At 41.8% G+C, this 72,089-nt stretch overlaps 1 long non-coding RNA gene across 1 annotated transcript; it reads right to left on the reverse strand.

Annotated features, from left to right (window-relative positions):
- Window positions 1-13,183: 13,183 nt before the first annotated feature.
- Window positions 13,184-52,292, reverse strand: LOC142057206 (uncharacterized). Its single transcript, XR_012660575.1, has 3 exons — window positions 51,511-52,292; window positions 27,799-27,948; window positions 13,184-14,060 (listed from the first exon to the last, which is right to left on the reverse strand). It is a non-coding gene; the product is annotated as an uncharacterized LOC142057206 (long non-coding RNA).
- Window positions 52,293-72,089: the final 19,797 nt, after the last annotated feature.

Below are 72,089 nucleotides of genomic sequence, written 5' to 3' on the forward strand. Positions count from 1 at the left end.
GAGGTAACATTCTCTGGTGAAGTCAACAGTCAAACATATCAGAATCAAATACTGAGATGAGGGACGTTTATGCGGTATGCCTGCTAACAGTCTGAAGTTAACACAAGAGGAATTTATGCAGGACTCTACCACCACGTCTGTGGTTTAGAAGATATTTTCTGATTTGGTTAAAGCAAATAGCAAAACAGATTTTTATCTGAAGCTCTGGAATCTGGGGAAAAATAATAAAAAGAGAAAACTCCCTTATTAAATTCCATTTCCTGTTTTGGATTTACTGGACTTATCCCTAACCAAATTCTGCAGTCTCTCCTCAAGGCCCTACTATCCTCTTCCATGGCTTCTTCACCTAAAGAACAAAAAATGCATAAGTTCTCTTTCATATTTTTCCTGGTGGGGGACAAAAAGTGAATTTGCTGTCCCTCTACAGCTGACAGACAGGTTTTGGCATCTAAAACAGAGAAGCCCAAAGTCTCAATATTTTTTCTTGCCTGTGACATTTTCCTTGGGAGATACTACCACGCCAAGAGAGAACAATAGTGCATTAACCTCAGCTTGGGTGAAGGGAGTGGGACAAGTGCCCCACCTGCAGAAGCAGGAGAAATACCCCCTTCTATGGGAAAGAGCTTTATGCATTTCCCAGCCCCTGGTGGAAGACACCCACAGAAAAGAAGAAAACATTCTCCATCCTTTACGTTATTTTACAAGTATTTGTCACATTTTTATCATAATAATGTATATAAACATAAAGCAATAATGTTGAAACTGCTGCTTTGTCCTGTCTCCTGGGATGAGGTCGGCGAAGCTGCTGCCGCTGCCACATGGACGCAGATTCTAGAAAATATCTTAAAAAAATGGCTAGCAGAGATCTCTGCTGACTCTCTCTGTTTCAGGGTAAAGTTCCTTTGACCTGAGCGAACATTTCATCTGAACAAGGGACTCCAAGATTACACTCAGGGGAACGAATTTCTTGCCCCTGGTTCCAGCCAGAAGTAGAAAAGCCAGAGATACGTGAAAAATTAGGAAAGCTTATGAACTGTGATCCATCATAAACTTGTTAAATTTCATTCTATGCAACACAAGCAGGAGGCAACAAAGAGAACATACATCTGAGTTTATTAGCTGATAAATTTTAGCCATTAATGTAACCTTGTAAAAAAGGCAGCGTGATCTCAGGGTGCATCAGGTGAATTATTTCCAGGATGAAGTAGAAATGTCATGGTAGAGAGGGCTGGTAGATCTTGATCTGAAATACAGCATATGGTGAAGTTTAGCTGAAGCTCCAAGAAAACGGATTCACTCTTAGTGAACCTATCGGTCTGTAAACACCAGGGAAGAGAAGACATTATTCCAGTTAAAGAGCAATCTGGAGAGGGGAAAGTAGGAAAAAGAAAAAGCGAGTGGGTTTAAATTAGTCACACACATGTTTGCAATGCAAAGTAGGAGAAGGCCTTCAAACAACAGAGAACAGAGGCTGTGGTGCATCCTCACTGCAGGAATGAAGGGGTGGGGAAACTTATCTCAAGATGTAACTAGCTAAGTTTTCAGAGGTGATTAAGTGAAGTGCAGCAGCAGGTAGGGGTACCTGAAGATGAGAAGTTCCCCTCCAGCCTTATTCCTATGACCCCACCCAGCCAGTTTCCCTCACCCCTGCTAAACACATTGCTCAGCTATTAACAAACAATAACGAAACTGCTGCTCATTGGCACAAATCACATCACAGCCAGAAGTATAGGAAAAAAAAAAAGTGAAAACGACAATAAACTGAAGCACCAAAAAGTTCAAGTTACTGGTTAATAAGTAGTACTATGTTTGCAGCAGCTTCTATCTTCCCAGCAGCTCAGTGCATATCTACTGAGGCAGCTAACGAAACAGGAATTGGAGCGTTGCTCTTATGAGTCACTCTGTTTGGAAACCTTTACATATTTCAAAAAAAAAAAGAAAACAAAAAAACCAAACCATGTGTTAAAAGTATCTTAGCCAAACATGTTATTTCTCTTAAATATACAACAAAACACAACTGTCCTCAAGGTAAATATCCTCTGTTTTATTACTTCAGATCACTTTTCATCTGTAATCATGTCATTAGGATTGCAATTCCTGGCTCCAGAAGAAGCAACCATCTAACTATAAACTTCTGGTTTCCCAGTCTATTTAGTCTGTGTCACTTTGAGGGGGACAACCAGAGTTCAGTAGGTCTGAGCCTACCACTGAAACCATGGCAGTAGGCTTAAGTCTCCTCATCCACGATGTGTCCAAAGGAGACTAATTTTCTCCTCAGCACTGCAGTTTCTAACAGATATTCAGGCAGCTCAGACCTTTCTTATGAATTGAATCAGAGAGCTGCATCAGGAAAAATGTGGCGGACAGTCTCTGTTACCCACAGATGGATCAGCAGCATTTCACCTGGTATCACCAGGGGCTTCTGTGTTCCTGTTTTGTATCCTAAAAATCTTTGTGGGGGACAACAGAGGGAGTTTCTTCCTTTGGCCTGTAGATGGAAAGGAATTTGAATAATAAATCACTGAAATCATTCTTCTGCAGGTCACCACAAGACCACTACAGTGACTCCCAGGATTAGACTTCTTAGCTTTTACTCTAAGATTTTGTACCTTACTGTGAAATATCCTTGAGGATAAGAGCTCAGAAACTTTGGATTCAGCCTATTATAGCTAGAACAGGGTTACAGTATGGGAATCCCAGTTGTTTTGTTTTCATAGCTTTTTGCAATATGTTATGTTTTATTTTCACTACCTCTGGAGCCAGGAAAGTTGCATCTGTCACGAGTAACTTCTGCAAAAATTATGATAGTGGAGACCAAAGAAAAACAAAAATGCTTTCACGCTGAGAGGCCTCTCCCTATAACAACAGCATTCATCAATAATGGTAATAGCAAGTGGCAGCAAGACTTAAGTGTCCTTAAACTACCTTTATGCCTTTCTACAGAGTTGTATTGTCCCATCCTGCAGACGAGGTTAGGATCTCCCTCATGGTAAGGCTGTGCCGGGCCAACTACGTGCAAGCACTAGGAAGGTAACCTCCCAGGCGGTCCAGATGTGTGCAAAAGCCACATCGACAGCTAGCAAGTAACGTGCCCATAGACAAAATCAGTGTAACATAGCCCAAAAGGATGCTTAAAGATACATTTCAATATGGGCACCACATTTCATGCTGGGCTGGCCAGCCCTGACCTACCATGTATGCACAGACTAGAACTCCCATGGACCCTAAAGAATAATTTTTTTTTTCTTGTACAAATAAGATTTCAGATATAAGATGATACTTCAGAACCACTTCTAGGTTATCTTTTAGCTCTCCATTGCATCTCTATATTTGTCATGTTTCCTGAGGTCAAACCAGCGGCAGCTTTAATTGCACTTACAAGGAATGTTGCTAAAACGGGCACAGAGTCCTAAACTCAACGTTTTCTTCATTATTTTGCAACTTTGGGAGCCTGCCAACATCGTTGCGAGATTTGGCATGCATTTACCTGGAAAGAATGAGAGACTTAATATTTCATTTCAGCTTTGCAAGGTTTCCACCTCCCTACCTCCCCCTAAAAAGAGCAAGCAGAGGAATTGGAAACATAGTCAAAGGGCAAAGCCGGTCTCTCTGATGTTGGTACAGATCAACAGAGCTCAGCAGGCTTCTAGGGAGCTCCAGTTGAAAGCAAGAGCAGCTCCATCCCAAGTGACTGCATCTTTGTGGGTAGCTGTCTCTCCGCTCCCTGTGAATTTGGGTGCACGGGGGATATTTTAACTCGTTCATCCACCTAAGGCTAGTTTGCTACATGAGAGGTTCATCATGCTTGGACTTGGAAGTGTGAACTGTAAAAGCCAAGCTAATAACCTTACCTGCAGCCTAATGCCTTAAAGCCAGATCTAATGAAGGTCTGTGTTTAACACCTGTTTTAAACCTTTAACAAAGAAAATAATCCTTGTACAGAGCTTACTTGGTGCCTGGAGTCCATAGATGACTCTGTGTTGACACACAAGCTTGCCAGGCAACCAACAGATTTTTGTTAGATATATACATTAACTATTTTAATGTAAAATATTTTAACAACCTCAAAAAGGGATGGAAGTAGAGGCTGCCACCACAGCCCACCAGAGCTGCTGCCCCACTGCTACCTTGGCAAGTCACGCTTTTGCTCTGTGCCTGGGGCTGCTTCGACAAGGACTTGACTGCACCCACATAACACAGACGCTTCCCTTTCGCTGGGTTAAAACAAGGGCTCTGTAGGGTTGGGTCCCCTCTGGAAAATCACGACACTGAAGGCGGTTTTCTCGCCGACTGGGATAGTACCTACACAGTGAATGCGCTGCACAGCAGCAGGGCGGTTCCTGCCTGCTCTAAGGCGCGAGACCGGAGCATCCTGCCTGGGGTTGAACCACGAGGAAAGGGATACCCACCACGGTGCCAAGAAGCGGGTGCCTCCTCCACCAGGATGCTTTAGCTGTTGAATAAAAATGTTTTCCTGGTTAGATTCCCGCAGCTGTGCTTCACCCCTCAGCAATATCTAACTTTCTCCGTATACCCTGCAAAGACTCGCTAACTCCTATCTCAAGCTATGGTAATCTACCAGGCCTACGTTTTAAGTGTAGCTATGTCAAAGCCCTTTTGTGGATCTGGTCTTCCCTCTGCAGCCGCCCCACTGAAAGGATTAAGCTATTTGGGAAATGAAGTACTGTTCGCTGTGAATAAGGATGTCAGATACTGGTCCCAAAGAAGCGATGTCTCAGTATATTTTGCTTTAATATTCTTATGTCAATGACACTAGGAGGAAATGGAAAAAGGTAAAAATTCTGTGAGGCATGTAAAACAAGCGTGGACAAGGCAATAGGAGCGTGACAGTAGGAGCTGGCTGTGTATCAGCACAGGGGCCGGGGCGGCTGTCACCGGGGCTGGCGGAAAACGCTCCCTATGGACCCAAAGTGCTTCTAGCACTCCCGACCCGAAGAGTTAAATTTTGCTCTTCGCCCCAGCGGTATAAATCCATAGCATCTTGACTGAATCCCATAAAAGTAAATCAGTGTAAGTGAGGCCAGACTGTGGCCTAGCAATCCTGCAGACCAACGCTGAGAAAAAGAGACGGCGATACCAGTTAGCAGCAGCTCCCGCCACGCTGGTAGCAGAATAGCACAGAGTCAGCCAGGGAGCAGCTGGGAGGGAGCCAGATGGGCAATGAAAGGGGCACAGCGAGCTCCTCAAAAAATAGATTTTTAATTGTAGGAAATTTTGCAAGACATCCCTGACATAAAGTTGAATTATTTTCATTTTTGCTCAAACAGCAAAAATGTAAATGCTGCCGTTTGCACAGAGAGGGGGGTTTTTTAAGTTGTTGTTGCAAGGCTGCACTTAAAAGGGGGCTGGTATTAATCATCTCTACATAAGGCAAGTTTAAAGTGGCATATCAACCAATTATTTGGAGCAGCTGATGGGCAGTGGTCTATTTTGCTGGCTGGTGTTTTTTCAGAGCGGGTATCAAATGGGTCCACGTGGCATGAACAGAACATAGCTCCAGATGGGAGAGCAGTTCCCATCTTTTGCAGAGTAAATCTGCTGTTTGAGACTATATTATATGACTGAAATTTTATACATATGACTTTGTTGGAGCTAGGATCTCTTCCTTTGAAAATGTGCTACAATAATAATTGCATTTACCAGTTGCCAGTCCTCGCAAAACATTTTTTTTTTTGTTCAGATTGTGAAATTAATTGTCTCTAGCTAATATAATTAAAAACAAACATTTCTGATTTCAGCGGAGGGAAAGGAGAGAAAAAAAAGAAGCACACTGCAGCCCTGATTTTCTATCGACAACAAGAAAGCTCTGCCATCCCTGAACTGTTTAATTATTGAAATGAACTGTAACAGTACACTGGATTGTTGCCGAGGTCACCGAGTAGTACTGGATGTCAAGAGGAAAGCAGCAGCTCCGAGAGCCCTCCAACGCCCCAGGCTCCGTCTAAAAACCCACACACTTTTTCTCAAGCATTCAGCCTCTGATAGGTAGCCTGATAGCATGGCCGATTTGCTAGTATTACAGAGGTCCAACGGTGCTTGCTTGTTTTAAGACGAGCCAAACTATGCTCTGGTGACCACCGTGACGCTGTGATTCCCATGCCCTATCGCATTCCTTTTTCTCAGATCCCAGGCATTTTTTTTTCCCCCTACGTGCAGTCCAGGATGTAGACAAATGAATTCCAAGTGACCTATGTGGGGGTGGACTCTTTGGAAACAAACAACAAAAATAAAATATCTCCTGTCCTCACTTTTTCATTTGCTTGTTCCCTGGATACAGTTTATTCGTGGCAATGAAATACACATTGTGTCTCTGGAGCTAGCTCCAGCAGCAACATCTTTACCACCCCCTAACCTTGGCTGCTTTTTTTTTTTTTTTCTTTCTCCTTCTTTCCTTTTTTTTTTTCCCTTTCCTTTTCTTTTCCTGATTTCCTATTTAAGCCTTTACAAAAGAGATCTTGTTTAACATTATCTGTTGCTTTGGAAGTCAGGCTGCCCTTTAAAGCCTATCATATCAAGGCTTGCTATTGATTTAAATGATTTTTTTTTTCCTAGAAAAAGTTTAGGAAACTGGAAATTTCTAAAAAAGTGCCTGTACGTATCTGCAGTGGCAGCAGGATCTGCTGTACAAATAATCACTGCGTATGCAGGGAAAGGGAAAAACTTCTTTTGAAACTTTCAACGTGAAGAAAATTCTGTAGACACAAAAACTGCTAAAAAGAAATAAAACTGCAGTTGGGGAACAGACAATAAACATTTCAGGTTGCTTTATGACACACTATTACAGGCGACTATCTTGCTTAAGTAGGCATAACATTTTTCACAGTATATATTTAAGGTTTTATTATGGTTTGGATTAACAGCAGGAAACCATTGCTCTTGAAGGGAGGAGAGATATAATTTCTGCCAGTCCAGTGGCCTGATAGGTAGCAAAAAATCATTTTAAAATGGCCTGAGAAATGCACTGCAGTCAGGCACGAGCAGCCTCCAGCCTACCCCGATGCTCACGTTGCAGGCTGCATCCACAGCCCACGAACAGGAAAGGCAAGGAATGACCCTTGGGACCAGTCCTGGCCCTGCAGGCACTGGTGTAGCTGCACCGGTTTCTGAGACTTTTGCTGTGGCACCTATGGAAGATGCAGCCCTGAGATCTGGCGAGCGCAGCGCCTCGTGCAGACGGCGCTGGGAAGATGTTGTTTCTGCTGTCAGACATCTGCGCCTCTCCCACCACCGGCGCGCTTGAAGCGTCGACGAGCCAACTGGCAGCAGCCCCTTGTACTTGCTATCAGTATAAGCCTGCCTTCCTCACCGAAGTTACTGCGTGATTTTAGGGCAGACATCAGACTGTTTGGGGCCACCACAGCCTCTCCATGGACCTCAGCCGTCCTCCGGAGCGGCTCTCGAGGACAGCAAGCTATGTGGTGACATCTCCTCCCAGGCTGCCAACTCCTGTGAGCTTGAAACAATGGAACAAAGAATAACGGGAAAAGAACAGTCCACAATAATGCATCCAGCATTGTTCTGGATTCCCTTTGGCTTCGTTAAAATTAGTGACGTCCTTCGGCCCTGGGTGCACCAGACCTCTCCTGCTTCTGCACAAAGCAGAGCTCAGCGCCGCAGAGCCCTGCCCGGCAAACAGCTCTCGGCACTTCTCGTCTGCCCCTCGCTGACACGATGGACTCGGCGACTCCGGCATGAGCCTGAGCCCTGCATGGGGAAGCCCCACTGCAGCTGCCCTGTCCCTCGCCCCCTTCCCACTCCTTTTGTCCCGGGGGCTTTGGTTGAGAGCAGGGACCCACGCCTGAAAGCTTGCAGGACATAATGACCTGTAGATATTTAGCTGTCTAAAGGAAATTAGAGCAACCTGATTTTTATTATTCCCCGTAATGTAAAAGCGTGCCCCGTTCCCCAATTTACTTTTTCCTCCTCCGACACGTACACCATTTACCCTAGGTGCTCCCACCAGCTGCCGGGCCCTCGTGGGCATGGGGGGAACAAAACCTTCCCTGGAATATGCAAAGTTTCCACAGAGACATGAGGAGCTAATCTCTTTGTAAATTATGTGAATTGAAGTAAGTAATTTAACAGCTTATTCCCCCAGGTAGCCAGTGACCACTGTATGTCCCTGTTATTTAATTTGACAGTTAACCTTTCGAAGGCTGGTAGTCATTTTAGATTAACCTTTGTATCTTAAAAATTAGTAAGCAATTTCCTTCTGGTTAATTTTTTTTAATTGTTAGTTTTTCCATGTATTTCCTGTGGTCATCTCATCCACTGAATTACTTCATCCTTTTTAATGCATCACTGTGAGTCAAAGTTTGTGGGGGGGAAGGAGGAAGGGTTGCTAAGAAATTGGAAAACATTATTTAAGTAGGTAAGATCAAGTATTTGTGCCACGGTTTACAATTATAATAAAATAAATCTAGAAACTATTTCATGTGTGAGAGCGTGTACATTAGTAGAAAATATTTCTATAACAGATAGCCATCTTCTGAACATTAGAAGGTTAGTAATTTGTCAGTTTTTCTTTTAATTAAAACTGTGAATATAGTTCATGCTCTGTTTGATTCAGTGTCAACATTTTGGATGGGGGCTAAAACTGATTTCCTCGTAGATCTGTTGCATTTCTCAGGACAACTGATGAAGTGTGCCTTAACATTAAGCTCTTGAACCCATGAGGTTTACTTGTTTCAAGATCAGTAAATCAACAGATATTAGAGTAATAGCCCTGATAAGGCTGAGGACTTCTCAAACACTTCTGTAAATGCTCTCTTTACCAACACTGCATCCATTTTTCCTCTCAGACAACCTGCTTTAATTCATTGCATCATTACCAAGCTGGTCCACTGTAGAATGAATTAAAATTACGCTAGTTAGAAGGTTCATTCTAAATATTTTTCTCAATGTAACCCATGCCACATTTAAAGTGTTTAAACCTTTTTTTCCTAACAGCACAAAAATCTGCCTGGTCTTTCTCTGAATAATTTTTTAAAAAATCATTGCTATTTTCAATCTTTCTCTGGGAGAATACATAAACTTGTATGAGTTCAGGATCTGTCTCCCAAAGTAATAGTAGGTATTAACCAGGGAAGGGCTCCAGCAACACCTTTGGCAGGGCAAGTACAACTGGTTTTCACCCTCCCTCAGTTATGTTAGTCCCTTAAAATATAATCACTGTAAGAAAAGTGCTAATTCAATGAATTTTTGTACAGTTTAAAGCCAGCATCCACCAAAAAGCATCTGCTGGGTTATGGCTTATGCAGCACAGGATGCTCAGGCGGTCTGTTCTCACCCCTTCCCACCAGTTTACTCTGCAGTGGGCAGACACATGATATCTGTGCATGTCACAGAGCTAGCCTCAAAATCTGCCTAACCCACACAAAATGCAAGTGGATTTACACTGGAATTTTTTTTTTTTTTCATAAATTTAGATAGAAGATGGTTCGTTAGGGACATGGCTATCGCTGATTTCTAAGAGTCTCTCCAATTCAGCTTCTTTGCCAGGTAATTTTCAGCAGAAACCACTGTGGAAGTTTGCTGAGGAAGATGTGGGTGAGTTGGGAGCCCCAGCCCTCATGCCTAACTCAAGAAACATGTTGCACTCTAGTAACATATGAAAAAGGAGCTCAGGCCTGGGCTTAATCCAGGGATGACTGGGAAAAGCTTACTTCGGCAGTCACAAGTGCTGCAATGGCTGAGGAGGAGAAGGAGGAGGATGCGCTCTGAAGGCAGCTGCAGTGCTAGGACTAGCTTAGGTGCTCTCAGCATAGGTGCTGAAGCAAAGGCCAACATGTTCTTTGTGTGTGAACATGAATGCATTTTGTTGCAAAGAGGATGACCACAGAATATGATATGTATGAGGTACTACAGACTGAATCCCCATGCTTTCATGTCAGGCTCATTCCCGCTCCCTCACCACTGCAAAGATGTGTTAAGCCACACAGAGTGGAAATAACCATTACGTTTCTTAAAACCACTTATAACTTACCATATTTAGCTCCAAGCTTTAGTTCCTTCTACCTTGCCTACTTTAATAAATACTCATGGCACTCAATAAAATTAAAACATTGATGAACAAAACAGATCCATATGAAATTTTCCCCAGGGATTAGGAATGGAGAAGAAACACATCTGGTACAGTAGAGTCATGTTGCTAAGTATGCTCAACTTCTCAACTGATAGGTGAGTACAGCGATAATCTAATTTATCTGTAATGTACCTGAATGCTTCTTGGATCAAAGCCTGGGGGATGCAAAGGAAAAGGCTGAAAACTGAGAAAGTCCGGTCAAGAAAGTTGCTAACTTTCAAATCTATATTTTAATCACCATGGCAGTGAGAAAGAGCTCTCACTCTGTTCCCAGGGCATTACCTCAAGACAAACATGGTGAGAATTACTTTGAGGAGTATGTGAGGGAAAGCACACCATGAGAAAGAGGAGCAGATGCATCTTTAGAGTTCAGTATTCCTCATGCCTCTAACTTCACATGCCCTTTACACAGTCTTATACTAATTTTTCTACACTGATAATCTATAGAACCTAATTACACAAAGTTTTTTAAAAAATCCTTCTAAAAAATGCATAATGCCTGATATCTGAGTCACAAGCACAGTTAATGTAATCTAACACATATTGCGGGAACCTACTGCACACAGATATTACCAATTAGCACATGATTTTAACAATCAACATTCATGCAATTAATAGAACACTTCATATTCCTTCTAATTTTGAGCTCTGCATGAGCATATGTTATCATGACGGAATGTGGGATCATTTATTTATACTGGAAGCAAGGCTCCACATAGAAAGCTGAGATGCTGAAAGTTAGCCTGAAAGTGAAAAAGCCCCGGTTTTGCATTGAGAAAAGAATACTTTTAGTTCTTTCTAAAATTTGAGCTGTGTCCTTACCTTTTCATTGATCCTTGCTGTTAGTGAACTTCTGGAGGGGAAACTGGGCTCTGGTTACAGCTGGGGAATACAACCATCAGTTAATCCTCAAGCGGGTAAAAACTTCTCTCTAAAATGGAGAACTACTCCATAATCAAGATTCATGAAAAAGAAATAGCCACAGTGCCTTGCTTAGATTTTTTTTTTTTTTTAACATTCAGCGATAACAGTAGCTGAGCACCTTTTTTCCCTTAATATGTTCATTATTATACCTTATTGTGAGTAGCAAAGATTTATTATACTTCTAGGTCAGATGAAGAGCCAAAGTATAGAGGAATTAAGCCCAGATCCCCCAGTATTTAGCCCCTCATTTACACTGAATTCCATAGGATTTAGGCATTTAATACCTTTAGGATCCAGTCCTGTCTATTTTCCTTGCAGCAGAGGAAGCAGGGAGATGCAGGCCTGTTTCCCAGAGTCCCAGTAGCTGCCAGCCTACCTTCCTTGTCTCTTCTTGCTCTTTGGTACTAACATAAGTAAAAAGCAATAAAAATTTCTTTTAATTACTGAATTCATAGGTGTGTTACTAGCTCATTAAGGAGATGAGATGCTTACTAAGAAGGTGTTTTTTACACGTAGACTGCAAGGAATCACACTGCACTGCTGCCATAGCTTGAGCTGCTATATTCTCCGTCTATCACCGAGAAGAGCAACGTCAAAACACAGGGGTTGTGCAAGTCTTTGCTCCAGAACATCTTCACATCTTCAGCTGCCTTGTTACAGAGATGTCCCACGTGTGTTTCCTACAACTGAGACATTCCAGCAGCCAAGCACACCCTTCGGCAAGCCTGAGTACAAAGGTGCGCCATGCCAGTGCCCTACCATGCTGACCTTCCCTTTGGTTTAGAAAGCTACCTCATCTAATCCTGCTCTCAGTAGATCTTGGAGAACATGATGAGAGTCTCAGTCATCAGGTTGTCCTCTTCCTCTCGCAACGTGGCAGCAGAGGCGATGCAGGATGGGGCATCTGACGGCAGGAGCAATCACTTGCCTTCAAGCTGCACGGCGGCCTTCCAGTTTCCCAACGGGTTAGCAACAGCGCTAGGTTCTCTTGGGCTTTTGCTTCAGGAACTGCTCTAGCCCCTGCGCCAAGGGGCTGTTGATGCAGGGAATTCTCCTCCAGCAGCAGGGACCGAAGCAGCTGCAAGAGCTGCAGATGTAGACTCTAAATCATTGTGTCTTTTCCTCTTTCAGGACAAGCTCTTGGGAGAATTTGGTTTACCACACATCTGACGTGTATTTATGTGTTGCAGAATAGGAGTAAAGTAGCGATTCTCTGGGTATAACTGTATTTCTAAAAAATGTCAGAGGAGTATTCACGTCCCCCGTCACTGCCTTCCCCCTCGAGGGAGCCTTCACGGAAGCATCACCTTTTGGGCTGCTGCTGTTTCAAACGAGAATAGATTATAGGAATCTACAGGTAGCTACAGAAAATGGATTTCACCTGTGGCTGCACCTCATACTTATCTCAAGGGCTTTTCCAGCCAAATCCTGGTAAACAGGGTGGTAAATACTCTCTGAAAGTCAGCGTCTGACTGTGTAATATCCACGCTTTGAAATAAGTATGCAGGGAGGTCAGGCCAGATTTCCATGATGACCAGGGGAGGTACACAATTATAGATAAATACGAGGAAAAAAGAAAGGCTTCCCATCTCAAATTCAGTTTGCCTGAAATAGCTTCAGCCAAGGTAATAGAGCAGCACTAGTGTCAGTGACAGGGAGGTAAAGCCTGTGTAATGTTTTTTACACCGTGTGAATACATTAGCAAGGGCCTTCCTGCCAAACAAACAAACAAGAAAAAGAAAATCAAGAAATAACTTCTTCTGCCGATATCAGTAGTAAATATGTCTTTTTCTTAAGCATTATTTTTACTGAAGGCTTTATTGCGCAAAGAATCCAGGGGGAACAAAAAAATCGTATAATTGTGCAGATTGGGGAATTCTCTAAAAATACGTAACCATGGCACCCTTGTCATTACCAATCAAGTAATCTTGATAAAAAGTAAAGTAATTAGCCTTTAAGAAGAGCATAAAGCTAATTAAAAATGACAACTTAGTCATCTCAACAAACAGCAGCACAAAACCAGTCAGTAGTTTTAACTATAGCACAATGCGATAGCCTGACCTGCCAAGACGGTTTGCCTTCAAGCCCGTTAAAAGAAACTACAGTTCGTGAGAGTGAAACTCTGATAACCTTTTCCTTTTTTTTTTTTTTTTTAAATTTAGATTTGCTTCATCTACCATCCAATATTTCTGTTTGCTCTCCGAGTTTTATCATCTTTCAGTAAGACCTTGCCCATCTATCGGAAATTTTTATAAATGAAATGATGGAAACCACTGTAGTCTCCCAAAAGGAGACTATAAAATGCAAAGTATGAACTCAGGCATTGCTGAAAAGATTTACAAGTTGCAAATAATAAGTTTATTCTCATAACAAAGTTGCTTGTTCAGAATTTATAAATAATAACCAGAAATAAAAAGAAACCACTGGTCTCTCATTTATATAGCAATTTGGGGTTCTGTCCTCCCATAGATGTTAATGGCAGGGTTTTAATTAATTTTTATGGGAACGAGAGTGAATATTCTTCTTTTCTTGCCATCAAAAAGTCCTTGAAGGGGACACATTTTCAGAAAACCACAACAATTACCAACACTCTTCTTAGCAGATACATTTACTCAGGTCGCAGGTCCTGAAGGAAGCAAATTACTGTATTTTCGAATCACAAGATTCTACTAAATATTTCCTAACATAAATATACATATGTTTTATATATATAGTTAGCTATATTAGTTACGGCCAGTAGTCCATTGTACTATAGTCCTTAAAGCTGAGAGCTCATTTGCTCTAAAAATTAAAGTGCCCTAATCGCAGGTGTGTGCACACAACTTAGTCTCTGTGAAGCTTTGGAACGGCTCCTGAGCCCATACTTACCGGCTTAGATTTAAAAAGGATGAAGCAGTACTGTCATGGGCCAAGCCCAAACGTCCGTATCTTCAACAGATCCAGCTGAATGACGCTGACACTCAATCGTGCTAATATACCTTCTTCAAACACACAGAGAAAATAGAGGCTTGATCTGCAGAACAGGGATTGACTGGAATAAGAAAAGAGGAAGAAGAGATTATGATTAGGTTTCGCCTAGCCCATGCTAATCTTTGACTATAGATTTGGTTCCTTCTTGCGAGGAAAGAACAGAATAATGATTTAGAGAAGCCCTTAGGCTGCTGAAACACAATGCATAGGAAACAACCTGCAAAAGAGAATGACTGCAACTCAGTGCAAGAAGTGATAATTTAAGCTCCTTTGACTTACAGTATATATGAATACATGAGTTGGTAAAATAGTTACAGATGTGTATCTAGACCAAATAAAAAGACCTTGTAGGCATGCAGAAAATATGTATCTGCTTGTGCTGCGCTACTTCCACTCTTAGGAAAGCTTGAAGCAGAAGTAAAAATGTTTGCTTATGTTTTTGAACAAATGTTGGATGAAAGAAAAATCTGAGCAACCGTGAACTAGATAAAGACCTTGATCCTGCTCTGTAATGCATGGTAAGACACAGTTCACGAAGGCCAGCTCTGGCTTAGGAAAGCAAGTCTCCCTAAGCTTTCTCTGCAGTCGGTGGAGAGAGGGATCATCCATCCCCAGCTATTGTAAATATGCGTTGTTCCTTTCGACTCCATGGAAGCAGACCAACATATACAGGCTGAATACCTTCGGCTGTGATCCCAAATCTACAGATCTGCACCTCTTAATAATTCTTCATGTGCCAAATGTAATGACATTGGACAACTTTTCTGAGCTTTGATTTACAAGCTTTTCATTGAAAACGTTTTCCATGTCAAATAGTCCTCCAGCTGAATTCCCTATCACAGACTTGGTGCAATTTTGGGTGATTCCAGGGTGGTTTTTTTACATTTCTTTAAAGTGTTTGCTCAAATCTATTTGTAAAGTCTTGGTTTTGTTTTAAAAGAAGCTTTCTTTAAAAAAGTTTTTAAAGGTCGTCAAGGAAACAGTCTCTTTTCATAAGCCTACTGGAGAAGCAGGTGGCTTGGTCTCAAGCTCTTACTCTTTGGTGTTATAGGACATCGGGGAAGGTAAGAGAAGTGTTGCTTTTCTCTTCCTTTTTTGCTTTCCCCAAGCAAAAATTAATTTTTTACAGGGATGAGGTAGTAATCTACAACACCTGCAAAGAGAAAGCATCCACTTGATCTTTTGACATGCCATTTCCTTATGTAGGGAAAGCAGAGATGAAAATGAGATACTTGCCTAGTAAGGAAAGAAGAGTAAAATCTCCACTTGATCTTGTACCTCTCATCAGACCTACAGGCTCTTAAACTTAATTCCAAGTTTAACCTGGACAAAGACATGGAAAAAGTACACTGTAGGGAACAAGACTGCGTTGGCAATGAAGCGGATTCAATGACCTAATAGTTCTTTTTCCATCTCTGATTTCTTTGATACTATTTATAAAAAGGAAACAAAAATGATGGGCCACTCCAAACAAATTGTTACCATAAACCAATAGCAAACGTCGAAATTGGCAAATGCTCCTTTAAGGCTTGCGTGGCTCGTGGAGCCAGGGAGAAGACTAATAACGTACCTCTCTGAAGGTCCTGGGCTATGTTTATTTCCCATATTTATTTAAAAGAAAATCAAAATACTTTTAAGCAAGTCAGCTGGTTCCAAATTTAGGAACAATTGAACAAAGAGGAATCTGCTAATTCCAGATGGAGTGCATATAGTCCCTTGGCACTTATTACTTACCAAATGTTTCGGAAAGCAAACACATGACCTAAAAGATTTTGTGAGTGTGGGGTCTTCAAAAAGCTCTTAACAAGTCATGTATTTCTAACCGTATTTACTTTACCCACACACAAAACCCACTTCGTTTTCTTTTCTTTTTTTTTTTTTTTTCCTTCTTAAGCAGACAATGCTCCCTTTAAAGACTATTTATGTACGACTCAGTTATCCCATAGGGTTGGGGGCTTTAAAGGTGTCTCCTTTGAAAGGCTTCAGCTGTGGAGCATCTGCTCCCCGTGCGAGGGCCACCTTCCCCAGCACCGTGGCTGGAGCAAGCGTTTTGCTAACATGGGGTCCTCCAGTCCAGCGGTGCAGAAAATGGGCACCCACAGATGGTTTTTCATCTCAAAGATGCAACATAGGGGGTTTTGTGGCTTTTTGGTTTTGTTTTCTTTTGTTTTTGTTGTTTTTTAATCTGGTCCTTTGCACATACCCAAACTGCCTACCAAGATCCTACACACGGGTGCCAAGCCACCCTCAAAACGCACCTCTAGGCGAATTAATATAGCATTTCTTGTATGCATTTTGTATTCGTTACTGAAATGTTTTATATTAATTTCACAGGAAAATGAGTCTGATGAACACAACTAGGAATTTCTTAGTGAGTATTATATTCCATTATTATAATTGTTTCCTTCTCAAATTAAATACTTTGGGGGAAGAGTAAAGTAGAAAAACCTTAATTTTGAGGCGGTTTGGTCAAAGTCAGTCAGTTTTCAGTAGCTCTCCAACGCCAAGAGCACAGCACCTTACAGAAGTGGCAGCGGTGTCAGCCCCTGTGCCCCTCCAAGCTGCCGTGGCTGGTGCACAGCAGCGCGGGCAGGTCCATGCAGGCAGCGAGCCTGACCTGTACGGGAGTGAGCGCTGCTCTGGGAGGTCTTCTCTGAACCCCTTCAATCTGAGAAGGTGGAAAGGTTTCACTTCTATTCCACCGCAAACAGAAATAGCTCAGTGACAATTTTCATAACACAGGCTACAAAGACTTGAATATTTCTTCTGCTGTTTGTCTTCTGCTTGGTGGGACAAGCCCAGTCCTGCCAAAGGGGCAGAATCAAAGAGAGCAGGCTAAGGAAAAATGTTTGATGAACACCAGGCTTAATTATTTATTGGTATTTTTTTCTGTTATTACTTTCAACATCCTAATAACATGTCTTTTCTCAAAAAGCAACCCCCTGCCACTGTTCTCAAAGGAAAAAACCGAATAAACAAACAAAAAAAAAAAGCTGAAGACAGTGAGTTATGACTAAAAGAGACCTAAAAGGAGAAGAACTTTTCCTGATAGTATAAACAGGTAAGTATAATTTAGTCTTGAGTTTTACATGAGCGATATCCCTGTCCTGCAAGCTTTTAATCTTTTTTTTCCCCTCTAATTCCATCCCTTATTTTAAAAAACCTCACCGTCAGTTGTGCTGTAATCCTTTCACCTGGCCTTGAGTAGATGTCTTTTTTTTCATAGCCACAGACTCAGACCAGAAAGAAACTGGGGGCAAACGTTCTTATTTCAATTCAAGTATCTACAAAGGGAAATTTATCTGCCGACAAAGGCGTACACCCACTCTCCTTGTTCAGTAACTCTTCTCTAACTGTGTGCAGCGTGATAGTCCCTGAAGTTTTACCACTGCCGGCATCTCTCTGCAAATCCTTAAGCTGCACCAGCTAACTCAACAGAACATGTTATTTTACATTTTTAACTGAAATGCTTTTTGTTTTTATTTTAATGAATCCCCTAACTCCAAGTTTAATTAAACTCATGTTTTTTAATTAATTACCAACAAATGCAAATAAGGCAAAATACACAAATGTGTATTCACCCTTCACTGAGATACGTGGGGTTTTTTTTTTTAATCCTGAAGTGTCAGGATTTTAAAATCTGAAAGTCTTGAGGGTTACAACCCAAAAATTATTTTCACTTGGGGCTTTATGAGGATATCTTACTAGTGTATGACAGGGAGCTCAATTGCTTAAAGGAACAGAAAGCAAACTGCAGGTTCTTTAGCTTTACCCAAATTATTCTAGCTAAACAACAGTCAAACTTAGCAGAATTCAGGCTTTGCACACATTATTACAAGAGAAAAACAGAATACAAGAATTTCTCCAATCGCATTGATGTTTTACTGGCCTGAATACTGACAAATACAGGTATGAACTCATTAAGTGCTCTCTCTGGTTATTTAAGTTTGGCTATGATAGAAATCCTAAAAGGAAGAAATAGGAGTTCAAGCAACAACACCCAAAGCTCTGAAACCCAGGAAACACAGATTTAAGATGTGTGATACACTCACGCTTAACACTGAGAAACTGTCTCCTGGTACTTGCAAGTAGTGACCGTTGCAGCCCGTGAGGACAGTGCACAGCTGAGTTACCTTCTTTACTGTGTAAGTGCTACTCTTTTTCAGGAGAAAATATTTCAAAATCTCATGAAATACTTTTCTGAAGAGTTGCTCAGAAATGTCTTAGCTTCTCTGATGACTTTTTCAACTTAAAGCACTGTAAAAGCAGCCTGTCCTGTTTCCAGAGCTAATAAGTGGGATTAGTTAAACCGTTAAAGCAAGAAGCCAGGAGTATGTGTTTCTGTTCCCTTCCTAGGGCTGACATGGATGAATTTGGCTCTGTCCACATGTCTAATTCAGCTCACTCTCACAGTCTCAGAATTATGTGAATCCACACATAGAGGTCTCGAGCTTGCTTAAAGCCTAAGCCCGGTGCTTGAGCTCTGGCCCTCCTGGATCACTGCCCGGAGCTCAGCCCAGCGTCCTGGCCCTCTGCTCCATGGACATGAAGTAAAGCCAGCGCCGGAGTGCTCAGCGAGGCAGTCCCCTGGACGCTGCATTTTCCCCTCAAGTCAGCAGGTAAGAGCTGTTTTTCCTACATGGCAAAAGAATTTCTTACATGCAGCTGAACTACACACCTATGGAAAACATACTCTGCAAGTGTCGCAAGCCTTCATGTTTCCACTTCTTTTTACAGTTATTTAAAAAATTATGTTTGGGGCTATACATATTTATATATACCTCTCTGTACATATGTATATCACCTCTTCTGCTTCTCCCTCTCCCAAAATACCAGGCAGATTTCTCCACCATTTACCATGGGCTGGAAAAAGCAGGTCAAATGGTTGGCATTAAATTCTCTTTTCCTCCATGATGAGGTTTATTGCCCCATAAGATGCAAGAGGTGAATGCACAATTTTGTGGTGCTTATTTCCCTACCAAGAGGGGAAACAAATAATTTAGAGGGGAAATTAATAGCTTAGCCTATGTAGATAGCTTTTGGGCTAGTGGGAGTTTTTCCAGCTCTCTGTCCCTCCGTTTTCCCAGATGAAAAATGAGAATAAGTCACCCTTAATGATCTTATGCAAAAATTTAATTATGTTTAGCTTATCTAATTGATGTCTTTTGAGGAGACTGGCTAAAAGATGTCATATGTGCAAAGTTATTTGTTGTGTTTTAAGATATTTGTTCTCCCATCCTTGGGAAAATTCTTCACGTTCCCTGTCCTGCTGCACTTAGAAATGATCCTATCTTGATTGCGTTCCAGCTACCCCCATGTCAAAAATAATCAGGAATAGGAAAGATAAAGTGCAAGAGTGTTCTGTGGAAGGCTGCAATTCCAGCAACTCCTCCTTCCCCTACTTGTCCAGCCTAAACATGTGCAATCCTTTGGGGGAAAACAAACAAACAAACAAAAAACAGTAGAGCAGTGTCCACCCGTCTCCTGAGCAGTTCCTGCAGCACGATAGTCTGTAGGCAGCCGTGTAAGATTTATAATCAGAATTTCATATCTTGAGAAAGTCCTTAAAATATCCCACGTCCCCCAGCCAATTCTTCAAAAAACAAGGAAACAAAGTTATTCCCTCTTTTGCTTTTTCACAGTTTCCTTTCAGCCCGCGCGTCGGCGAGAGGCGCCGAGGATGCCCGCACGCCGCGCTCCTTTGCGCGGGTCGCCTGGAGGTGCGCGGGAACCCCGGCTCCCACCTAGCCGGCCCGCGTCAAAACGAGCTTCAGCGAGAAGGGGTTTTCCTTCCTTAAGAAATATTGCAAACAGAAGATTCCCATGTTTGAAAGGTCAGAGGAAAAAATATAATGCACTCATGAAGAGACAACCTCATTAATCCTGTTGTTCTTGGCCCAGTCAATAGAAGAAACATAAACGCTGTCAACACTGCTCTGCTAGATAAAGGATAAAAAGTGGGAATGAAATGTTTTACTGCAAGGACTGTTCTTATGGTTTGAGAACATTTCTGGAAATAACCTGAGCTGAGAAAATGTTCCCTAGGAGGAATACATGCTGTGGGAAACTGTGTGGAAGATAAAGTTTGGTCAGTGACCTTCTCACTATCCTCTAATCACGCAGCACACACTGCTCTAAAGAGAAAAAAGAAAAAGGGATACTGTGCAGCCAGAGACACTTTACCTTCCCTACATCACATGAACTGAAGTGGAAAACACAAGAGTATCATAAATCTCTATTTCATGCTTTCGGATACTGTAGCGAAATAATAATCTACTGTAACTTGCAGGGGGAAAAATGTGACTTTTGGTTTAGGGCGCTTTAATAGCACAAAATGCAATACACCTTCGGTGAGCGTAAAAACAAATGACTGGAAGTTGCTAAAAGGGGAACATGCCTTTTCGTCTGTGCAACATTAGAAACGGAGAAAGATCATCACATTTCTCATCCAAAAGCAGGGACGACAGCGAGGAGGAAGGCGCAAGGCTACCTCTCCGGTGCAGGCGCTTCCCAGGGATGATACATGGCAGAAAAGCTCAGTTTAAATACTTGCATGTTAATGAATCAGCAGTGTTCAGATATTGTATCTGTACAGAGTGAGTAAATATTAGCATATGTGGTTACCCCTGGGAAGATTAGGGAGTCATCAAATATGGATGTCTCCAGCACTCCGCACGCAGTAGGGGTATTGGAAAACTCCCACCTTTAGATATTTGTGAGGGAATATCACTTTTTTTCCTTTTTTTTTTTTTTTTTATTTTTTCCTTTAAAGATAGAATTACTGTAATTACTGTCTCTAAAAGGTGGTTATTTGAAGATCAGTGTTACACGCACAGAAATGCCAAAGCTTTTTTGGTTTCTGTAGCACAAATCCCAGAAACACAGTGTGATCTCCCTGAAGCGGCACTACTGGGGTAATGCCACAGCGCAGAAGTTGGGTAAACATTTCCCTCATACTCATCGATTACTGGCTGTTGACAAATACACTACCTAGAGCAGCAATGCGGGGTAATGATGTCATTACTGGGGGATAAACAACGCGGCTGCAGTGCATGTCTAGCTCTTGCAAAATAGAGGGCTGGGGGTGAATTAGTTTGTGTATCCCATATCTTTCAAATATTTCACTAATCATCATAGGAATAACTGCAAAAGTGACAAAATACAGGCTAACCTGCAACGCTCAAATTAGAGAGAACCCCTTCTTTTTTAAGAGTCTTTAGAAATAAAGGGAATGGACTGGACAGCATGAGATTTCTTTCTGTCTTCCTCACTTGCTGGTTTCAAATCGGACATGAACCAGAAAGGGTGTAATAAGCTATTCTCATATTTTTCTTCCATCCATCTGGAAACAAGAACTACCAGAAGTCTGACAAGAAAGCCTGATCTCCAGCCAGATTTCTAGAAATGTTAATAAGAGTTCCTTATTCAAAAAGCACCTTCAAAACTTCTTAACTATCAGGAAGAGAACCTCAGATGTCTCATCATCCACCACAATTATGCCTGGAAAAATACCAAGAGGTGCCCTACAGAATTCTCCTGCTACCGTATGTAACGAAACCTACATACATAAATATATAGAGATATATCATACATATACATGATAATGCTGGTGACTACAGATGAGATCAGGAATAAAACCTTTTGGAAAAACCTTAAAGAGATGGACAGTGGGGAACAGCAACACAAGACATTTTCTCTCATGGGTGTTGCTCAGAATAAATCTAGGGGTGGGGAGAGTATTCGCCTTCCTCAGGGGTCAGCTCAGAGCTTTTCAGGTGCAAAGCAGAAACATCCCAAAGACCCACTGATGATGGGGGAGCATCGCCAGTGTTTCAGCTGGGTACACTTCAGCTGCAAAACGAGCTCAGGACCACACAGGTCCTGCAGAGGCTTTGAGAGGTGGCACACTGCAATAGCGGAGAGCCACCAGCAGAATTTCCCTGCTCCATTTTGCGCAGTGCAACTTAATGGCGTTATCGACATCTCCTGTGATATACATCCTCTGATCAGTGCAATTACTGCATGTCATCACCACTGTAAATTTACCCAGCCTGAAACCATTTTAAACTTAAACTGCATACTTAAGAACTACTATCCACCTCCTCTTTGTAAATTAGCTATATGATTTATCTGTGGGAACCATTTCAAAAAGTATACATTCAGAAATACATATACCACATGATGTCTTTTCCATATGGCATCTCATAATTATTTTGCTGTGTGTGAACATGATGAAAACAGTTTCATAATTCTCTAAGGGTTAGGGTAAATTATTTCAATTAGACATATTTCAGAGCAAACATTACCTTAGGGTTTATTAATAATAATACCTGAGAAGGAACAGCTGCCTTTTAAGCAGTGAGAGCTGTCAGCTTCTCACTGCCCCCCCTGTAGCACCCCTTTTGTGACTCTAAAAAAAATGGCAGATTTTCTCATGCTTTACCTAAACAGAGAACTTGGCAGCAGAGACCTGGTTGTAATCCTCAGCAAGGGAGCTGGTGGGTGGATTTTTTCTCTATAAACTCTTGTATAAACCACACCAGTCTCCTGGTATTTATTTTGTGTAATGTTGGAAATCATACACAGATCCAACAGGCCATGTAAAGGAGTTTTGTAACTTCCTGAAACCCTTTTAGGCAAAATCTTTCCTCCAACAGAGGTCCCAGGTCGTCAGGATATTATCACCATTTTTTAAGGGCAAAGTTCCTTGACCATTTGTAATAGTATAGCTTTGAAAAGATAAAATGAAAATCTACATTAGATCAGCTAATTATTAGGAATTGCTATCAGAATTATTAAAAAGAAAATTAGCTCCACCGTCAAAGTATACGGCCCGTTTTGTAAGCACAGGGCTTACAAACAGCTTGCCTTGCAGTTTTATGTGCTGTATTCCTCAGCTAGCTGGTTTTATATATTAATGTTGTCATATGACATGCAGTGATTTTGAACTACCGGTTCTGTGACGATACCCCTCTGCACAACGCAGCCCATCTGCTTTGATTCACCGCATCACTCTGCAAGTGCATCTCCCTTTCTGCAAGGAATAATCACATTTTTACACACAAATGCCTAAGAATCACCCAGGTTCATACAAGTACCTAAAATCCTGAAGTGGAAGCGTGCCGAGAGCCAGTCGGTGAACAGGCATGGAAAATCCCTGCCTCTGCTCACCCTACACAGCTTGCAGAGAGGCGAGTGAGCTGACCCTGAATACACTGTCACTACAGCTGCGTTGAAAAAATGGACAGAGTTACGTCCGTTGGCTAATAAATAATGCAGGTACAACCACAGAGAGGGCTGCTGTGACTGACTACTTGTTACAACCTGTGGGCTGGAAGAAAATTGCTGTGGAGCTGTAGCTCTCTGTCTGAGAGTGGGAGGTGACGGGCATCAGCCCCCCCATCAATCCTGCTCATGCATGGAGGAGGGCTGAAGGCACCCAGTATGGAAAAAAATGAAAACTTGAACCGAGATACATCTAATAGTGTCTGTTAAAGAGTTTTTAAATGAGTATGCTGAGAAATCAGCTTTCACCTTGACTGTCGGTCTTTGAATCCACCAACCCCTACGTGCCTATGAAGAACAGGCTTCTAATTCATGTAGCATATCACTGCCATCATGGATGTATACATACACACACACAAATAGCACAAAAAGAGAGAAAGAGGATGTACTTTCACGCATAACTGTAGGTATTTACAGGCACACGTACAAACCCATGCTTGCTTGAAAGCCAATACCAGGATATCTAAAATGCTTAGTTATCACCTGGCCAAACATGACTGTTCCTCTACATCGTTATCACACTTTAATCTTTTCATTTAAGCTACAAGAGGGGAAAAAAGACATTCCAGAGAGAAAAACTGATTGGTAAAAGGCATTCAAGCTATAAAATATTTCCTTTTGGTTCAGGTCCTAGTGTTTTTGCCTGGCTCAAGTTCAGGAAGCTCTATAACTTTGCTGAATGATTTCCAAAGGCCTCTTGCCTGTATCTTTGCGCAAGAACGCTCACATTTAGCCTTGAAATCGCCACTTAAAAGACAAGAGAAACCATTTGTTTCTCGGTCTTCTACAGCGTAAGGAAGCGTGTGGATTTCTACAGAGCTCTTTGCCTGTGTCTTCTCCGCGAGGAGCCTAGCCTGGTCCCAGCCCCACAGAGACCTTCAGTACTGGGTGCCGCAGACCCAAAGGTCCCAGGGCAGACTTTCTCTCCCACTTGCATGTCCTGCTCCAGTGTGCAAAACCCCATAGGAAGTGAATGAATGAGAACCCTAAGCCTCAGATCTCTTTAAAAAATTGAATAAACAAGCTTTTGTCTAATGTTTGGACTTTGAAAGTACTAGCTCATTTTGGGAAGGCTATATTCTCAATCATGGAAACTTCTAATCTCTTTCTCTGTGTCATCCAAGGAGGGGACTGACCTGTGGCCTTTGCTTTCCTCTCTACTTAATCCCATTATTTATTCTCTTTCTCTCCATAACCAGACAATCTTTGTTGCACTTCATATGCTTTTATACTTTTCAAAATCCCACACTTTTCTGAGTTTGATTTTTTTGGACAACTCTCCTGAAGAAATGAAGCTTGTGTGTCGGCCCTGTCTGCCAGACCTTTTATTCCTTAACCATTTGCAAAATCATTGGCTTATTTCAATCCAATTCAAAAGAGAGGTAGAAGCCCTGAAGATAATTAAATTCCTGTAAGTTCTGCAAACATTGGCAGCTGGAGACAGGTAGGGGATTGAAAGGAGTGCTGCTGCTGCAGGAAAAGCTGCAGCGTGAGCTCTACAGTACCACTTCTGCTGGCTTGACTTTGGCCAAGAGCCGCATGCGTGAGTCTGCAGAGCCCCCAGTCTCTCGTGCAAGCAGCAACTCAGGGGAAACTGAGTCATGGTCTTGAAGGGTGTATGGGGGGGTGACTGGTGGCAGTGCAAGAAGGTGAAGACACTAGCACCTGGAGGGGGTAGCAACTAAGTAAAGGACCCAAATCCATAGGAAACGAAGCGTCAGTAACACCGCATCTCACAGTACAATGTTTATATTTCTGTCCTCATTTCCACAAGCACTGACTCTCAAATCCTTGTTTCACACAATTTCTACAGAGGAATATAAGAACAAGCAAACTGATGTGGCTGCCTGGTACGCAGAGGGGAGAATTTTGTACCAAATTCTACACCTGTGCATAAAACCTTGTCAAGCACCTGTAGCTTTTTGAACCTGAAAGTTAATAACAGCAATGCAGCTAATGCTTCTATGGGTATTTGTCTTTACAGCAATTTCTGGCACACTGCAGGGCTCATGCTACTCTCATACCTGTTAACAATAACGTTGCATGAGTGACTTGGGTATATACTTGTGCTGAGCAATTACGCAATATCCTATGTTGGCAATGGGACTAGGCTGGGAGTCAGAAGACAGACTTCCATCTGTTAGTAAAAGGTTGTGGGACTGTAGAAAGTTTTCTCTTTTCTTTTTTTTTTTTTTCTCTCCCCTCTGTCCTTCTTCTTTCCTCTCCCACACTTTGCCTTTTTTATTAGTTCAAGCTAAAAGTCCTTGGGCGGAAAGGCCTTTTTTTCACCAGATGTTTGCATGAGCCTAACACATTGGAAGCCCTTTCTTAGTTGAAGTCCAGATGGCCTACTGCAAAGCAGATAATAACAAGACTCTAGCAAATACTGGTGTTCTTATATCTATATGACAACATCACCTTTGAAACGGGAATACTTGTCCAGATATGTTATAAGAATATATTTTTACTTGTGTGGTTAGCTGTAATAGCCCCACTGAAATACAAACACAAGATCTTAAAAGCATCTCCATGAAAATTAATGGACAGTCTGACAGAGATCAAACTTGTTTTCTGCAAAGAGATTAATAATCTTAAAGCATCTGAGATTTTGCTATGCCTGTCTTGCTCCTGTTCCACTGTGTTATGCTGTGCTGCACGCTGTACCCAGTCTGTTAAAAGCTATCTCTTCCCTCGCTTAAAGAGAAAAGCTGGACCTCTCGTGAATGTTGTCTGCCGCCCACAAGCCTGGCTCAAGACCCATCTATAAATTTCATTTGCCTTTTGAAGAGAAGAAATTTTCCTTGACGAAGGTGATTATCAGGTATTAAAGGCTAATCTTATAATAAATTTGTGAATTAGTAAGCTTATTTCTTAACTAGTCAAAAGCAAATCCCTCTTGCTCGTACCTTGTTATGCTAGCATTGCTTGCTATCGTATCGCTGGTATTTAATCGTTTGTCAGGGGAAAAAAAAAAATCTCAGGCAGAGATATTCAGTCACTGAAACGAGCCAGGATGGCTAGGTTACTCACCATAATGTGTTTTTCAGATTTTTTTTTAAATTTAATCCCAAAGGGCTTTTATTTTGTGTCAATTTGTACAATAAAGTTCTCTTTTATGAGACTGACTTTGCTCATATGTTGTTAGTGCACTTAATTAAAACTCAGAAATGCTTAATTCTTTCTAAGGCCCTAATTCTGTTCTGAAATACAGTGTTATGTGCCCTCAATGAGGCAAAGTCAGCGTAATTTGACACAAATTTCAAAGACCTCCCCGAAGTGTTTCTTTCTGTGTTGTGCAAAGGAAGGAGGAGGGAAACGGTTGAATATTGGCTTTTGAATTGTCCCCATTTTGAAGGAGAGGACAATCTGAAAGGCTTAAACCCACTTCTAATACCCCTGTATTCTGGTTGCGCAGCTTGGTTCAGGTCCATCTGTACCCAAAAGCAGGAATAAATTATGCATGTGAGGGGCTGCAGCAGCCCTAGCATTAAATATTGATCTGCTGGTCCTCTGCCACTCTGCAAGACCGTACATCTCCAGATCCACCTGTCTGCACCACGGTGACGGCAGCTCCCTGAGGAGGGGCTTTAACGTTGCACACAAAGCCTATATTCCAAAATAGGTGGATCTAGAGCAAATTTCTTGAGCGTAATTTATTCCACACCCTTGCTAGCGTAACAAGTGTTCCGGAGCCTCTGTGGAGATGTATTCAAGAGGGAGCTGTCTGTCTACATTTGATTTTACATTTCCTTCAGCTAGTTCAGAGATCCATAAGCAAAACCAGGCACATGGGGACATCCGAGAGGACTGTGAATTCATAAACAATTAAATGGTTTACAATCATCCATACCTTAACATTTTCATCTCTGGCAGACAGGGTTCAGGTAACTGGTTTTGGGTAGCATGCAGGCTCTCTGTAATACAGGTTTATTCATCTACACTGCATATTTCACTTGACTTGACTGCTTCTGAGCAGAAGTGCTACATGAGGGTGAGGAAACAAAAAACCTCCCCAAAGGGTGCCACCTACACTCTCCCATCGTTGGTCTGGCAGGCAGAGCTACCTTTCAGCGAGATGGAGCACATGCAGCACCCTTTTCAGAGGAGCCGCTGAGGCATGCGATCCAACAAGACTAATGAAAAACTCTTTCTAACCCTACCGAGCGCTTCTCAACCTCAGCCTCCTGCATCGCGGGCCACGCTTTGCAAACGCACTGGGGCTCAGAGACAGGTTATGCCAAAGCAAGCCCTCCTTCCCACACTTTTCCCTCAAAACCTAACAACATACATAAAATAGCCATTTTTTTGACCCAGAGGAAATTGCGGAGCCACACAACACTTCCAAAATCTACTGGATTGTAGGCACGTTGCAAAGAACTGCTGCACCAAGAGATGGGAAAACCCCCATGAGTTCAAGGCTTGGCTGTCCCGTTTGCCCTCCGATAGAACCCAAGTTATGGGCACCAAAGAAATATCCTTTCTGAGACCCCCCTCACATTCTGCAGCAGTTCTACCTCCAGACATAGGTCCTTGAGGTACGTCCGAAGACTGGAAGCAGGTGTCTTCTCCAGCTCAGTTGCTTGTCTAATCCACTTGTCAGGGCGTTTGTTGGCAAAGGTGCTGACATTTGTTTGAGACATCAGAACTGTAAGGCTGAATCAGACCTGTGAAGTACACAAATAACTATGAGTGTTAAGAAATTTCTCTTACAAGAAATAACTGTAAGCAATTTTCCCAGTATTCCTTTGTTACATCCAGATTTCTAAGTTGCAGCAAGTCATTAAAAACGTTTCCAATTATTTTCTTATTAGACACTCCAGACACATTCAAACAAGCATCTGAGTAGCCTGGCTGTGTAAGAAAGGCTGGAAGGGTGGTATGGTCAGGACTGAGATCAAATAGCCCGCTATAGCTAAATATTTCCAGGCTACGTCACATGTTGAAGTCTTCCACACCTGAAAACATAGAATCTTGCTGAAAATTACTTAGTAAAGGTTTGGTGTGGTGCGCCCATTCACTTGGTATTCCAGCCAGATTGGAAACTTTTACAAGCTCAGCCTTTACTATTATATTTCCATTTTTTTGTAATTGCAACAAAGCCAAGAAAGCACAAGTTTGGAGAAGACAACGCAACAAAAATGTAAGAGAATCATCCCTTTTTCTTATTTTCACAAAGAAAGATTTGGTTTTAGCTTTTGGGAGGAGATTCAGCTCAGCTGACATTTCAGCATGACCAATACTTCCTTTCCTATCTGCTGCACCGCGACAAGTTCAAAATAGCTGAATAGAAATAACTAGCAGGCCAGTTGTGGATCTGACATTCAGAATTAAGCAGATGGCAAGCACAAAAATACGGTCTGGGTTAAATACTGACCACATTTGCCAGAAGCACAGACATGGAAACCCTAGCCACATCCAGATCATAGGCAGAGCACATCGAGATCTACCAAAACAGTAAGAGCAGAATTCAGTATAAATTATTCTGTGTTAATAGCACATGGACAGCTGACAGTATTTTTCTTTTATGCACTTTTTTTTTTTTTTCTTCAAAAGGATGGAATTTCACTCTGTACTGGACACTTTGGCCAAGAGCTTTTTCCCAAATGGATGCAATCCCCTTTCTGATCTGAGTGCCTAACACCAGCCTCCTACCATTTCATCCAGACACGCTGCCCCCGCTGCGCTGACGGGTAGGAGGTGATATTTAAAGCAATGCCAATTGAACACAACAGGGGATAGGCATAGCAGAAGCAACAGAAGGAGGATTTTGCAAGAGCTCGCTAGGTCACGTTAAACTCCTTCTCTGGCCACATCCAGTGTCCAGCCCGTATGTCTGAAGATCTTGCTGTAAGCCTTTGTTATTTATTTGGAAATTTACTGTCGGCTGTGGTTTAACTCTGTATTTCAGAGCTATACTTTAATTGATATAGTGCACTTCATCCTTCATAAACAATAATCAAAGGTGCCGGTGCCTCAGAGGACAGGATGGCAGATGATCAATACTAGTGGATGACCTGGTCTTTATAGGAATGTTACTTATACGTCAAAATTTGTACTGAAGAAGGGAAAGCAAGTGCGTAAGAGCTGTATTTATTAGGTTAACAGACTCGTACCTTTGGCTAAGCATCGGTAAAAGCCTCATAGAGAAACTTCTTTGTTTCTGGCAGAAATAAATATTTATTGTTGTGCTGGGGAAAAAGACTCTCACAAAGCCTAACTATTTAATAAAAAATTTAATATGCTTATTTCTTCCAGACAAGAGATAAAAAGCTGTCAGAAAAATAATAGTTTAAATTACAGTGAGATGTTTTCTTTACCTAATCTTTCTTTTTCTTCTTTCCCAAAATCTATGTGGCATGCTCAGAATTTTTATTTTTAGTACGAAATGTCAAGGAAACACTTTATGGTAAGTGGCTGCTCACTATTAATTCTTTTGTTATTAAACGTGGGAACATTAATTACCATTAATCGTTTTGGCTCTAATATAGATTTCCCACAATAACATCTTTACCCACATATACAGACCCTATAATCTAATCAAGCAATTTTCTCCTACCTACTTGGAAGGGAGAGAAAGAGCAAGATTGTTATTGTTATTCCTATTTTTTTTTTAATTTGGAGGAGGAGGTGGTGCAGGAGAAACTGGTAATGGGACCTATATAGGAACAGAGAAAAACAATAACTATTCCTACAGCCAGTGTATGTGCCACCTAATCAGTGAACATACTTTATAAAAGATAAAGTACCTTTATCAAAGGTAAAGAAATTCAGTAAGAAAGGTAAGTGTATGTAGCTCTAAGTCATCAAGCAAATGTGTTCCTCTGGAAAAGCAGTGATAATAATAAAACTTTGCTTTTCCTCAAGAAAAAAAGTAACGTCTAGGATAATTTAGCAGCCATTAGCACAGTGCTTCCTAGCGTAGCTCTGATACAGCCCAAATCTCCAGTGCAGTCAATGAAAGTTCACATTTAGCAAAATAAACATAACAGAAGTGTATCGAGAGAAAGAAATGCGAAGTTACAAATGCTGGTTGTTGTGGAAAAGGTAGTCATGGAAGCGTGTGCTGCAAACTCTGTTGGTTTTTTTATAGGGTAAAACTGGGCTGCTGAACTCTTTTTCAACATGCCTTCATCAGATTTACTGATTTTCGTATTGGCAGGTACATTCTTTAAACCGCTGCAGACAATTTTGCAGAATAAGGTTGTCATTACTCCTCAGATGCCCTAATTTGAATAAACATGGTGAATGAATATACTGTATTTCTCAGAACAAACAAGCTGCAAGCTCCATCTTAAGCACGGAAGCTACAGTGTGACTGATTAAGTATGTATGCTGCTTGCCAAATCTCTGCAGATCAACACAGGACTTAAATCTCACTTTCACTTTTAGACTTATAATTATTCTCAGAATCAAGTTTCCATAATGAACAGTTAAAACCATTTATTTCAAATATTGATTTACAACTGGAGGCCTTACATTAATATGCGTCTTAGTCACTTTGGGCCTTTACTGCTAATCAAGGTCTGTGCAGGGAGGGGAGAAAAACTACGTGATGATACCCTTCACCGGTACATGGTCCACAGATTGCACTTTGATGTCCAAAGCCGTTCGTCCAAAATCCAGCAGCAAAACAACACCAATTCCAGCAGCTCCTTAAGTCCGTTTCTCTCACTTCATGTTAGATTGAATTTCTTTAGTCCATCCTTGCAAAACTTGAACAAATTAGGTTTTAATCTCTCCACTCACGCCTTTTCCCACGCCTTCCCAGTCCAGGTCACCACTTTGGCTCTTCCACAGCTTCTGAGCTCCTCCACAAATTTCCTTTCCCTCCCTAGGACTCTGGTGTCCTTTCACTCCTCTTTCGAATTATTCCAGAAACACAATAGCTTAATCTAAAATTCAGTCTTCTAATAAAAGATAGGCAAACACTACTTTTTTCTTTTTGCTCCTCCAGAAAAATCACTGAACTGACATGACAAATCACAGCTGGGTCAATTCCTATATTATATCCTATTTCCCACCCTAAATCTAACGGTCGCCTTTACAGATTGCCAACCACTTCTGTCAGCAGGCAGCTCAAAACTGGTTTTAAGTAACCTGCAGCACAGGCAGCGGCTGAGATGCCGCAGAAGTTCTAGACCATCTACATGCAATGGTGCACGGATGGACTCCGTTCACACGCTTTCCTTAACGAAATCCTTTAAAGGGCAGAAATAACGATAGACGAGGTCGCCGCAGGTCATATCAATTCCTTGCTGATGGAAATATTTCAAGGAGAATAGTTATTCCAGTGTTTCAGCAGTTCCCACAGATGCACAGGAACACTATGGAGATCACCGGTTTAGATGCAGCGCACAATTATTTTGATCTACCAAAAGCATTGCTGGAAGAACCTGACTTCCCACCTGCTCAGGAGATAAACCACACCAAGTTCCCCCCAGTAACATGCTAAAGCACGGATCTAAAAAGGCAGCAGTACTAACCCATCCCTTTTCATTCCCCTCTATCCACCAGCAGAACTGAGGGTAACCTACTTTCTCTCAAGGAGTCCCTGTGTTTCAAATGAGCATAATCGTACCAGCAGCTCTCCACCACAACGACACAGAACACACGGCGCTAACTCACATACATTATTTGATAACGTTTTAGCACCAACTGTTTTTTTCTACCCATCAGCCCACGGTTTTTCCTCCTCCCAGGATGTCACGGAGTTATTGACATTGACAGAACCAGGTTAACAGGGACTAAAGGAACACTACAAATTCCTGCCCCTAGCACGAGGGATTGAATAATTGCTTTTTTCCTTTCTTCCATTGTCTTTCTTTTATTTTTTTTGTTTGTTCCCCCCCCCGTAAAAGTTTGCAAGCTCTGGACAGCAACAGGTTGCAGTACAGGTTATTGGAAGCCACTCTGCAAATGTGGGCATCTTTTTGCACCCTGGCTGAGGCCACTCTGGACCTCTCTCAAAATGACTTTGCAGACAGGCAAAGTCTGCTAAGTGGTTTTCTTCAGCTACATAAAAAACACCGCTGTTAGAAAAGGTAAACTGAGAATAAATAGTGTAACCTCTGTAATTAAAACAGCAAAAAAAAACACCTCCAAATTTTGAAAAAAAAAAAAAATGCAGTTTTCTCAATTTATGCTGGAACTAGTGAGAGCTCCCCTTATCTCAATATGAGTCAAACATATCCCCCCCAAAAAAAACCCAAGAAACTGTCATATTTTCAAATATCGCATTTTAGTATTTTTGAGCAATTCAAATGTGATTCGTAGCTTATGGTTACCTTCTGGCAAAATAAATAAATAAGTAAATATAAATCTGAACATTTTCAACTTCTACTACAGAAGAGACAAAATGCCTGTGACTTAGAGAACCTGTCACAAGTTATAAGCATAAATACCACAATTTTACATCTTCAGGAATAACTTCAAATGTGCAGAACAGCCCCTGGTTTTAATCTTATTTTTTTCCCTTAATAATTGACCTACATAAGCAACCAAATCCTTGCTACATTTTAGTGGCATGATTTAAATTTCTCTTACGTGTACCGTAGAGTTGTCACTGAAGTCCCTAACCAATCATTACAGAAGACGGAGGACTGGAGTGATGCTTTAGGTGCCGCAATATTTAGGAAAGAAAAAAAAAAGACAGTAAAAAAAAAATAAAAACCCTGAAGAAATGAACAACCTGGTGGAGATTTCAATCCATTAGCAGCACTGAGCTTGCCAGTTCTTTACTGCAGCATTTGACAAGGCTCTGAGCCAGAGATTAAGGCACGTCTCCTGAGGGAGGAAAAGAACAGGAGCTTCCACACTTCATTAAGGATATGTTTTATTTGCAAACTGCCAACCCACAGAGTGGCACTGACTTTTGGGTCATGGAAAAGGTTGCAGTTGTGCGCTTGAACCGTGCCAAGCTGAGTTGGATAATACCCTTAAAAAAGCAAATCAAAGAGAAATGATAAGAAAAATAGGGAAATCCATGATTGCAAACCACCTAAAATGGGACTTGAAATGTAGCTTGTGCTCCAGTAAGGCTTTTCCTCCTCAAAAAAAAAATCGTACTAAAGCAGGACAAGTGCCCAAAACAACAGGGAGCAGTTAGCTAGAAAATGCATATTCATGCTCTATTTTTTCATAATTTAAACATACATTCTCAGATTTATTTTACATTGATTGCTTTAAAAATGTTAATATCCCTGTAGAGTTGAGCCTTATCATTACTTGATCCTTTGCCAAAGACTGTACCAGCATTCCACGACTGCATACATTTTTTTACTAAGTTATTGTTGCTTTTTCCTGTTGGTGTTTTTTTGGTTTTTTTTTTATTTTCAAAATCCAAATAGAAATACATCGCTTATATAGTTTAAAGAACAAATCATAAATCACTCACCGTAAAGGGCCAATTCTTGGAGTTTTCATTTGGTATTTGCACTGGCAATTTCCCAATCGTTTTCAAACGGGGTTGTATTTGAGTAAAGACATGGATGCCAGTAAAGGTAAATTTTGTCCATTCCAGGAAAACGAGCTTTAACAATAATGTTCTTTGTTAGGTCCCAAATCCTCTTTACACTAACATCAACAGGATAGTTTACAATGAAGGGTGCTTAATGGTTGAAGGTAAGAAAAAAAAAAACAGTGCCCATGGGACCATTACTGGGAAACTTGCCTAGGAATAGGTAAATTATCCTCTTGCAATATACATGACCTATTTTCTTGGTTTTGAATACTCATATATGTGCTAATAGCGATTATCAGCAGAGCTTTGAGTTGCTGAGCCTGTGCACCCAGCTGGCATGGTTGCAACCACCATTACAGCTATTGCCCCCCCCGTATCATCTCTTGCAAGAGTTTTCCACATGCTCAAAAGATATAAGAAGAAAGAATAAAAAATTACAATGTCTTTTTATTGCTCTGGCATATCCCTTCCTTTCGTAAGGGTACGGATGGTGGCAGGAGTTAGATCTCTTAGAATCATGGAGTGTCCTGAGTTGGAAGGAACCCGCAAGGACCATCGAGTCCAGCTGCCGTCCCTGCACAGGACAGCCCCAAATTCACACCATGTCTCTGAGGGCCTTGTCCAAGTGCTCCTTGAATATCGCTGGGCTGGTGCTGTGATGCCTCCCTGGGGAGCCTGTGCCAGGGCTCCACCACCCTCTGGGGGAAGGACCTTCTCCTAATATCCAACCTAAACCACCCCGGCACATCTCCCTGCCATTCCCTCGGGTCCTAAACAGGAAACCTGGAAGAATCTGCATATGAACAGGTCAAATATCCAGTACCCAGCCCTTGTCCCCATGGCTTTGATGGCAGAGCTGAAGGCCTACAGTGGACACTGATCTTAACCTATAACCCCGCCGGCACCATTTGCCCCAGCTGGCAGACCTCAGCTGTGTACCCAGTGCAGGGGCAGGGGTCCCTGGGCACAGCCGTTCCTTCCAGCACAGTCTCCCTGCAGCCCCTTTGCGTGGGCTGAGTGCAGCAAGCGATGCTGGCAGACATGAAGGTGCAGCTTCATCAAGATCTAAGCTTATGGCTATATGTCATCTTCAATACCTGAAGAAAAGCAAACCAATTACAATTCTTTTTTAAAGTTATAGCTGAACTAAAAGCATTTATGGACAGAAAATGCTCCTGCTGTGTCCTCTGCTTTCTTCATTACCTGCGAAAATATGAACTTGATAAAGTACTGGTACACAGAGGAGCAAGAATTTTTGAACTACTGCAAACCCAATCACCTCAGTAGGATTTTTATTTCTTTTTTTTTCCTTTTTTTTTTTTTTTTATTTTTAGCTGCATGCAGCTCTCAAAATATTCAGTTTTATTTCACATGGCCATGCATGGGTTTAACAACCATGGCTGAGTGGTAGCTCTTCCCCAATGAACTTCCCGACCTTCCCCATCTTACAACCCCGATAAGAATTTCAAATAGGACTGATACTTCCAGCATAACCCAAAATGGGAAGATGTCATGACAACCGTAACTGGCAGCAAAAGTAGCACCCTGTCTCAGACGAGGCAAAGGCTTTGGTGAGCACCTTTAATAAGATCAATGGAAGATTTGCTTTGCTCCATTCCCAGAACCACTTTGCCTCTTTTCTCCGTTCCAGGCATGCAGAGGAAGGAAAGCAAACAGCTATAAAGATATCGGTCTTTTTTATCTTCTCCATTCAGGATAACTGAATTTCTGACCTTTGGAGGAACAGTCAAACTATTTGTAAAGCTGGGATGAAGGCTTGGTTATGATTCAAGCTTCACAAATAAAGTCTTCAGCCAAAATAGAGCGTTCATCCAGAAGTATAGCATCTCCTCTTAGTCTTATGAGTTAAGAAAGAATCAGTGATTCAGAAAAATATCAAACACTTACAAGGAAAACTTTTGAACTGTTGGCCAACTTTGCTCCTATAAATTTTCTTCACTTGCCAGGCTGCTTTTGCAAGAAAAAGAAACCTTCAACAACAACAACAAAAAACCCAAACCTATAAACATTAGTTAGCTTTGTGGTGAGGTGTTTGTCTGCCAACCTGAGGTTAGAAGCAAAGCTGAGATCCCAAGAGCTAGGCTTTGTATTACAGTATTGTATTTTTGATGCGGTAGTTAAGAGTCAATTACTGTTTCCATTATAAACCCTGTTTTCCAAGGGTTTATACCTCAACCATTTTCATTTCCATCATGCTGAACTTGGCACAAAAGCAGTATGGATACAAAATTTTTAAATAGACTAAATGAGGTTGGCCCATTTTTAGATGCAGAGTAGTCAGAAACTGTTTCTCACTTGGTTTTGCTTTTTATTCTTTGAATTTCACAAACTAAACTATAGTTTCACTTTAAAAACTAGATTACTTCAGAGAATTAGTCCCTGTGGTTGGGTCTGATACCTCTTATCACTCCTAAGGAAAACTTAATTGCATTTTTTTAAAAAAATAGGAAGGCCTGTTGACAACATCCTCCTTTTAAGAACTGATTTTCTAAGTGTAATTTCAGATGCTGAGGCTCCCAAGCCATATGTCCCAAAAGACTGGTGCATAGCAAGCCACTTATGGCTCAAAAGTAGATTTTATCTGAGTAACTTACCTCACTTTGGAAAACTGGGGGCAATGCATCAATTCAGAGGTCAGCATCTTCAGTAATAATCTTACCAATGACTCCAGAAAGCTTTCGACCTGACAGACTCAGAGGAATTGTCTCACTGTTTTCCCTCACCAATGACTCAAGGTTGACTGTGCAACGCGGGACAGAGGGAGGGCTATCTCACAGGCCAGGTGAAACTCAGAACAGAGCATACCCTTGATAAAGACCAAAACCCAGATGGCCACTGGCTGTTGGAGCCCTCCATCTGGGGCTGCGTGTCACTCAGTAATTGCACACAGCAGATGCTAATGGTTTAAAAGCTACTTCAGCTTAGAAAGCTCACTTTGCCAAGGCCACAATGAATATTTTTCTTTGACTTCAATTTCCATGCATTCCTTCCACCTGAATTTCCTGCATATTTTCTATTAATTGAAGATAGCTGGAATCACAGAGCAATGACACAAACGTTTCTCAATTTGGCTTTACCACTGTTAGACTGACTCACATTCAGTTCATCCCTGTGAACGTCTGTTTCTAGAGAAAAAGTTTGTTTCCTCTGAATTACAAAGAACTCAGAGTTAAGTTTTACTAGAAAGGTTTCCAGTATTTTTTCCCCAACAGAACTGCTCTACAGTCCAAAAGAAAGCAGAACCAGCTCCCTACTTTTTAAGGTGACACCCTCAACTTTTAAGAACACACATGCCCACTGGCATCTCAAACTTTTTTTACAAACCCTTCTTAGAGTACTCCAGTAAGATATGCAAGTTTGATTGCACTAATTTTACTCTTTGGGAAATGAATCACAGCAAAGCTGTGACTCACCCAAAATTGCACAGAGGATCAGGGTTAGAGGTAGGAAGAGAACAAACATCCCAATTCCCACTGCCATGTTTCAGGCTTTCAGCTGGTTCCTTCCCAATGCAGAAACTGAGCAGAAAACTATTAGGTTCTAATCCAAACTCTGCTGACAGTGATAGATTTCAATAAGCTTTAGGTCAAAACCATATTTCCCATTTATTCTGAAGTGAGAGATACCTGAATCTAGTCTAACATACGGAACATCACCCAACATTGCCACCTCTCTGCACAGCCCGCATCTCAGCAAGGTGAGATACCAGACTGGTAGGTGTAATACCAACCTTCATTACCCCTACTGTTTGTGTTGTATCGCTAGGTCGATGCAATTTTTCTCATGCATAACAGATGAGGCATATTACAGGGGTGAAATGCCCAGTATTCGGTTACCGTCTTCCCTTTCACCGCCTACGTGCAATGACCATAGGCTGCATGCTCTAAGTGCATGCTCAGATCATGTTTTCGTGAACACTGACAAGAACAACTTTCTTGAAAGCTATCAAAGCCGTCCTTATTATCCTTTATGGGCTGTGTAGAAAACGTCTCCACTATTAGACATTTAACTGGAGTGCAGCAGAATGGTTTTGCTGGCCCCCTCCAGTTCTTTGGGTAAAAGCTCTGTTCATAATCAGTTTCTGCTTTTTTTAATGACCCTCAAGAGGTCCCTTCTGGTACACTTCAGTTCCCTTTCTAGTGTCCCATTGATTTTACAGACTTTAGGAACTTGCTCTTAACCTTCTGCTTTTTTTCCTGGATCACTGCTGAACGATTAGACACTAATACAGCCTTTTGTTACCCAGTACACTGAGAGTGATATCTGGAGAATTAAAACACCAGTACAGCAACATTTGCTAGAGAAAGAGAATGCTCTTCTCTCAGGGCTATTCACCCTATTTATGTCATGATTTTCTCAGAGAACAAGAATGACTTCAGACTCATAGGAGGAAAACACAGGACTATCTGCTCGAGTATGAGATTGAAATTCACTCAAAAGCCTACGTTTGTACCATGAATTTTAGCAACAGAAGTGGAAGCATTTAGTGTTGGGAAGGGTGGGCCAGAGCCCGGAAGGTGGTGGGCAGCGTGTAAGAATAAAAAAATAGAGATTAAAAAAAAAAAAAAGGATTTTAAAGGATTTTCCAACTAAAGTGTTTCCAGTTATCTGATTTGATTCACATGGAGTCACATCACTGCCAAAAATGCTTGCTTGTTGGGTTATTTATTTTTGAAGTTGAAGAGAAATAATTCTTAAGGCATACCAGGTAAATTCAAACAGAAGGATGCTTGGTGTAAGGGCATCCTCCTAACAACAGTGTTGCAGTGGCACAGACTGGGATTAAACATGCTGTTCCTCCAAATGACTCTGATCTTTCTCAGATGCTCTTATTTCACCAGGATCTTGCTGCAGGAAGGCCTGATCTTCCCTATGTGGTTTTAGGCCTGTTTCCTTTGCTGTGTCCTCCCCACGTAACCTATCACATTTTTTAAAGGTAGATTAATTCCTTGAAAAAATATAAAAAGGCAGAGCTCCAACATCATCCTGCAACACCCTCCCCTCCTCCCAGATTTTCCCAGGAGGGTAAGGTTCAGGCAACTCCATTTGCATCAACAGGTTTGAACCAGCACGTGGAGACGGCTGCAGCCCAATTACCAACCGCTCTCCGCTCCTGCCGCTTGGCTGAAGGATGCTGGGGGGGTGGTGGGGGGCGGTGGGGGGCGGGAAACCAACCTTAAAGCCAGAAAAAGAAATTGCATCCTTGTTGTTGTTGTTGTTGAGATGCCAGCTGAAAAGGAATCATTATAAAGAAGTTGATACTTTCAGGGGGGAGACAGAGGACTCACCCGAATGATCCTAGTTAAGGGCCTTAACAGAGAGACGGCTTAACATCTCTCTGAAACTTGTGAGTCTCCCTGCTTGGCTGAGTTTGAATTGTGTGTTACTGCAGTAACGTTTCACAAATAGGGACACCCCTCCTTTTAAAAACTGTTTCCTCCCAAAATAGCAACACAATTTAGCAATATTTTGTGTCAAGACGATTACACTGTAGTATTATTGTGTCTTAGTACCTCATTAAAACAAAAAAATGTTAAAACCTTGTTTTGTTGAACACAAGAGATGAATAGTAAATATTGATTTAAAATGAATGCAAACATTTCCCTAGGAGTGGATAATTACAGCCTTTCTATGCAAAACACTTATATTTGAAGAAGCACTTCACTTACTTTGCCATGTGGTATACATTCTTTAGTACATTTTAAATTATATGTTGTCCTGGACAGTGTCTGCTCTATAATTTCTTGTGTCTCTACACCAGAGTCAGTATGTAATTTTAAACTGCAAACTTTCTGCCAACTAGAAGGGGAGAACAGGCTTAACTCTTTCCCTTAGCCGGGCTCGGAAATCAATTCAGACTGCACACATAGTCATGAGAACAGCTCGAGCAGCAAGGAACGAGTTTGGTCTAGCTGGAATTTAACAAAGATGCTGCTCCCAGCAGTCCTCGTTTTCACACGGCATTTTCTGATTACGTACGAGGCTTGATGTGCTCTAATTTCTAGCCAGATCACAAGGATTCCAAAAGTTTAAACAAAAACTTTACTTCCAGAGAATTCACAAATGAACTGAACATTTGAAAGAGAGCATCTAGGTTGAGAGCGTTCAAACACGTATTTGAAGCAAATAATTTATTCTACTTATTTTGGCATTAAGGTGTGTAGTTTATTTGCAGGCTGACATGGGATGAGCTTGGCTCTTTCCAAGGAGGGTCAAGCATGAGCATGGTGCTTCGTGAAAGGAGGAGACAGAATTTATGCTCCAAACCTTATAACACTTGTCAGGCATTTTAAACTGTGTAGGTTTATTAGGTTGCAAGACTGGGACATAAATTCATACACAACTTAATCAGGCTACATGAATGTGAAGACAATCTGCCCCGTAGTAGCTTGAGAGACTAATCCAAATGACTTGTGAATATTGTTATCTCATGCAACCACAACCACCCTTACTGCATGTATTTTATGGGCCGGGTTTTCCAAACCTAGGACCTTGCACCTAAATTACTTTATTTTCATAAATACTCACATACTCATCTCTCCATTCCCAAAACAGAGAAAAGCCTAAATGGATGTTTAAACTCATCCTAGTTTAAGCAGCATTTGAAGATGCACTTACGGCCCCTTGACACATCATACATAGTTACAGAAACTTTCGGCCCCACAGAAGATTACTGGCTACGGTTAATTCGCTGCAGTAACGAGCATTGCAATGGTACTCAAAGGGAAAGCAAACAGGAGCTGAATGTGATTCCAGACATTGACCACAAATTGCATCGACTAACCCAGCACCAGCACACTGAATAAAAGCACAGTGCCAGTAGGAAGCTGTTATGCGTGCCATATATTCTGATTATCTTCAATGGTTTTTTTTTGTAAAACATACAAAGCCGTCTGTAGCTACAGGTCTTACACCCACACACGTGCACCGGCACACTCGGCTTGCTCACAAAGCAGATCCCAGCGTTACTCCTGCTGGATCTTTAGCCTGGAAATCCACTGAGTATCTACTACCGTACACTAGAGCTAAGTATAATTTTAAGGAACCTATGAGAGAGGAAGTGGAGAGAGGGAAAAGAAATGACTTAAATTTGAAAGAAAATAGAATTTACAGTTTCAAGACAATTTCCTGGCCAAGAAAAAAAGGGAGAATTAAAAAGAAAAAACGTGTATCAAAATACAGCAAGCGCTAACCAAACCAGCAAAAGACTGCTGGGAGTAGCGATGAAGTGCTGATGCCCCATATTTTCCCCAAGATATTTCTCATGAGCCCCACCCTTCACCCACCGCCAAACCCTTTCCACGCACAGGTTTTATTCGGCAGCTGGTTGTATGGAGATACATTTCCCTAACGTGTGTTTCCTAAGACACAGCTTTGTACTTCCAGAGAAGCTTAGCAGAGCGTTAAGGCAAGAGACACCAATCCTGCGGGCAAAGTTATGTGTCTACGAGGAAAATATTCAACCTCCCTACTTGGCATCTGCCCGTGTGCTATTTGGAGGTAGCCACATCTCTACAACGGCACCCAGGATGCTCCTGCTCAGGGCAACTGAAGAAACCTTCCACTGGAATTTACTTGCTTTAAAATTAGCTATTCCCCTTGCCCCCTATCCTGAGGATTTGCATAACCATAGGGGAAAAGACAACACGGGATAAAAATAAATTTGGCCGCTGCAGATCCAAAATCAAGGGGAAAGTGTCAGGGCAGTGTTTTGCTTTGGGTTTTAGTGGAGACAAAATAACTGAAATTACTAGGAAAGATAACGTATGACTAAGAAAATTCCCTGAGCAATCAGAGGATGTGTTTTCAGCTTTTCTACATTTTAGTTTTATTTTCTCACAGCAATGGACTAAGATGAGATTGGAGTCCCATGACCAAGCTGGCGCAATCCACGCACCCTACCTGGATCATCAGGGATTGTAAATCATCATTTTATAAGAATTTAACTTTTCCGCTTCCAACATAATCAAACGTAGTGGTGAGGGGGCCACTAATCATGACAAAAAATATACTTCAGATTCTTTCTTGAAGTGCCAACTCCAATAAGTTCTCCGAGTGAAATTAAATGCATGCTCTTATTCCAAACCACAATTTCCCCCTGGGATGGACGAATCTCAAGTGGGGGCTGAAAGTTGTACCACAGCCCAGGGTTACACCCATTTTTGCAGTTTTTTTTAACTACTGCATGTAGTATAAATTGTATTCCAGCCCACTCAGTGACTGTGCTTTCCAGCATTGGTAATAAAAAAAGATGTCTTCATAGTTTCCACATTCCAGCGCTAACGAGTGGGCCAGTCCATATCTTCCCTCAGTTTCTCACAGTTTTACGTTTGTTTGCTTTAAAGGCTTCTCCGCGAAGCTAAGGGCAGAAAAGAAAGAAAGATCTGGTGTGTGGCGTAAGTGGCGGTTGGCGCCGAGTCTGAGAACAGTAACAAAGGATCATTTTAGAGTAGAAATTAAAGTGGAAAAGACCTATTAGTCCGCGCACTTCATCCCCCTGCCAACATGAGGTTGCTCCATGGAGGGATGCTTTTTCACAGGCTCAGCGCTGAGCGCTCTGCTCCTGCCACCAGCACGCTCCCGCCCCAAAATCACGCCATTTGAGTGCAAAACGCAGCCCTTGACATCCCAACACCACAAATCCTCGAGGAGAGCTCTTCACCCTCCCCCAAGCCACCCGGGGATCAGGGCGAGAGCATCTCCAGTCCACGTGCTGCCGGGAGGACCCTGCCCCGACCCATCCTCCTGCGAAGGAGCCGGCCACGGTACCGGCGTGCCAGCTGCTGCCCCGCCACTGCACCGGCCAAAGCAAACATAACACCATGCAAATTTATAACAAAAAGCAGAGCAGAGGCCAAGCACAATGCCCTCCTGGTGGGAGTAAGTGTGGAGACAAGATTTTTATTTTTACTTTTTTTTTTTTTTTTTTTTTTTCCCCTTCCTCCCCCTTCTTCTTGGAAGGGAGGAGAAAGGTTTCTTGGCTCCTCACTGTGAAATATAGCACTGGCAAGGGAGAGGGAGCAAATCTAAGCCCTGGCTTCAGCAGATATCGATCTCTGTGCGCGCTGAAGTGGATAGTGACCTTTGGCAACCTCGCCCCCAGCCAGAGAGCGGGGTCAGAGAAGACTGTCTGAGATGGAAAGAGCCATTTTAGTCCCTTTTTAGCTTTGCAGTCCCTTGCAGGGTATGAAATCCTGAAGAACATACACGTTCTGGCAACAGAGGAGAGCAAGTGAAAGGTGAGCAAGTGCTGCAGTACGGTGGGCAAACTGGAAGGAAAAGGTGGAGTGGGGTCAAGTTTTCCCATCCCAGTTCCCAGATCATCTCCAGAAAGCTGATGGTATGGAAGGGAGCCAGAAAGGGTGAAGTCCTTTGCCTGTGGCATGATTCAGATGTAGAAGCAGAAGAAAACAGTGGAAGCGCAAATGGGCTCACACTATTAAAAAAAAAAAAAAAAAAAGAGAGAGAGAGAAAAAAAAAAAAAGAGTAATTTCATGCTTTAACAATACTGGCACAGAGGAAAGATGTCTTTTTTGAAAGCTGTCGTGTGTTTAGGACTCCAGTATTCCTCTCCAGACACATCTACCCTCCATTCACAGGACTGATGGCCAACGCATTCACGGCTAACCTGGCGCATTCCTGATCTCTGGGACCCGTTCTGCATGTGCAGAAGGGCTTTCCACAATGCAGGCAGTTGATCTGCGCACACTGCGGGCTTTGTCCAGAACTTCTTGATGTCAGCCATCCAAACTGAAGCTGCTGAAGTCCGGAAACAGCCCAGACAAATAGCCAAAACACTATTCCTCTGTATGCAGAATATTTTCAAGCAGAATAACTGCACTTGGCTTATCCTGGCTGTGTAAGGGAACAACCTTACAAGTCCACAATGAGAGTGTGGGGACCCAGCAGACAGGCCAGCTAAGGAACAAGTCTCTGTATCAAATTATAATCATGGGTAGGAGAAACAAATCTGAGTTTCCTACGCACAGGGAACGCTCACTGGGCTGGTGGAGACCGTACTTCCCATACGAAAGTGTTAACAAGCAGTGAAGGAACTGAAGCGCATCTAATTAAAAATGCATACCAAGGCATAAAGACAGAGTATAAGAGTAAACAAATGGCAGAGACCAGATTTGTTTGCAATAAATGAAGAGGAAAACACCACACAATGCAAACTCATCCAGCACGGAGGATACGGAGGGAGGCGAGCAGGCAAAGGCACCGCTCTGCAAAACCTCCCAAAACAAAGTACAAGGCAAGCGAAAAGCACGTGGCGTGCCCGAGCACAGATGAGCAGGACAAAGGAGTGGAAGTGGCGCAGAGACACGGTCCTTGGTCGGAACATTTGCCGTTTCAAAACAGGTACCACACTGCAATATGGTTAGACCAAATGATGCTGCCAAGCAGAGCTCCAGCTCAGCATATGAACAGGCCACCACGGGACACAAAACAAAACAAAGCCTTCTGGAAAAAAGTACATTTCAATATTTCTGCTGTAAAATAACTAGGGAGAGGGAGAAAGAGACTGGGTTGGGCTGGGAGGTTCAGGTTGTCCCGCAGGGCACCTTAAAGAGCCACCTCTGTTTCACCAGCTGGATGCGTGGGGCCTATGACTATTACCATGACACCACCTTATTTGCATTGGGTTTTCAGAAATAAAAGAAGATGTACCATTAGAAGAGCTCTTGCAGCCAGGAAATACTGACACCCACCACCGCTAGCGTGTTAATCATTCCTGATTCTGAACAACGCTGGAAAATAAAGTCCAGCTGCTCTGCTAAGACTTGTGTGTGTCACACCTTTACCGAAAGAAAACCGTGGGCTCTCCGGAGCCGGCAGGGACTCAGGGCCATCGGCAGCAGCTCGTCCCATCCTCCCTCGCCCCAGTCACGAGGCCACCTTCCTTTCTTCAATAATTATCTGAACAACAGCGATCACACTCCTTCTCGGAAGCAGCGTTTGCTTGATCGCTGCAGAGTACTGTCATCTGTTTGTTTTTTCAACACATGATAGGCCACTGTGTTCATCCCCTTGGGATTCCCAGCCAAGCGCAGTTCCCATCCAAATGGGGATAAAAGTTCAATTTTATTTCACGGTTTCGTCTTCCTTACAACAAATCTTTTCTGACAGTGTTTTCTGACTGCTAAACTGATCCGTTTTGAGCGATTGATCTAAAACATCTGTCTGTGTGATTAAAAGCAACATTGAAGGGATACTGCGACTCTGCTCCAAAGGTGTGGAAGATTTCGAACACGAAACTAGTAAGCAACAGGAGGAAACTTTTAGGCAAATTCGTGCACCGCATGGATTTTGAGGCGTGCATCATTCCCCTGAAAGTTTTGCCAACTGCCACATAATACAGGAAGTCATGCTTCAAAATATTTAAGGTTGCCTTTCTCACCATTTCCTTCTTATCTTTCATAAGACTTACATTTTAAAATGTCAACTTGCATATGGGAATGTTTATTCTCAAGGATGCTGATCCATCAGGAAACTTTTAAAATCTTCTCCAAAAGTTGTTTTGGGTTTGTTTTTTTTTTTTTTTTGTTTTGGGGTTGTTTTTTTTTTTTCCCTTCCCTACCCCTTCTCTCTTCTCTTAATGGATTGCTTCTGTTTAGGTTGTACCTGCTTTTTCAGCTGACATCACCCCCCAGCTTTGAGCTGTCCTCCCCTTAAAACAGAGGGAGCAGTGAAGGGACTTGTGTACACCTTTTGTAATACAACCAGGGGGGAATATATCCCGACATTTTAGTTTTCCAAGAAATAAAATAAGATGATAAACCAGCAAATTTCATTCAGAACAGATTTAAACCATGAAAGTTTGTGTGCAGTAGGTGCACAGTGTTAGTTCTATAATAAGTCTGAATACCATTCCTAATGCTTGGCATTACATTTTTGTTTAAATTCCATTGCTTACTTTTTTTGCCATGTTACGATATTTATTTTTAGTATATGTGTTCCTTACTGCCAATGTAAATTCATTCAATGCTAGACATACACAGTTTTTTTAATACCTTTCTGTTATTTGGCTGGGTAATTAGCTTCCTAAAATATGATTTATTTTAGTTTAGTTTTGGCAGGGAAGCAGGGGGCACGGGGGGTTCCTTCAGTGCAAGCACAAATTTACTACTGGCAGCGCTGCTATGAATGGCATGGAGACCAGCACCAGAAATCCACCTTATTCACAGAAAGGCCAAATCTACTAGGGATTAAGTGTAGCCCCTCTCCACCCTCCCCTTCCCCATCCCCCTTGGCTACCCTCCAACACTTACCAGCTTAGGGATGGGACTGGGACTTATTGCTCAGGTCAGAAAAAGGGACTATTATGGAGTAAAAAACAGTTCCGAGCGTGCTGGATTGCATCCAGGCAAAATTTGCTCATTTCATAATAATAACGTCACATCGTTCTAGATCATTAATAAATAAAGGGTTTAGGGGCAATAAAAGGATTTTTCTTTTTTCTTTACTGAATCAAACTATTACTGTAAAGGCCCTACATAATTTGCATTAACCTGTGGTATCATAATAAACTGTGTTCTTTGGCCTGCAGCTCATATAGTGCTTAAGAATATGCTTAACTTTGAGAGTGAATGTAACTCTCATTTAAACGTGAAAAAGTTTCCCCACCTTTCGAGAGGGACATACGCGCCAACGTCCATAGATATTTAGACACCTGCACTCCTTAACTCCTAGAAATAACCATAGTGAGGTCAGCAGCAACGAAACGCATCGGATTCTGCGTAGTTTAGAAGTTATTTTACACAAAGCTATTTTTCTTCTTCAGAAAGATGATAATCACATCAGGAGTAGGCGAGGTACGTCTTGCCCCATAATGCCAGCAGATAGAGTAGCCATCTTTAACAAGTCAAGTGTTTTAGATTCCCACCTTCAAGCTAAAGGACCCGTCTGTGTGGGTGTGAGCAGTCCTGGACACCAAAGAAAAAGCCAATCTCACAAAGAAATCCAATAGCAATTCCAAAAACTGTAATGAAATATATGTTATTTGCTATAATGAAACTAAAAGGTGATATAATGACAGACACATAGTCTGGGCATAGACAGATAGCTGTTCCAAATATCAGTGCTCTATCAAGGCTTGTTTCTATAACACATCTAAGAGAACCTATTGAGTAGATATTTTTTCTGTAGATATTCTTCTATTTTTTCTGATTGTATTTACATCATGCTGTGAGACATACTAAAATGCTTTAGCAGCCTTTTGGGGACAGCAAACAACAGAAAAATACATATCTAAGCCCCAGGTGGCTCTGGTGCCACCCCTTTTCCACTCTGTGCCTTAATCTCAACGTTAAATAGGGAAAATATACACAATCTTGAAACTGTGGTGCCTGGGCAGCCTGAGGATACGGTGGACACGGTGTGGATCTCAGGGTGCATGCTTTCCCTCTCTGTCCTCCTGTGATGAAGCACTAACGAATAACGTAACCGCTTATCTTTTGGATTATTAATCTACATGCAAGAATGCAGTCCTGCGGTCCTGGCTCCCCCCCAGAACAAGCCAGCACGCTCGTTGTTTTAAGATTCAGTATGACCCTACTAAAGCCTTCCCTCCATCCAGCTCATCAGACCCTTCAGAAACAGGTGAGGTGTCTCAGTGCCAGGGTGGCCCAGGGCCGGGGTCAGCCGCAGCCCCTCCCAGGCTCACCCTTCCCATGGGAAAAACAGGGCGTCACTCAGTGATGGCAGGGGAAACCCCATCTCATGCCTTTCCCCCAGTGAGGCTGAGAAACGGGGACACGGCACATCCTCTCACACCACTCAGCTATGAAACTGGTGCGGGGCTTTGAATAATTAACAGGAACGACTAGCCTTGCCTGCTTACTGGAGTCATCAAGAGAGATTAGCTAGAAGCAAGTACTGATGCTCTTATCAACTTCTTATGTCTACAGCTGGCCTTGTTTTTTCCCCCCCGGTTTCATTTAGCACCAAATCCTCCAGGTGCTTACGGGGCAGAGCTGACATGAGCCGTAACGGGGGCTCATCCCCGCTGCCGCCGCAGAGCCAGGGCGTGCTCAGGTGCTGCCCCGCTGCGGGACGGCTCCCCAGGCTGACAGTGACCCCCACCTCGATGGTATCGAGCTCGAGTTCCCTCAACTTTGCTTGCTGTGTCACAAAAAGGGCATTGTGAGCTGCAGTCCATCATGTTAAATCATTTTAGCACCTCCGCTACCCTACGTGGGCTTACAGTGCTGAGAGCACATTTGTATTTTCCTCCTGCTACTTTGGATTTATACAAAAAAAAAAAATGCCCCAATTTCCATTTATTTGCAACAGAATATTGCCTGTCTTCTTGTTTTATCTTTTCAATTTAAGAAAAATAACATAGGACATGATCGCCGCTAACGAGATGGCACATTCTATATAACTTTTCCCGCTGTGTTGTTTTATTTACCAGCTTTCAAATCCCTAACCTTCGTCTCTCCAACCTCCTTTTAAATGAAAGGATCCTCTTGTCTCTGTGAAGTTCCTATCATCTACACGGGTTTGCATGTTAAAGTTTCAGCATCCGTTTAGTCAGTGACGGTTATTCTGCTTAATGACTCCTATACCCCTGTTAATACTGTGTTATCTGCCTCTAATATTTTAAGATCTTGTCTAATATTAATGCTAAATGCTAATAGTAAAGATTTGCTACTAATATTTTAAGCTCTAGCTGCTAGTGTACTAATGTTTGGGAGGTGCTTGGGAGTTCATTGTATTGGAAGGACTGCTGGGTAAATTTTAACATCCTTTATGACTATTGCAGAGAAATCTAGGCAAAATAAATGGAATATAGGGACAGATCTGAGCAATTTATTTATGGAATATCCTGCCATCAATGAGCTCAGAATCAGGTTGAATATGTATATGTGTGTGGGCGTATGAAATGTCTGCATCTCTCCAATAAACCAGAGAGAAAAATGGCCACGGTGCGAGGCAGAGGTGGGGGACACGTGCAGCCTCTCCTCCATCGCATTATAGCGAGCGCTGCCACAGGGACAGGGAAAGGAGGCAGCTGCCATCCCCCAGGAGTGCCAGCCCCAATTACAAGTCCTCCAGTACTCGGCCATATAGAGTATAAACCTACCAACAGCCACGTTTATCTCATAGCAATATAACACATCCTAAAAATTTACAGGGGACTGGAAAATAAATAAATAAATAAATAAAACCCAACAGCAACCCCCCCCCCCCCCCACCAACCCCTATTTTAATATTGGTTTGTTGACACAAATCTCTGCTACACGGAGAAGGAGAAGGAAGCCACTCCTCCTCCGAAGAACAACCTCTCCACTGAAAATAAAACACAGTGCAGCGTTTATTTCAGCACGGTTTAAGAGTTAATGAAAGATTTGCACCTGTACAGCTGTTGCAGACTGAAACTAGCTTGTGGAGCGAATGTGTTTTCTGGTTGAGACAGTTGTAAATGCCTTGAGTAAAAACACTGAGGACTGCTAATGGATAGGTTTATTTTAAAGCATGCCATCTGCTATCAATCATAGAGAAGTATAGGAAGCAAGTTTGGCTGTGCTCCCTCCTTGTGAGCCTGATAAAGATAGGGCTGTGGTACTCTGGAACATTTAGTACTCAAGAGAATAAAACATCAAACCTACTCAGCAGCTCCACTAACAATAATAAAAATGCCTCTGCCTAAAGGTGACATTCTGAATTTACGATTATTTGTGTCTATAAAGTGTATTCTTTGGCTCCTGACTCATTCTGACTGTCTCACTACAAGAACAATACATTAAGCCTGCCTGAAGTAAATGGAAATCCTATCCTTTTATTAAACCAGCAGCCAGTACCTGAGATGTTCTAATGCCCTGTAGGACCCAAAGAAGGTTTTCTGCTCTAAGTGTTAATTCTTTTTGTAGAATTAAAGTCAACTGCAGAGAAAATGCTTATTTTGTGCACTCCAAACTAAGCCCTTCTTCAGGTAAATGTTGTTTTAAAAGAAGAATGAAAACAAGAAAACCCAAGGCAGATTCTGAATATGCAAATGATCACAAAACGAAGGCTACAAAAATTGTAATTCACCTCGATAGCTCGTAATTTTTGCTGCTTAGCATTTGATACAGGAAAAGCTTATGCTGTGAGAACCTGCCCAGGAAAACCATGCACAAGATGCCCAAAAGGTGCGTGCCAATCTTCCTTCCTAGCGGTGAACTTCACATGTGCTGAAATTCTCCAGAAGTCCATCCAGGAATTATTTTTTCCTTTTTATTTTTTTTTCTCCCTCTTTTTTTCCTACACTGCATTTTCCTCAGAAAAGGCAGTTGGAAGATGCAGAGCCTCTTCCCCAAGATACACAAGCATTTGGTTAACTTCAGAGGTATGAATCATTCCCCTGGTTAACACCACGTCCCTCTTCTCTCATTTGCCCTCTGATACCCCACCGATCAGGGGCTCCTGAGCCTGCCTGCTTAAAAATAATTAAATATATAATGCTTCCTGGCAAATTCACCAGATTAAAAAAAAAAACCAAAACACTTAGCAATGAAGCACTCTGTATCAGATAACATTAGGCTCCTATCTCCTATCTGCAGCTTAACAAAATTCCCTTGCAAGTCTGTTGCTGATGGAAAGCGTTGCTGTGGAAGCTTGGGGAAAACCCACCTGGTGATCAAGCTCATGAGTCTAATTAAAGTTAATAGAGAAATTAAAAGCGGGCAAAAATTGGAACGGCAGCATGGAAAAAAAAAGAAAAGAAAAAAAAAGTAAGCACTAGGAATAGAAGGAAGATAAAAAGCAATAGGAAAAGTGAGCTTTCCTTTGAAGTCTGCTCTGGAAAAGTGACGGTGATGTCTTTCAGTGCCTGCCACATCCTAAGTGCTTTACACAGTGGGCCACAGGTCCAAGCAGAAAAACAGAAAGAAGAGGATTAGGCTTATTAGGTTCAAAATATTAAACCAAGGCTACAACTGTTCTGTGTTCACTGTTTTGGTCCTCCTGAGCTCAACTGTCTCTAAAGTCTGTGGTCAAATGACCACTGATTTCAAAGTATCATTTCAATCCCTTTTCCTAGGGACCAAAAGAATTGAGAAATAAGTTACTCGGGAAGGATCAAAACTAGTGGATACTTGAAATGAGTAAGATGAAAGATTATAAAAAAAAAATCAGGAGTCTACAGAGACACAGGTAGAAGAGGTGGTTCCGAGGGGAGACGGATCAGCTCTTAGCAAGATGGGAGCAGACTGCATGGTCACTTGGCTGCAGCAACACCGAAATACTGGAAACAACGCAGGAGGACATGAAAACAAAGCTTAAGTAACAAGAAAACCTGAACAAAAGCAGTTATCAAGACTTCCATGCTCAGAAACACCGGAGGAATAGCTCCCTGGAGGTACTCCTCGTGCCTAGGTGAGGATTTCCAAATAATTCCCTTTTGCTCAAAAGCAACACCCCATCTCATAAGGAAAGAAACAGCAATGAGTGTCTCCGATTGTTAAGCTCTGTACCAAAACTACTTGGTTACACACCACATAAGGGCACGTCATCACGCCGATGTCTCAGACCAGTCGTGACCATTACAACCCCCAGCAAAAGAAAAAAAAAAGGTTCATCAAAACTCTATCCAAAAAAATTATAATAGCACTAAATCTTTCACAATCTGTTTCTCCAAACAGATCTGTTCTCCAAAAGTATCTGTTTCTCCAAAAGCGTCATTGGCAGGGTTTTTTTTGAAGTCTCGGATGAGGCTTTTGGCCAGCAGGAGGGAAGAGGGAGGAAGTCGATCCCGACTCACCCGTAGCCTGACGGTCACACGCCTGGGGCTGGCGGGAGGTCCAGGTTCAAATCCCAACTCTGAACTGCCCACGTTGAAGACAGCATCCAGCAGGGAAAGATGTTCTCTGTAGCTTTTCTCCATAACATTTTGTAGGCAAAAAAATAATTTCCTGAGGTTTTACTTTCTCTCTCCTGAGAAATGGAAACAAATTAAAAGGCTTCAAAATTTTTCACAACACAGACTTCTTGTTCGTGGCCAGCCCTAACCGCCACACTGCCCAGAGGGTTCAAAGGCATGCTGTTCCTACCAGAGCTGATATTGTGAACTCTCCAACTTTTTGCATGATCTTACCATGTTCTCTTTAGGCTTGTTCTTTCATAAGACACTCCATTTTCATAAGAAAGCCTGCAAGCTCAGAGCAGCTTGCTCACCACAGTTCAAGTCCCTGGCACACAGTTCATTGCAGCTCTAATGAAAAAGCACAATGATTGGGCCTGCGTCGCTAAGATTAGACATTAGTGGCCGTATCGAGAAGAGAAATACCTGCAGATTAGCACAGCAATTTGCTGCTCTAAATCTGAACCTTCTAATCTCTTTTTTTTTTTTAAAGTAAGTAGCAGCCCATGCATATGGGAAAAGAATTAAAACTACATTTACTAAGTGATTTCTAAAATACTTCAGCATGTGTTTTAGAAAACTGACAAGTCATTAAAATACAGTTGATAAACATTACTCAGAACTCATTGCCTTAGATTAACACTACTTTAAAATCACAGACATTCATTGGTTGTCAAGGCACTGCTGCAAGAGTAACTCCGACTGCTGTTCATGCCCTGTTTAATAAAGTACATGATGGGCAGCTCAGAGTTCACCTTGTCTTTCTGTTTTCTAATCGCAAAAAAAATATTTCAGCAATATTTGCAAAAAGACTTTAAAACTTTGCATGCTGGTAAGTGAGACCACGCAGAGAAATTGCTGTGCAGCGGCATGTGGGAGGAGGGAGAACCCACTGCTTCCACCAGTGGATTACTGAGAAGCATCTCCTTTATGGGCCAGCTTACTAAAACCAGGCACAGCACAGAAGTGACCGCTGTATTCAGATGTATTGAACACGCACTGCAGTTTGGTTGGGCCTAAATATGCTCTCAGCAGCAAAGGCACCAGATCCAGCTGAACGGCCTGTTTTTCCTAGCACTTACACCCAGCCTAACAAATGCCTCTCCTCTGCTGACTGATGCTACCTGCCCAAGGGCATCCTAAACCCAACGTTAAAATAAGAGTTTGCAATACCGACCTTCCTGGTAGAATGAACTATGTCTTTGAGATGTGTTGAGATATCTTTGGCATGTGCCAAGTAAAACTGATTGATGTGTTATGAAAGGCTGACGCTAGAAAATAATGAGTAAATGCTGGGGACCGCAGTCAGACGGCTTGGCTCGAGTGGTTACTGAACACCCCAGAGCAGAGGGGCTCCTGGTGAGCTAAACCCCCCCTCAGTGGGGGACTGGAAACACAGATGCAAAATATGGAGAGATTTAAGAGAAAGCAAGGGGTAGCAGGAAAAAAAACAAACAAACAAACAAACCCCAAACACCAAAAAACAAGAAGAAAAAGAAAAAAGGTAGCACTATTTACCAGTGACTGATTCCAAAACACCCAAAATCACAAGCTGTTTTTAATCAAACCAAAGAGAGAACCATCGTACGTGATTCCACTGATGACAAATTTTTAAAATTTATTATGTGACTATCAAGAAATTTCCCCTTTTAGAAGCTCTGCCCTGAGCCAACTGGAGCTGACGGCCTTTCCTAAACATACTTTATACAACCACGATCAGCTCAGATACTCGGGGTGAAGCAAACTCATGCAAAGCTCCCGACTCTGAGCGATTGCCGATGACCAGCAGCCATCGGGTGAGCAGGTCCTCTCCGCTGCAGGGGGGTGGCAAGCTGGTTTTGCTGCTGTTTTGACGTAGGGGAAGGATTTGGTGAGAGTGCTGCTGTTCTGAGAAGGGGCTGATCAGACTGTGTTATATCCCTTCACCCTTCTGTTTTTCTCCTCTCCTAGCATGTACACTGCAGTTCAAAACATGACAGGAGAGGGCTGAAACGGAGAAGGGAGTCAACGTATTTTAAAAATGAAAACATTACTATTCATAGCTGACTTAGTAATGTAGTTAAAAGAAAAAAATCATGGCCTAATCAAAATTGCATCCATCTAACTTAAGCTAAGATAAACATTTGCAAATGCTCTTAATGACCATTTTTAACCACTTGCAGGGTTTAAAGGACAGCTTTCTTTTGTTCTTTTTTTTTTTTTTTTAATAATAAAATATTTGATATTCAGAGATGTCTGTAACCTGATGGATGGCTTAGATTTATGACATGTCTCAGACATCAGAATTCTAGATTTGAAAGCCAAACCGCAAGGGAGATCTGGATCCTCCAACCGGTTTTATTTTTCAGTCTTTTAAAGTGGACTTGGACTTCAAAGTCTTTCCCCCATTCCCCTTTCATACTGCTATTTATATAGGAGCAACAACAACACTTTGACCGAACTAAGATGGTTTGAATGATACCAGCAAATTTATGCTTAGAGGTTCTTATGAGACAGGTGTAAGTAAACCCGTTTTACTTACTCTGAGCCAGGCTGACATATTTTGGTGCCGCAGGTGTGCCAAGCTCCAGGAAACACCATAAACCTACTCAATGCCCATCTTTTCCTCGCGGGACGGCGGTCACCACCACCGTGGCTTTGCCGTGTTTGCTCCACAGGGCTGAGGGGTGCAAAGCAAAGCGAAGCATGCCGCCCGCTCCAGTGCGATGCACCCTGTTAAAAGTGTTAACTGGACAACGCTGACGCGAGGTGAAGCTGTAGATGAGCGTATGCAATGAGAAAGTGCAACGAGCAGGTTCCCAGGGCAAGCACTGCCAACGCCAGCAGAGCAGCCCCAGGAAGGGGAGCGGAGCAGGGAAAGGAGCTGCAAGTGGGGAGCAGCCTCCGCACCTCCCTGGCCGCTGCTCAGGCCAGAGATGCTTTAGCAGGAGGTGGTCTGAAATATGTGATACGCACATGAGGATACCAGGGTCAGTCAGGGCCTCTCTGGAGCAAGGCAGCCTGGTGAGCAGTGAGTCCTTCACTGATAAATCCTGAAAGAGCGGGGACATTTCAAGGCTGGGAGCAACTTCTCGGAAGACTGCAAGGAAAAGAGCTTGTTTAAAAAGGGGGGGGGGGGGGGGGGGGGGGGGAAGAAAAAAAAAACTTTCAGCAACTCAGAAGTGTGGATCAAGGTCTTGTTTTCCTTAGCCCACTGGTGAAGGAAAACTGTTGTCAGAAATACAAGTATTTAAACAGTCTATGAGAGCAAGGAAGTAAATGACTACTTTTGCCAGTGACCGAGGAAAGCTCAGCTGCTCACTGCAAGCCAGAGGGATTTGCATCCAGCTCAGTGCTGGAAACACTCGCTGAAGCAGAAATCCCTCGCCTCAGCCTCCCCAGTGCCTGTCGCATGAGGCATGGACCAAACCTCGGAGCTCCCAATCACATGAGTCTGTTCCCGTCTGGATCTCTGCCACTCGGTCCCGCGTGGCGGGTGGCAGGAGGAGGACCCACTTGGCGTGGGGCTGAGCCACCGTCCTCTGCCTTCTTCTGCACCACCACTTCCAGCAGATGAAAACAAGCCATCAGTGCATAAATATGTGAAAACATTTATCGCCCACTCCTAGCCATGTTGAAAAGAAACCTGTTGTGGTTAAATGACTCGGTCAGTTCTTTAGGGATTTTCCGAAGTTTCCTATAAAAAGAAATCTGTGGGAAATGAATGATTGCATAATCACTAACACATGCCAATTCATATAAGCCTATTATCTTTTATGGCATTTTGTACTCTATTGTCCTTACTCTGGTGAATTGCTATCTTACAATTCTTTTGCCTATTAAATGATTTACACATTTCGCTCTCTACGACCCTTTTGCATCACGAAGATACTTAGCATCCACATTAGGAAAGAAGGCAAAGACAAAGGGTCCCTTCTCCTTTTCCCACATCATGTGTTTTCCACCTTCACAGCAATATCCGAACAGTTTCCTTAAGAATGGGAAGGACCTTTTCAAGTGAGAAGAGGCAATAAAATTAGCTGTGTCTTGAAGCTACAAAAGATAATTTTTTCTTAAGGAATATGCATTTTTACAGAGGCTTGTTAAGGTCCCTGATAGCAATGGCCAACATTCATAGTTTTAAAATTATATGGTCCCTTGAAAATGCTGGAAGTTGCCTACAGGTCATCTAAGTGATTCTTAGAAATAAACCCCAAGTGTCTCGGAAGTCTTAATTACACTGTATTTCAATTGGAATTAGGTCACTAAAACACAGACTTCAACAGGAATTTCAGACCTTTGAAAACCTTTTGGTTTTGGCTTTTAGGACCCAGACATTGCCTGAAAGCCAACCATGATTCCACCTTTAGAGTAAACATTTAATCACATTTTCAGTGGGGTTTTTCAGTTTTGCACTCTTCCCAGGAACAGCTGGTTAACAACTCGACGAATCATGGCTAAGTAGTCACCTTCCGAAAGGTGCGGCCTCCGGCACCGCTGCATTTTTAAATAAGGGAAAAAGTAGCTTCTCAGTCACACAAGTCTTCTCTACAACTCTTTTTTTCTAAAACGACCTAGATACTCAGAGCAGTTATCCTTGCCTGCAACTAATCACGGAACTTTAGGACCAGAGCAGAGCCCAGATTAGCTACAACAATCTTTAGACTAAACTAAGAGGTAACACCCTGTAATCTTAATACGTGAGAGAGGACGTGGCACTGCAAAAATGAGTCCTAGGCATGTGCATGAAGAAAATAAGCTATGGGTTCACCAAGCAAAGCTACTAGTCCTAATTAAGTGGTATGATAGCCACGCTTTGGCTATACCACTCTTATTTCTGCATTGAGATAAGTCCAGTTCTTCAGAGCAGATTTATGTGACTAATCCCCAGAAATGCTGCAGGAAAGCAGAAGGGCTGGGGAGAAACCTCATGTCTCCCAAGCATCGCAATACTCCATCTCCCACGGACTGCCCATACCGAGGGGTTCAGACATTACAGCAGCGAAAGGCAATTTCGTCTTTGGAAAAGTAGTGTATTTGAAAGGGTAGCCCAGAGGTAGGTTTGGAAGTCTGAACATCAGACCTGGTGATGCTGAAAACAAGGAAGCAGGCAAACAATGATCAATTACTGAATGACAGTGTGGGCAGGAGAAATTTCTGGTGTTACACAACATCCCAAACATGCAAACCCTTAGTGCTCATGCAGCGACTCAAAAAATTGCAACAAAAATGGACTGCAGCTTAGTTCTCTCTTTTGCCATTCCTGAGATATTAATGTCTTAGCCTCCATTTCCCCCCTGAACAGGGATGCACTGGCTAGCAGCTCCCCATTTTACATGACGTATTTAAGAAGGCTTGCCAGCCCCACCAAGTCAGAACTACTCTTCATTTAGCTCTGACCCCCATCAAGCAAGAGCAGAAAAGCTCTGTATCAAGAACAAAAACGTGCCAGGCCAACAAACAAGTCCCTGAAACCGTGTCATCTTTTCCAGAAAAACATTCTTTCCATTGCCTGCATGAGCTGGCTTTTACCCACTTCACTCCTCCTGTGTTATTCCATTTATTTTATGTGGTTTCTTACACATTTCTGAATGTAAATGGCATTTTCTTTTAATTAGAAATAATTTGTAAAACCATTTGCCAGCATTCACACCCTGCAAACGTTTGCTCATCATCAAGGGCTCCTGAGGACCTCCAGTACCTGTCATCCTCTGCCAACACGGACCTTTTCACAGGGGCAGGCCTCCAGAAAAGGTTATGGACAGTTGTAAAATGCACCCATCTTAAATCATTGTTTCTGTGATATGGATCAGGGGTTCAGAGAGGAGGGCCCATTCACTTTCATTCCTCCTCCAGTGCCTGCATCTCCCTTTCTTGATTCTCCCTTCAAAAAATAGGTTTGCTCACCTTTCTATTGGTCTTGGAAGATCTACTTTGGTTCTACCTCTTCCCATTAGCTACAGGACCAAACTGTTTAGTCCATTGGTAACTTTTTAAAGCATTTTATCAGCCTATATAATTTTATAATTGGTTTGTTATTTTCACTAAAGAAAAAAAAAGTAACTGATCAGACACCTAACGCTACTTAAGTGCACATAGATTTTTTTGTGGTTGAATAATAACATCTGTTTTGATTTTCCAGCCACAAAAGTGCGTTTAATCTGGCCTTCCTTTATTTGAACTTTTCACATCTGCTCAGGCCTGCTTCCCATAAACTAAATACCAGATCCTTTCACAATGTAGGAAATTTACCTGCACCAGTTGTTGTCCTAGCTCCAACGACTTCTTTATGGGAGCCAGATAAAAATGTCAAAAGACTAATAAATATAGTCTTAGTGCACTGTATATTTATTAAACGTTACTATTTATTTTCTCAGTCCCAAATGGTTGGTATTCACAGGCTTAATCCCACAAAACTTATTTTCATGAATGAACTAATTTACTTTTATTGAATAAAGTATGTCATAGGACAGTGCCCCATATTCCACACAAAATTTAGAGATAAACTTGTATGAAATACACTACAACATCAGCTACAAATTCAATCAATCAGGAATTATAAGGATAGTCAGATGTACTGTGCTTCCAGCAAATAAACGAAGTCGTAAGGGGGATTTCACATGCCATTTTCAGGGTTATCTCCAAAGACTTGGTAGTGGATTATGAAGTTTGACTTAGTCTGAACTCTTCAGAGGTGAGCAAAGTCAGGAAGGAGAACAACCCTAATCAGAAATACTTTGCCTTATTTCTTTTTTTTTTTTTAATTAGGTGTTTAGTTTCTAATTGCAGCTCAGATCCCCAAATTTAGATACGTTTAGGCTTTGGATTTTTAAAAGAAAAAAATTAAAAAAAAAAGAAAGAAAATTAAAGTGAGGGGTATCAGACTTCAATTGAAGCAAAATGGGCTGAGAGGTTTTGCCATTGACATCACCAGGGCGGGAAATGCATCACGGGTATGAGGCAAATGTTAAGGATTGTTCTCTAAATGCAGAGCTAAACTACAGAAAAATTTTGCTCTGCTGATGTGACCAGGAAGCTATGCAAAACAACACACTCTCATCAGCCTCTTCATAACATCTTCATCTATTCAGCATTTCTTTCCACTGTTAGAAAGATATATCTGGAGAACTCCTACGTCCCTGGGCCCCAAGCAGCTGAGGCTCTGTCTGCAGCAAAACTGCGATATTAGGCCACTCTTCTCAGACAGATAACTCAGCAGATAGCTCTTCAAAGCAAAGGAGAGAGCACTGCTTGCAAGATGCTGAGAAGCCAGGTTTGCCTTGTCTCAGGGTACCAGGAGCATCTCTTCTCTTCAAAGGCTCCTACCCCTGTTGTAGCAAGGCAACAAGGTTTCATTCTTTTATGTTGTTTTGTATCTTTAACAAAACTTAGACCCAATGACTCGGCAACCTCATTAAATATAGCTTTATCAAGCCAAAACACCCACCAGCACCAGTGTCTTAAATAGATGCGAGATAGGAAAAGTACAACGAGGACCACAGTGGCTTTGGGAACAGTTGGAGAGAAAAGGCAATATCTATGCACTGCCCTTGATTTACACCTTGATTTTTTTTCTTTCCTCACAAAGAATTGAAACTGCGTCATGATGGAAGAGTTGTGAGAATCACAAAGAACTTAACAAGTCAGAAACGGATTAAAAAGCACTTTATGGCTTGTTAAAGAAATCCCTCCGTTCCTCAGAAGCATTTTCAGCATCTTATTAGTGGTATTTGATCTGACTAACATATTGACTAGTCATTTGAATAGGAGATTAATTCTTTTTGATGGACCACAAAGGGAGAATAAATTCAAATGAGGCACTTCTCCAAATTTTTATTTTAGTATAACCCCAAAGAGCCAATAACATCTGTAAAGGTTTTTTCTGCGCCCCACAAAAGACTATCATAATGATATTTAAATCATGCGTCTTCTTCTTCCTTGGAAGTAATTGTTGCATTTGTATTTCACTCAAATAATAGCGAGCTGGAATTTTATCTTTACCTGCTTTCTGAAATGCCTGGTACATATTTGCCCTGAGAAAATACTCTGAGCCAATACCTTCTTCAACCTTTTTTCTTAAACAGTCTGTCACAGAGCCAGTATTTTACCATCAGTTGACTTCTCCATCGACCCCTCTCTTGTATGAAGTAGTTCAGAATTTGACAAATGAAAAGTTTTTTCAATCTATACTGTTTAGGACTAGTTTCAGTGTCACCAGTACAGACGCTGCTATGGAAATAGCGGGCAGACCCACAATTGTCTTCCATTTGGCAAAAGCCAGAAAGCTTGTTTCTAGTCATTTCTGAGCAGTTTTATGTTATCTAAGATTTTGCACTTAGGAATAAGTTGGAGACCTCCAGCTCATTTTGAAAACAGTAATTTATAGCTACACAGACATTATGATTTTACAGTGTTTTGATAGTTACGCCTTCACTATCCACATGGAACATTTAAAAACGGATTAGAAGCCATTAATCTCGGAAATATGAGGGATTTGCAGCCTAAAGAGGAACTCAGAGCATTCGCATTCTAAGTCTCTTTCTGTATCTAGGTGTCTGGTTTTATTAACCTATTATATTGTATTCTAGGAACAGGTCAAGAATTATACTTAAACAACCTTACTGTGGTAAAACTGGATTATAAATCTGGGATCTGAGTACTTTGTCACAGGTACACTTATTGGCCTTGGACAAGCATTTAGGCTGGAAGCTATTTTAAGCAGCTCCTGTCTCTCGTTATAACCTCCAACAGCACTTAGGGCACTGGATCCCCGTATGCAATTTCATCCCTCAAGCACAACAATAAACACAGCCTCCCACTTCATTAAAAGTCTTTAATTTTAAAATTTAAATACCTTAAAGTTAGAGACCAGGTCACAAAAATTATTATATTTTCCACACCTATTCCTTGAAATATGGGGGAGATTGACTCCATCCAGACCTTTGCAGTGGGCTGTTAATTCCACCAGAGCCTGACCTCAGATGCTAGGTTCAAATATGCCTACACTCTGATGAATGTCAGGTCCAAATCCAAATCTGGATCCCAAACTTGCGGTATGGGCCCATCTGTACTTGAAAGCAACATTTTAAAGAAAGAGGAAAGCTAAGATCATGAAAACCTCTATTTGAATACCACATACAACAGATTTATGAACCTAAGCAACTACTTTTTTTCCTGTGTAAAATCAAAACTACCACAGGATTTCCCGTCCATATATACCATATGCTTTTTCCAACTTTGTTTAAAATTCTTAGTGTCCCAATATTCTGGAACTTCTGAGCATCTGCTGTTTTTCTGCAAGCTTTATCTACTCTGCAAACTAGGCTATAGTCAAGAATTAATTTTTTGTATGGGAGAAGTGATTTTATCTATTTACTTTTGCAATATGGTTATGACTGGTGAAAGCACGGTACACAACGAAACCCTTGGGTAACAGCCTGAAAAATGATTCTCTTAAGCGACAAGGGTGTTTATTTCGTTGTAACTGACTGTATACTTTGGTTCAATACCTATGCAAAACCAAGTCCTGCAAACTGCCAGTGCACGCCTTGCAGGACCTTCTGAGTGAAATCTTCATTTAGAGAACAGTCAGAAGCTTGTCAAGTAAAACACCAACAACACTAAAGGAAACTTATAAATGTTTGCAAATTCATTTTATGGATTAATGACCCTACATATAAGAATTGACATTTCCAGGACAAATCAATTCTTTATCCTACAAATATTTCAGCAGTTTTTGCTTACACCAAAGCAGAGGGAATTTTTTCCTTCTTCAGATCAAACGGGACCTAAAATCTGGGAAGATTTAACAGTAAAATAAGAACAATGGGGAATGTAAATGTTAACCATCTGCAATTGTCATTACTGCTATTTCTTATTATGTGATAGCTCTATCAATAGCATATTTTTACTTTTGTTATCTCTTGCAACTTTTCAATCTATTATGGTTAATCATTGATAAACAAACGCGCTGACTGACTTAAAAAGTGGCAATCATCTCATCCAAATTTAACTGTGTAAAAGTCAAACACCTACTCTAAGCTACTCGTGAAGGCTCCTTCTATAGATAGTGGTGACAGATTGGCATTTTCAGAGAGAGACTTATCCTACCTGTCTTACACACTTGTTTTAAGATGGGATTAATCACTCTCTGGAAGTACTTTCTTCTTCTTCTTTCCTTGGACTGACTTCAGTAAAAAGCTACACACCTGTTTTGTCAAAAAAAAAAAAAAAAAAAAAAAGAGAAAAGAAAGAAAGAAAAACCCAAGAGATTATTTCAGGCCTTGATCTTGAATCCACAAAGGTATTTACCCCCAAAAGTACAGTTCCTCTAGGATGCAGAAAGTCTCCTCCTAAAAGCAGATGGGAAGAAGGAAGGTAGAGAGAGACGGGAGCGCAGCCAGCCTTTATAATTATGCTTGTCACCTGCCCCAACTCTGCCTTTAGGGCTGGTGAGAAGCAAGGCTAAGGAGAGCCAAGGCACAAGGGATTATCAGACTTTTTTACCCGGTGTTGCTTTATCCACAGAAACCATGGAGCTTGCCATAGTCTCACTCTTAGTGGAATTCCAGCAACAGAAATGTTTTCCAGGCTTTGGCAGGAGAAGGGGACTGGCCAATAGCTGTTCTCCTTCAGCAGAAGCAAAGCAAAACCAGCATCTCCCTTTTTCACATGAGATCAGCTCCAGTTCAACACAGAGAAGGACCACACACCAACCGTTGCTTCAGGACATGAGCCTTAGGAGGCAATTCAACGGAAACTTCTAATACCCTTAAAATCATTCAAATGAAAAGATGCTGATGGTGATGAGGGAAGAAACATTCTACTTGGCATCTCTCCATTTTAAATTCTGCTATAGTGACAGTATCTGGATTAGACTCCAGGACAGTATTTCTGAAACAGCAGGAACCCTGCTTACTGCATCAGTTTTAAATTACAAGCCTTCCAAAGATGTCAACACCACTTTCCTGGAGACTTTCCTGAAATTAAAATACTGAGCTTTTCCCCTGAGCCTTCACAGAGTCATATGGACCCGTCGTCCAGTGCCACCATTTGTATTATGATTTGCCTATGTTGGGTCACCGCTACTTCTTCGTTTCTGCTCTATAGTCAGCCTCGTTCTTTGATGTTACTCAGTCACTATTTCCTTTCCCTTTACTTTTATCTCTGTCCTGGCATTCTTCCTTTAAGCATCCTCTCTACCAGATGGTCTCCATCTCTCCTTCAGAAGTGCCCAAAATATTCCTACTGCCTCCTCTTGATCTTCCCCCAGCAGCAAACCTCTTCATCCTACAGAGCTCAAATACCAATGGATTTCTCCTCCTTGCTGCTCTGCGTCTTTCTTGCACTTTGAAAAGGAATTCACTGGAAGCAGCTAACCTCCAATCCTCATTATGCATGGCGCACTCATTTATAAGAGTTTACCCAGGAGAAAAATTCAGACGGGATATACGCTGGTACAATTGCGTTTTTTTTTCAAGTGGAAGCGCATCTGATGTCTGCGAGCCAAACTGGAGCTCTAGTTTTAAACAGGAGCTCTAACTTTCTCATTTGGAAATCCATATGGATCCTCTAATCTGAAGGTCAAAACAGCTTTCATGAAAGATACTGAAAACAATGATACTTTATATTCACCAGCATAATTATACAAAGATGATTCAATATTGTAGTATCATCAGAGGATTCAACAAAGTCTTTCTATTATGTATTTTTAAGATGGGGTTTAGAGACTGTAAGATGAGGCTTCAGAAGTTTACAGAGAGAAAAAAAAGATCTTGTCACAATTTATATCTTCCTAATAGGTCACTGAAACTCTGAGGATAACAATTGCTTTTACTTGCAGTTGGCAATGCACTGTAATCAAGAATAAAGCTCTAGATATTTTTGTGGAAGTACAAGCACTTACTAAATGCAGCAGCATAATAATGTATTATATATTATACAAATACAGCGAGGTGGGATTTGTGTTTGTCTCTTTGCAAGAGAAGAAAGAACTCAGAAATGACCTTCTGTTCATAAGTTTCTTTGAAAAAGGCTTGGCCTGAAACCACTTCACTGCTATTGATATAGCCTGTTTTTGTACATAAATCTTAAATGTAAGCATTGCTTCAAAAATAACTAAGCAATCACAAAGCTTTACTTTTCAGATTCAATTGCCTTCAAATCCTTTACTGAAGTCCCCTTGGCACTGTCACTTCAAAAATCAGGATAATGCTGTATAGTGTTTCTCAGTTTCAGTAAAACAAAAGCCTTATTGAATAAATATGTGTGAAAACGCTGCAGACAAAACCATCTCAGCAGTCACCACCTGACTGGCTCATGGTGACCCTCCCGGTGACCCGCGTGGGCTCCGCGCTCGACTTCTTGGCATATCACAGCACTGTTCAATTCCACTGTCTTTGTCCTTAAAACTGTAGCAAAACACACTTTTTCCTTGCAGAAACCTAATAGCAGGCTTTAGACATCAGTAAACAACAAGGTGACCTAGGATTTCCATATTCAGGAAGCTGCTGATCATATAGAATGTCCTTTTTTAATCTGCCTCTTGTATTGTGAATATACAGAAAACCTTATGGTTCTGATAATTCCTGAACTCTGGGTTTTGCAAAGGGAGCTCACAACGCCACCCCGTCACAGAGACGCAAAGGCAGAATAAAAAAAATCTAGTATTTACTGTCTCGTGCCTCATTCTGCTCTGAAAAAGGATGACTCGGAAGTGTTTTTCTTTTTTCCATATATCATATCCTACACTTCCCTGTAGATAAAATATTAGCGCAGCCCCATAGATCCCATTACTGCAGTAAGACAGCAGCACGTGCCGGCGTCCCAGTGCTCGGGTTTCCCTCACCTCTCGGGGCCATGGTCTCAGGTGTCCGAGCCACTGAAACTGGAGTCACATCGCAATTAGCTGCTGACTCTCAGGCATTCGCTATTGGCAAGAGGTGCATGGCGAGTGCTAGTTCACAGCTGACCGCGCCGAAGAACTCCCGAGCAGGACAAGGTCTACTGAATTACGTTTGATTTTGCTTTCAGAAATGGTTATTAATTTGCTGCAACCTTGTACTTCACTTTGCTATCAAAGAGCCTCAAGAGCCTTCAGAGGCACAAAGAATCTGCTAAGAAAACATATTTTTGTTAGTAGGTGAGGTGACAGGGATTTTCAGTTGCGAAAGGTTCATTTCAATGTTTGCACTAGAAGGCAAGGCTCGTCGTCCATTCTATTTCTGACTTATTAAATCAATTTTTAAAAAAATGTACCAAGTAATTATTAAAAAGCAACTTCATAAACTACAGAATAAGGAACAACAAACGGACTGTTTATAGCAAATATGACAAACTGAACCTGTAGTTCAAGCACCAAGAATGAGAGGAACACCAAGTACCCAAAAAAGATGCTGTTTTCCTCTGAAGACTAGAAATATCCAGCAAGGATGAGAGTACAAACTGATAGCTGCCCTGAGGTACCACAGTTTTATCTCACCTGAACACGAGTTGGTCCCCTCTCTGCCGGACACCTTGGCGTCCCTGTATTTGTGAAGCCACTGCTGGGTTTCTTTCCCCTCAGTTGTGCATTTCCAAACCCCCAGCCAGCGATGGCTACTTCCCAAAGCTGGTGCGCAGAGCCCAGGGAGGTGGCCTTGACACGGGCAGGGCAAAGAGGGCAGCCTTCACCTAATGGTGGGACAGCTACGAACGCCTGATGCTCCACACTTTGCATCTTGATGTGCAGCAGATGTCCAACTCCTCGCTGTTAGGAAGGGCAGATAAAAAAAAGCAGTGAATGAATGCTACAAATTGAGGTAGGGTCAGCTCTGCAATAGAGGGGATCAGACTAGACAGACACAGAAATAATTTTCTCGCAGATTAGAAGCAGATAAAAATGTGAGAGGGAGAAGGAAGGAAAGCATGCGGTACAGAAAGGAAGATAAGAAAGAAGCTGTTCATCTTATGTATGGGAACCAACTGCTGCGTATATATTTCCTATGTAATTTTAGTAACTATCCCCAAGTTGTTAATCTGAAACACTTTGCAGGAAGTGGACCATCTACTTAATTTAAAAGGTTGTTTGGAGCACTGCAGGACTTTCAGATAATTCAGCTGACGCCCTGGCCACTCAATCTGCACAGCATAAGGGCTGCGGCCAGGATTTTCACACGTAGACGTAGATGTCTCAGGAAAAAGGGCACCTAAGCATTCAAATTCAATTGTTTATATTCTTCTAGATAACGGTTTACTGGCAATATCAAATATAAAATTTAATGCTGGTGACATATGCGTTACTGTGGACATACGGTTGTCCACCACAGTTAGCGAGGGTGACCACATCCTATGCCCCAAATTAAAGGTTATTTCCAAGGTAATTAATGTAAAACCAAATAACCTGTAAACTGGGGTGACTGCTTGTTCATAAATTAACACAGAACAGCCTGGCAGGAATGCAACGTGTGCAGTTTTCACACATGGCAAAAGTTTGCCAGTGGTCGTGTCCATTGCAACGCGAAGGCTGTGTTACCAACAAGCACGTTTTCATCTGGCCTTAGACTTAAAAATAACACTGAAAATCAAACACAAACAGTTATTTTCTTTCTTTTGGGATTTGGCACATGTGCTAGAGCAGACATAGATGGAAACTTCTAAAATAAATTAAGGAACGTACTTGTCAGTTTATTAATCAAAGTTTACCTGCTCCACATTACACGGAGACAAATTAAACAAGCTACCATGGTACTCAGAAAACATCTGCTAACGAAGTCAGAAGTAATGATAAACAAACTTGAGTTCCCTTTGTGGTTGATTTCCATCCAGCTGCATTTAATTATAAAGGAGCTATCAAAGAAAGCTCCCCATTAGCAGCTAATTCAGAGTGACTTCAGAAGAAAATCCCAGAGCTTCCAGTGATATCTCTCCAACAACTTTCTCATCTCTGCAAGTGATTGAGAGGAGCTGAATTAGACCAGTTTAGGGATCAGTCCTCCTGCTAACTGCCGGAGTAAAACGAAGATGATGTATCTTTTCAGTCCCTGTGACTGCTTGTTTTCAAATCACTCTTACTGGTAGGACCTATAAGATCTAGCAGACTCTTGCAAATAATCTCTGCCAAAAGCATCAGTGCCAATGAGCAGAGATTATTCTGAAAACTGCTGTACACATTTTCTAAAGCAGAGCATCTGCTGATAGTACGGATAAAGTGAGACAATTTGGTGCTACAAGTGTTTTACTAAAGTCCCTTTGACTTTGGTGTTTTTCACAATGAAATTGGAGATGCTGTCATTTTTAAATACCTAATTCTGGTTTACGTCAATCAGGAATTTTTGTATTGATGTTGCAAGAGGTGTGTATAGCCCCAGACTGATGCTCTGAACCAGCATGGCCACACCTGGATGTTATTAAAATATAGCAGCCACTCTTAAAAACAAAAAAAAAAGAGGGAAAAAAACCCAAAAAACAAAGCAAACACATCAGGGTTCCCCTGGAACTCCTTAGACAGAGAAATTTTGGCAATTCTATGGATAGGCAATCTAACCATCAAACCAAAAATGTTTTTCGATGCGCCCAGATCCACTAGCAATTTTTATAAAATTCCATAAAGTCCAGCAAAAACCATGAACCCCCAACAGGGCTCTGTGTGCACAGCTCGGAAAAGCACAAGCAACTTGTAGTATATTCCTATTGGAAGGCTTGGATAACAACAAGGAAGCAAATATGATAAAACATTGAATGATTTTTTTTTTCTTCTTCCTTATTCTTTTTCTTTAAGACAGTAATGGGTGATTCTTCCCTGAAACCTAGCTGTTATCTGGCCAGCAAGCAAATATGAAATCAAAAACCCAGTGTGCCAGATATGCACAGCTGTATTTGTGCTTCTGCAGCTCCCAGAGGAAAGCACACCACATGTCGGTTACTTGACTTAGGGTGGGTTGGTGAGGTGTAAGTTAAAAGGGCAGCTGTACATGCTGGGAAATTTTCCAGATTCATTTTCTAGCAATTGCTTTAACAATGCCACAAACAGCGGTGAGGAGGTAGGGAGGCTGGGTAACACAGGTAGAAAATAGGAAAACTTTTCCTACAGCTTATTTCTTATTTGGTCCCCAGGCTCTCTTGAAAAATCTGTAGGCACTTTATAGAGGATTTTTTCCCTGCAAGAATAAAGGGGCTGGCTCTGATTGCTGCTATTCTAAGAGGTTAAGGGAAGAAAAGACGTTGTTATATATCCACATGGTAATCAACCAAAGTCTCATGTAACTATTGCTGTTGATGTGGTTCTTCCTGGCTCTTCTAGAAAACAGTTAATTGGTGTACCTGGCCTAGAAGTTTGAGAGCCGAAGGAAGAAAATGATAACACGGTTTAACAGACCCTTTGTTTACGTAAACATCCATCCACAATCTGTGTCTGACGGGGTGAACATACGGCTTTAATTTTACCCTTGGCACATGGATCAAACAATGTTGCCAATATCTATTGTTCTCCTCATAACAATATGCCTGGTGGTTTCAACATATCCTCTCCATTAGCTGGCTTCAGATCAAGCATTACTGTGTATGTGCTTGTGTCTTCATAAAACTGGAATATGGATTTTTTTTTTTTTTTCTTTGTACTAAATGTGTAAGAAGGAACACAGTTGAGAATGGTGGTCAACCGTCCCTGTGAGTCATGAGAACAGCTTGCTTCGGATCGCGTGGCGGAGCTGACACGCGGGTGGGAAGGAGAGGTTGGATTGGATTTGCAAAGCCCTGGCCATATAGCTTAGGTTTTTTCAAAAACCAGAGGAAGCAGTGAGTCAGATCCTTATCCCCTTATTTTTTTTCTTTCCTGGGCTTTAGCAAACCTTTCTGGATTTGGTCCATCTCTGAACTACACCAGCCCTGCTCTGGAGCATGGACACAACTATGTAGCTGGAAGAAGGGTGGTTTGGATTGTTTATTGTTTGGGGTTTATTTTTACTCCCCTTATTTTCTCAGTTTCACTTCCTTTCTATTTGCTGCAGGGGACCATGATAATGCTCTTTTCTTTTATAAATATGCAGCTTCTGTAGAGGCAGAATAACAGAGGAGATTGGGTTCTGAGGAACAGCACAAGGAGAAACCTCAGATGGGCTTCCTGAGCCAGAGTAGCTTGTCATCTCCATGCTAATCTTCTCAGCTCCTGCCTCGGCCTCTGGATCAGCAGCACTGCTTTCTTATGTTTCCAGCAGCCATCAAGCTTGACGGTTGTCCTCTACATTGTACTGCTTTTCAGCTTGTACGTCCAAGTGTTTGATCCAGAATTCACTTAAGTCAATGGAAGATATCTCATTGCCTTGAATGTGCTTTGGATCTGGCACCTTTTTTCCACCTGATCACTAAAGCCTGATTTATATTTGCTAAATCAGTGAAAAGATACACTTCTGCTTTCTCTGGTACCATTTTAACAACAATGGAGAAACTCTCACTGAAAAAAACCCACTAGTAAAGACAACAATTACATTTGGGCCATTCAGGGAACTTACTCTATGTTTGGAGGTTTCTTTTATCCATGATGTTTTGCATTGGAAGGCTGAAAGACGATGGTCAAGAGGAACTGGCTTGGAAGCGTTGATGATGCCCCATCCCTCTGCCCTGCCCAGAGCAGAAACCTGCTGCAGTGGGAGGCAGTGGTCCGACACTGTTGGGTGCTCCAGGGCCCTACATCTAGCACAAAAGCATGAGTGAAAGCTTGTGGGAGCATCAGGGAAGGAGGCAGATCTGGGAGATAAGACAGTGGTAATTAACATCACCCAAAATAGGGATCTGCAGGCCTTTTTTTCCCCATGCTCTCATGACACTCCTCCTCACTGGAAGTAGTAATCTTGAAAAGCTTCGGGTTTTATTTGTATTTCTGTTTTCTTCCTACTGCACCATTTCTCACTTCTCTCTGGTTTTCTCCAATGTTTTACCTTCTGAATGTGCTGAATGTAAGCCCAGTGCTTTGAATGATTTCACTGACCCGGTAATGCTGCATACCAGCACAGATACATATCTTTTAGGTTTACTTTTATCTATGCTAATTTTGCTTCCCCCTCACATTTGCAAGTAGAGAGCAACTGCAAGGCTTCCTGTGCATCGCAGGCTACAATTTAAGGAGTTTGAGAAGAATTAGTCTAGATGCTGTTTGTGCACTCATATATATGCAGCACAGCTTTCAGTCTCATAGCTACCCATGTGCTTCAGCCTGTTCTCGACTGTCAGAGCGCTAACATTTCTATATAAACCGATTCATTAAAACTATCGGAATGTATCCCTGCTGTACCGATTCATTAAAACTATCGGAATGTATCCCTGCTGTACAGGACGAATTGAGGTTTTCCCCCAGTAAAGGCATGGCAAAGAGTAAAAGAGGAAGAAGAGCCCTTCTTTTATTTTTGGAATTACTATTTTACTTAGAAAGGTAAAGCAGTCCTAACATTGGTCTACTCACACTGTAAAGCCTAATAGTAACAGCCTAAGTGTCTGAACCCTTCTAGAGGCAGAGTCCTTCAGTGAATGAATCTGGTAGCTTCTGTATTTTTCTAAGTTTTTTTAGGTAAAACTAAAGCTAGGGAATTATTCCCCACAAAAACACCTGCAGGAAGTGGGGAGACTGGAAGTCGGCAGGAAAAGTCATGTACAATTTAAGCCTTATGGGGAAAAAACCAATGCATTAACTTTGAAATTGTCTAATACCACAGATATTAATTTATTGTAGAATTAATTACCTTACTTGAAGTGGCACTCATTGACACATGATATTTTGTCTAATCCTCTATTGCGTATAAAAATATAATATACTGTAATATAAATTGTAGTTGTTATTACTTTAAACAGCAATTTAATCAAGGGGTTTTGACAAATGTAACTATAGACTGATAACTATTTTTTTTTTGCCAGTATTTTATGAGTTTGTCAATTTTACTATCACTTTGGTTTCATACTGAAAGAACAAATTATCATCAGAAAAATCCTTTTGTCCTGAATCCATGCAGTTAGGTTCAAAAATGCTTAATCCTTCCTGGCCGTTGTCACATTAGGCACAGAACATAATATGAGATTAAATGCAGTGAAAATCAAGAGCACAGCTGCCACCACCAACTCATGGGTCAAGCAGCAGAGTTACTACAAGGTTGCATTTCACTTGTCTCTCCTATCTGTGCCCCACTTACCCTCAGCAGCTGCTGGACTTTTGCTTGGGGTGGGGTTGAAAGTACCTGTGGAAAGAGGTTTCTAACCAAACACCCCTGGTGAACTCCAAAAGAGACCTGCTAGTGGGGAAAATAAAGCAGTATTAAGCCAAACTGAAGCAATCACTAGCACGTAATTAACATAGCATTGTCAAAGATATCTCATAGTTTAATTTTAGTGGGGAAAATATGGTATCTCAGATACCACGATATGGGTGTTTGTTCACAGCCACTGTACCTGTCAACTATTATTATACTGATGCTGCCGTGTTCCCTGAACTGTTTTGATTTCTTAACAAGAAGAGAATTTTCTCTGATGTGCCATCTGTAAGGTACAGTTTACCAAAGGAAAACTTTATCTCAAATTTTTAATAATTTTCTGTCAATTCCAATAAAATCTGATATATTTTTATAATACTTACAAAATAATAGCAAATGTGACTCACTACATGTGCCACTATTTCATTTGATATTCCTCTTCTCCCACTGACTTTTCTTTCCTGCACAAAATACAATTTAAATGTCAACTTGAACTAAAAAAGTTACATTCCTGTGGAGATTGCTGGTATCTCATACAATCTCAAATAATTCAATTGCTTTCCACTCCTTTACCTATTTTCTTTTATTTTAGTATCTCATTGTGCAGGTTCTAAAAATAACAAATGGTGGAAGGGATGAAGTAACGCACAGTTTGTTTACATGTAAGTGACAGGATAAAATGTCATTTCATGCCTAAAAAGGGACGCCCCCACTCCATCACAGGATCCGAAGTTCATTTATTGAATATACCAGCGCACACTGAAGGATTACAATGTCTTTAGCAAGGCCACTGCTAGCTACATAAAATGAGGAACACATAAAACGAGGAATACAAACCAAGGGGAAGAAATGATAGGAATAGAAAAAACAGGAAGGAAATTTATCTTCTGTTTAGCATCCACTTGCCAATCAGGGCAATAGGCAGCACAGAGGATGTGCATGGCACAGGAGGTGCCGGTCTGCTTTGCTCTGTCAGGAGACCTTACGCTTGGGAAATTTTGTTAAAGATCACAAGGATATTTAGAGTCTTATGGTTTGGATTTAGGCCTCACTGAGGCTTTCGGGTTCCTCTAGGAAATCTGTCATCTATATGCAGAGATGCTTGCACTCTCCACAAACTCCTTTTTCATCGGGATAGAACCACCGGTGATGGGCTCGGACCCCCACCAACACCGCGGTGCTCAGCTTGGGCTCTCCCTTCTGGAACATGGCACAGGAGGCATTTCCAGCTCAAGCCCATTTGATATAGTCAGGGAACAGTGACGGCAACCAACAGCCCTACCTTAACGC

Source organism: Phalacrocorax aristotelis, chromosome 5 (genome assembly GCF_949628215.1).
Source record: "Phalacrocorax aristotelis chromosome 5, bGulAri2.1, whole genome shotgun sequence".
NCBI classification, from domain to species: Eukaryota; Metazoa; Chordata; class Aves; order Suliformes; family Phalacrocoracidae; genus Phalacrocorax; species Phalacrocorax aristotelis.